Source organism: Nicotiana tabacum, chromosome 19, assembly GCF_000715075.1.
Source record: "Nicotiana tabacum cultivar K326 chromosome 19, ASM71507v2, whole genome shotgun sequence".
NCBI classification, from domain to species: domain Eukaryota; kingdom Viridiplantae; phylum Streptophyta; class Magnoliopsida; order Solanales; family Solanaceae; genus Nicotiana; species Nicotiana tabacum.
Genome location: NC_134098.1, coordinates 78756222 through 78813408, shown reverse-complemented (window position 1 = coordinate 78813408; position 57187 = coordinate 78756222). Strand labels below are relative to the sequence as shown.

Here is a 57187-nt window from a genome sequence, read left to right as displayed (position 1 = left end):
CACTCCCGGCTAGGTGGGGGTTAAAAAAAGTAACTTGAGTTCTGTTTATGAAACAAAATTGCGGTAAAGTCAATTTATAAAGTCAGTCTTACTGTCGGATGTATTTTTTGCAGTACCCGCATAAGTGTTGGGATTTTAAGCTTGTGTATCTTAAAGAGGGTGAATGAGAAATGCAGGAAAAATGAAATATTTGAGTTTCCCTTGGCAAAGGGACATTGTCCCATATCGGAGGAAGAAAAGGCGTTTGATGGGTATATATATAATTGCTCTTCTTCTAGCTCTTAAAGAGTTAAGAAAAAGGCAAGCCTCACGCCGTCGTCGTCGTCGCTCGCTCGGCTCTGTTTCGGCTTCGGCTTCGGATTTGGATTTGGATTTGGATTTGGATTTGATCAAAGATTGCTGTTCACCGGCGTTTTTGTACCAATACTCCGGTGAGTTAAATCGTTCTATCCTGGGAGGATATATTCCAGCACCTCAGGTACTTGAGGGGAATAATTTCCTTAAGGACACACTGTGTATTCAGTGGGCTCGATTTATTCCTATACTGTTTTTGTTTTTCAGAATCTATTTCGTTAAACAAGTATTACTAACTTTCTGTTTTATTTTTTCAGAAAGTTTAATTGTTTATTACAGCAATACAGAAATATAACATTCTTAAGAAATTATTTTATTATATTCTGTATTTTGTTTGTGGAGATTAAAACCTGTGTGGTTTTCTACTCCTTCTGAATTTTACTATTCTGATTTGAAGATATAAAAAACTTCATCAGAGTATTGAAATTCATAAAACGATTTGAAGAACATAAAAACTTCATCGTTTTTCTGTGAAATAGTTTATAAAAACTTCGGTTTTATTTATTCTACATATTGTTTTTTTGTTAATAACAATATTGTTTACTGTTCTGATTTTGCCATTAATTGAACTCTTCTTTTGTTTACAATGAGAAATGGCAATTGATAACGGAAATTCTTCTGCGACTATTGCGGTAACGACGATGGCCTCGTCAAGCCGGACTTCTGTTCCACCGGCAGAGAAACCTGGGAAATTTTTCGAAGCCAACTTCAAAGGATGGCAGTAAAGGGTATTCTTCTAGCTTACCACACTTGGTATGCAGAAATTCACTAGTGAAGAACCTCCAGTGCCTGCTGCGGATATGCTGGACAACGAGAAATTCATGATTGTTGAGGCGTGGAAGCAGGCAGATTTTCTTTGCAAAGGCTATATCTTAAGCGCTTTAGAGGATGACTTGTACAATGTGTACAGTGCGATGAATACTTCAAAAGAATTATGGGACACACTTGAGAAGAAGTACAAGACTGAAGATGCATGCTTGAAGAAGTTCGTGGTTGCCAAATTTCTAGACTATAAAATGATAGACAGTAAAACTGTTGGAACCCAAGTTCAGGAGCTTCAACTTATTTTTCATGACCTTATTGCTGAAGGTATGGTCGTGAATGAAGCATTTCAAGTGGCTGCAATGATTGAAAAATTGCCTCCTTCGTGGAGAGATTTCAAAAACTATCTTAAGCACAAGCGCAAAAAAATAAAGTTGGAAGATCTTGTGATTCGTCTCAAGATTGAAGAAGACAACAAAACAGCCGAGAAGAAGTCTCGTGAAAATTCAACGATCATGGGAGCTAATATCGTTGAGGAGACTGCTCCAAAAAGTAAGAAGAGAAAGAGGTCTTCTGGACAGACTAAAGAGCAGAACAAAAAAAAAAATTCAAGGGCAGCTGCTACAATTGTGAAAAAACCGGTCACAAAGCCCCTGATTATCGTCTCCCGAAAAAGTATAAGAAGAAGGGACATGCCAACATAGTGGAGAAGAATGATGACATTGATGATCTGTGTGCAATGCTTTCGGAATGCAACCTAGTTGGAAATCCGAAGGAGTGGTGGATTGACTCTGGAGCCACTCGACATGTTTGTGCTGTCAAGGAAGCATTTGCGACTTACTCTACTGCTGGTCCCGAAGAAGAGCTTTCCATGGAAAATACTGCAACAACCAAGATTGAAGGTTATGGGAAGATATTCCTGAAGATGACTTTCGGCAAAGTGTTAACGCTCAACAACGTTCTTCATGTTCCTACTATTAGGAAGAATTTAGTTTCTACTTCTTTGCTTGTTAAGAATGGATTCAAATGTGTATTTGTTTCTGATAAAGTTGTTGTAAGCAAGAATGAAATGTATGTTAGAAAGGGCTACCTCACAGAGGGCCTCTTCAAACTAAATGTAATGGTTGTTGACAGTATGAATAAAATTGCAGCTTCTTCTTATTTATTAGAGTCAAATGATTTATGGCATATTCGTTTAGGACATGTCAATTATAAAACCTTGCGGAAGTTAATTAATTTAAAAGTGTTGCCTAAATTCGAGTATAATAAATTAAAATGTCAAATATGTGTTGAGTCTAAGTTTGTAAAACATCCTTATAAGTCTATTAAAAGGAATTCAAATCCTTTAGACTTAATTCATACTGATATTTGTGATATGAAGTCGACACTATCTCGAGGTGGAAAAAAGTATTTTATTACTTTTATTGACGACTGCACTCGATATTGTTATGTTTATTTGCTTAATAGTAAGGATGAAGCAATTGAAGTATTTAAGCAATACAAGAATGAAGTGGAGAATCAACTGAATAAAAAGATCAAAATGATTAGAAGTGATAGGGGTGGAGAATATGAATTTCCATTTGCAGAAATATGTTCGGAATATGGAATTATCCATCAAACTACTGCACCTTACACACCTCAATCCAATGGAATTGCGAAAAGGAAAAATCAGACATTAAAGGAAATATTGAATTCTTTATTAATAAGTTCCGGATTACCGCAGAGTTTATGGGGCGAAGTTATCCTTACAGCTAACCGAATACTCAACAGAGTACCCCACAGCAAAACGCAATCTATTCCATATGAAAAATGGAAAGGAAGAAAACCCAACTTGAAATATTTCAAAGTGTGAGGGTGTCTAGCAAAGGTACAAGTTCCTTTACCTAAAAGGGTTAAAATCGGACCAAAAACTATTGATTGCGTTTTCATTGGATATGCTACAAACAATAAAGCATGTCGGTTTTTGGTTCATAAATCCGATAATCCCGAAATTTACGTTAATACGGTAATAGAATCAGATAATGCTGAATTCTTTGAAAGAATCTATCCGTATAAAACTGAATGTGAGTCGTTAAGTGAAAGACCTAAACAACCTCGGGATGAACCAAAGGAAAATACTCCAAGTATAGAAGATCCAAGGCGTAGCAAACGTCAAAGAACATCTACTTCCTTTGGACCAGATTTTGTGACATTCTTGCTTGAAAATGAGCCTCAACCTTTTAAAGCAGCTATGTCATCTTCTGATTCAGCGTTTTGGAAAGAGGCAGTCAATAGTGAGATTCAATCAATTTTTGATAACCATACATGGGAATTGGTAGATCTTCCTCCAGGAAATAAGCCTTTAGGTTCGAAATGGATCTTTAAACGGAAAGTGAAAACTGATGGCACTATTGACAAATATAAGGCAAGACTTGTTGTCAAAGGTTATAGACAAAAAGAAGACCTTGATTACTTTGATACTTACTCGCCAGTAATGAGGATAACATCTATTAGGGTGTTAGTGGCACTAGCGGCCGTGTATGGTCTTGAAATTCATCAAATGGATGTTAAAACAGCTTTCTTAAATGGAGAATTAGAGGAAGAGATTTACATGGAACAACCTGAGGGTTTTGTGGTAACGGGTAAAGAAAAGAAAGTGTGCAAACTTGTTAAGTCACTTTATGGACTTAAACAAGCACCCAAACAATGGCATGCCAAATTTGACCAAACAATATTGGCAAGTGGGTTTAAAATCAACGAGTGCGACAAATGTGTTTACATTAAAAATACTCCAGGTCATGAAGTCATTGTTTGTTTATATGTTGATGACATGTTGATAATGAGCAAAAATATGGCAGATATAAATGCTACTAAGCGCATGTTGGCTAGCAAATTCGATATGAAAGACTTAGGAGTTGCTGATGTGATCTTAGGAATCAGAATTCACAAGACTCCACAAGGTCTAGCATTATCACAGTCTCACTACATTGAAAAGGTACTTGACAAGTTCAAGTATTTGGATTTCAAAATTGCCAAGACTCCAATTGACGTGAGTTATGCACTTCAAAAGAATAAAAGTGAAAGTGACTCACAACTGGATTATGCAAGAGTATTGGGAAGTTTGATGTATATCATGAATTGTACACGACCAGATATAACATGTGCTATTAGTAAACTGAGTTGGTTTACAAGTAATCCCAATCACATACATTGGATGGTAATGAAACGAGTTTTGGGGTATCTCAAACATACCCAAAATTACGCTTTGCATTATAACAAATATCCCTCTGTGATCGAGGGATATAGTGATGCAAATTGGATCACTGGATCATCTGAAGTTAAATCCATGAGTGGATATGTTTTCACAATTGGGGGTGGAGCAGTGTCTTGGAAATCATCCAAACAAACGTGTATCGCCCGTTCTACAATGGAATCTGAATTCATAGCTTTAGATAAGGCCGGTGAAGAAGCTGAATGGCTCCGGAATTTCTTGGAAGATATTCCATTTTGGCCCAAACCTTTGGCACCTATTTGTATACATTGTGATAGTCAAGCGGCAATAGGCAAGGCATGGAGCGTTATGTATAACGGAAAATCTCGTCATATACGACGGAGACACAATACCGTTAGATAACTACTCTTTAGTGGTGTTATCACAATTGACTACATAAAGTCAAGAGATAACGTGTCGGATCCACTTTAAAAGGCCTATCTAGAGAGGCAGTTGAAAGATCATCAAAGGGAATGTGGTTAAGGTCTAGGACAAGTCATCATGACGGTAACTCTACCTAGCAGACTGGAGATCCCACGAGCTAGGTTCAAAGAGATCAAACAAAGTTATGAATGACGGTTCAACATTGTCAAATAACTCAACCCATTCTCGTGATGAAGACAATGTTCAGAAATCGAGGTAAAGCATTATGGCTTTTTGATGAGTCAACAAAGTTTAAAGGTTTTTTAATGATTTGCTAAGTCTGGCAGGATATGACCAGATAATGTATCTATAGGATTACACGTTTAGAAATCACCTATGTGAGTGTGAAGTGTAAGCCGCTTCAAAGGGAATGAAAGTAAAGGCCCATTCTCTAAGCACTCATGAAACCAGGCGGTGTTCATGGCTGAAACGAACACAACCATGAGAACCATAGATGGTTAAGGATTGATTGTGTGACTTATGTTGTCTAGGTATACAACAAAGTTCGACGGTTCAAAGATATCAAATCTACCGATTGACCGAGTATATCCGATATAAGTTCACTACGGAAACTTCAAAGAAAAACCTACTTATCCAGATACAATTAATTCTTGTATGTAAAACACACACGCGTCCGTGCATTCCTTTATTTTATGGCCATTCCCCATTCATGTGGGGGATTGTTGGAATTTTAAGCTTGTGTAGCTTAAAAGGAGTGAATAAGAAATAGAGGAAAAATGAAATATTTGAGTTTCCCTTGGCAAAGGGACATTGTCCCATATCGGAGGAAGAAAAGGCTTTTGATGGGTATATATATAATTGCTCTTCTTCTAGCTCTTAAAGAGTTAAGAAAAAGGCAAGCCTCGCGCCGTCGTCGTCGTCGCTCGTTCGGCTCGGATTCGGATTCGGATTTGGTCAAAAATCGATTTATTGATTAATCTTTTTGGATTAGAAATCACCTATGTGAGTGTGAAGTGTAAGCCGCTTCAAGGAGAATGAAAGTAAAGGCCCATTCTCTAAGCACTCATGAAACCAGGCGGTGTTCATGGCTGAAACGAACACAACCGTGAGAACCATAGATGGTTAAGGATTGATTGTGTGACTTATGTTGTCTAGGTATACAACAAAGCTCGACGGTTCAAAGATATCAAATCTATCGATTGACCGAGTATATCCGATATAAGTTCACTACGGAAAGTTCAAAGGGAAACTTACTTATCCAGATGCAATTAATTCTTGTATGTAAAACACACACGCGTCCGTGCATTCCTTTATTTTATAGCCATTCCCCATTCATGTGGGAGATTGTTGGGATTTTAAGCTTGTGTAGCTTAAAAAGAGTGAATGAGAAATAGAGAAAAAATAAAATATTTGAGTTTCCCTTGGTAAAGGGACATTGTCCCATATCGGAGGAAGAAAAGGCTTTTGATGGGTATATATATAATTGCTCTTCTTCTAACTCTTAAAGAGTTAAGAAAAAGGCAAGCCTCGCGCCGTCGTCGTCGTCGCTCGCTCGGTTCGGCTTCGGCTTCGGCTTCGGTCAAAGATCGATTGATTGATTAATCTTTTTGGACAAAATTTCTTTCAAACAATCCGCGACCCGGTTCGGTCAGGCCCGTTTTTTTTCTCGGATTATTTTAAATATATTTTTCTCGCAATATTTCAAACAACCATTTTCCAACAGCCATGGCTGTTTCTGAAAGGTTGCAAACCTTTTCAGAAACACGTTTTGGTACCAACACTCCGGTGAGTTAAATCGTTCTATCCTGGGAGGATATATTCCAGCACCTCGGGTACTTGAGGGGAATAATTTTCCTAAGGACATATTGTGTATTCAGTGGGCTCGATTTATTCCTATATTGTTTTTGTTTTTCAGAATCTATTTCGTTAAACAAGTATTACTAACTTTTTATTTTTTTTTTCTTTTTTTTTAAAAAGTTTTATTATTTATTACAGCACTACAGAAATATAACAATAAAGACCACTACTATGCGACCATTAAAAGGTGATTAAGAATTTTCTTCATTTTTATGACTCGAATCCGAGACGGATGAATGTTATCTATCCGACCACACCACTCTATGATGTCTGTACAGTGAGTGATATACTGCTAAACTTGTCTCGTACGTCAATTTTTAAAGTCGGTTCTTTCCTGCACATATAATACGTTTTACAATTTGTCCTCTTTCTTCTTTTGTCATTCGGTAATTGGACAAATGCATTAAAAAATCTTGGTGCATCTCGAGGGTATAAAACGTGACTTTCCTGAAATAAAAAGGTTACCAGCTAATTTACTTCTTTTAGTGCAACAAAAAGTTCTCTCAAAAGAAAAAACTAGCCCGCAGTATTGTTTTCCAAGTGACTAGTCAAAGACTCACCGCCGAGTAATATGGCGGGATGGATATGATCTTTTCATTCCTAGCCGGAGACCTCGAGTTTGGACCATAAAAATTAAAAAACTTACCAATGTAGATTAGGGAGCATTTTCCTCTTTGATAGGTCCTATATGATGGGGATTAGGGAGCGCTTCCCTCTTTGATTGGTCTTATATGGTGTGAATCTTGATTAATCGAATCAATATATACGAGATAGTAAAGTTGTTGCCATGTGATCAGGACGTCAGTGGTTCGAGCCGTAGAAATAGCCTCTTGCAAATGTAGGGTAAGACCGTGTACAATAGACCCTTGTGGTCCGGCCCTTCCCACAAATCTCGCGCATAGCAAAAGTTTAGTGTATCGGACTGACCATAGTATATACGAGATGGTTAAAATAAATACCGGTCAAATGCTCAAAATAAGCCACACCTTTAAAAACCTATAAGTGAATGAGTGCATCATAGTTTGGAGTGAAAAGTCTGAAAGCCACAACACATTAGCGTTGATTAGGAAAATATCAGATTGAACCAATTATTTTCTGCTTTGATACTAGATATTTGATTCATTATTTTAGGAAACTTGCAATTTGGTGTGAGTAGTCTCAATCATTTAGGCATTCTTGTTGTTACTGCTCCACTAATTAATGTTTCTTGGATTTGTCATAACCCGGTCTTCTTTTGCTTCTGTTTGGGCAGTTGTCAACTTTTGTTGGGCTTGGATCTAACGTAGCTGCAATTAATGCTATTTCAGTAAAATTTCCAAATGTGGGGTCTTTTTGCAATTTTCACTTTTAAAGTAAATTTGCATGGCTCTTCTTCAAAAGCTGCTGTTGTCTTGAGTTATATCAACTAAAAGTAAAGCCATCACTTTCGATAGCTACTCTTATTCTGCTTCCATTTAATAGCATAAGTGCTTCTTTGCTATTTTCAGTAAAAATCCTCTGCTATCCTCGTGTCATATTAAAATTTGGAGCAATAAATAATCCAATCCAAATTAGCACTAAACGACTAAAACATTCTATTTTTCACATTGACAAAAGCAGTTAGACAATGGAGGAAGAAAAGCTTAGTGCATTCTGCAAATCTTCATACCATCTTGACTTGGTGAGATTTTTATTTACTGCTTAACCTTTTTTTTCCTAAGCAGAGTCCTGATTTTACTCCTTCCCTTGCTATAAAATTTTCATTATGTAATAGTACACTATGCTACAGAACTATACAGAAGAGAAGAAAGACAATTACCTGGCGGCAGACAACATGATTCTTCTAATGAAGAAGTTGATGTAAGAAACTTGTTTATGGATTTTCTTTTCTTCTTTTTGAACTTGTAAAAGTTTACCTGAATGTTTTTAAGGTGATCATTTGAGGAAGAAATGTTAGAGGTTTTTTTTTTTATTTAAGATGAAATAGTTTTAAAATGAGGGTGAATGGGAAATGGAGGAAAAATGAAATTTTTGAGTAAAATTTTAAGTTTTCCCCTCTTGACAATGAGACATTGTCCCATATTGGAAGAGGAAAAGATTTTTGGTGGGTATATATATAATTGCTCTTCTTGTAGCTCTTAAAGAGTTAAGAAGAAAGCAAGCCTCGCGCCGTCGTCGTCGTTGTTCGCTCGGCTCGGCTTCGGAGAGGGTGGAGGGTCGTTCATCTTCAAAACTGACTGCTATAAATATGTGCAGCAGCTGTTGAAGAAAGATACGTTGAAGAAAGATACACAACACAAAAACTGAAAACGCTCAACTTTGGCTATACATTGCACTCCTTCCTCTCAGCATTTCCATACGATTTTCTGAGTTTCTACTTCTTTGTTCTGCATTGTTTTAACTTCAAACAAAGCAACTGTAAGTTTGATTTGTTACCGAATTTTGTATTCGCTGAAACACTGGGGTTTGAAGTACCGCTACACCAGTGTGTGATTCGTTCTATCCTGGGGGAAATAATCCATAACCTTGGGTACTAGGAGAGGATTAAATTCCTTAAGGAAACACTGTGAATTCAGTGGGCTCGAATTAATTACTGTTTCATTACGATAACTTATATTTCCCAGAATTATTATTTACAAATACAGCAATATTGGCGGGACTAACAATCTTAAGGAATTTAAATATTTATTTCTGTATTTGTGTTATTCTTATTATTCTGTAAACTAAAACCTTTGTGGTTTTGTGTACTCCCATTTTGGAGAGTAAAGCCTTCGTGGCGTTTTGCTGGAGATTAAAATCTACGTGATTTTTACTCCAGTTTGAAAACGTGTATTAAACGTTTGTTTGTGTTATTCTTTTACAGAAAAAAATAACGACTGAAAGCGAAAACCAAGTTGTTCCAACGGTGACTGCCAACGCATCGACAAGCCGAACACCGGAGTTGGCACCGGCAGAAAAACCCGAAAAATTTTTCGGGATTAATTTCAAGCGCTGGCAGCAGAAGATGTTCTTCTACTTAACTACGTTATGTCTACAGAAGTTCATCAAGGAAGATGTTCCTGATCTGCCAGATAAAACTCAAGAGAATGAACGCTTTATCGTGATTGAAGCGTGGAAGCATTCTGATTTTTTATGTAAGAATTATATTCTTAGCGGACTGGATGATAATCTGTATAATGTATACAGTGGCATGGAGACGTCAAAAGAATTGTGGAATGCGCTTGAAAAGAAATATAAAACTGAAGATGCCCGGATGAAGAAATTCGTTTCCGCAAAATTTTTGGACTACAAAATGGTAGATAGCAAGTCTGTTATTACCCAAGTTTAGGAATTACAAGTGATTATTCATGATTTATTTGCTGAAGGTCTTGTCATCAATGAAGCATTCCAAGTAGCAGCAATGATTGAGAAGTTGCCTCCGTTGTGGAAGGACTTCAAAAATTATTTAAAACACAAACGAAAGAAAATGTCCCTTGAAGATCTCATTGTTCGGTTGAGAATCGAAGAGGACAATAAAGCTGCTAAAAGGAGAGGCCGTGGAAATTCAACAATAATGGGAGCAAATATTGTTGAAGATAACAAAAAGAGGAAGGAGGCTTCTGGTACGAAATACAACCCAAGCAAAAAGTGGTTCAGTGAAAACTGCTACAACTGTGAAAAAATCGGACACAAATCTACGGAGTGTCGTGCTCCGAAGAAAGACAAGAAAAGGGGAAAAGGAGTCAAGCAAACATGGTAGTAAAGCATGATGATGTTGATAACTTGTGTGCCATGCTTTCTGAATGTAACTTGGTAGAAAATCCTAAACTGTGGTGGTTTGATTCTGGAGCCACTCGCCATGTTTGTGCAGTTAGAGAAGCTTTTGCTACTTATGCTCCTGCTGGACCCGGAGAGACAGTTTATATGGAAAATGCTTCAACAGCAAAAGTTGAAGGATATGGGAAGATATTTCTGAAAATGACTTCTGGCAAGGTCATGACTTTGAACAATGTCCTTCATGTTCCCGAAATGAGAAAGAATTTAGTCTCTACTGGACTTCTTGTTAAGCACGGTTCTAAGTGCGTTTTTGTGTCCAACAAGGTTGTCATAAGTAAGAATGAAATATTTGTAGGAAAATGTTACCTCACTGAGGGCCTTTTCAATCTAAATGTAATGGTTGTGGAAAACAATAATAATATTTCAGCTTCTTCTTACTTACTTGAGTCAAATGATTTATGGCATGTACGTTTGGGTCATGTCAATTATAAAACCTTGCGGAAAATGATTAACTTGGAAGTACTGCCTAAGTTTGAATGCGAAAAATCAAAATGTCAAACATGTGTGGAATCTAAGTATGTTAAACATCCTTATAAGTCAGTTGAAAGGAATTCAAATCCTTTAGAATTAATTCACACAGATATTTGTGACATGAAGTCAATACCATCTCGCGGTGGAAAGAAGTATTTCATAACTTTTATTGACGATGGTACTCGATATTGCTATGTTTACTTACTGAATAGTAAAGATGAAGCAATAGACGCATTCAGGCAATACAAAAATGAAGTTGAAACGCAACTTAACAAGAAAGTAAAAATGATAAGAAGTGATAGGGGTGGTGAATATGAATCTCCTTTTGAAGAAATATGTTTAGAATATGGAATTATTCATCAAACAACAGCCCCTTACACGCCCCAATCTAATGGGATTGCGGAAAGAAAGAATCGCACATTAAAGGAGATGATGAACACGTTGTCGATAAGTTCTGGTTTGCCATACAACTTGTGGGGGGAAGCCATTCTTACGGCTAATCGAATATTAAATCGAGTGCCCCATAGCAAAACACAATCCATTCCATATGAAAAATGGAAAGGAAGGAAGCCCAACTTGAATTATTTTAAAGTGTGGGGGTGTTTGGCAAAAGTGCAAGTTCCTAAATCCAAAAGGGTAAAGATAGGACCGAAAACCGTTGATTGTGTTTTCATAGGATATGCGACAAATAGTAAAGCATATCGATTTCTGGTTCATAAATTAGAAAATCCCGACATTCATAATAATACGGTTATAGAATCAGATAATGCTGAGTTCTTTGAAAATATATATCCGTATAAAAAGGAATGTGAGTCGTTTGGTGAAGGATCTAAATGACCTCGGGAAGAAACAAAAGAAAGTACATGTAATCAGGAGGATCCAAGACGTAGTAAACGTTAAAGAACGTCTACTTCATTTGGACCAGATTTTGTGACTTTCTTATTGGAGAATGAGCCTCAAACATTTAAAGAAGCTATGACTTCTTCGGAATCATTGTTTTGGAAAGAGGCAGTCAATAGTGAAATAGAATCCATATTGAACAACCATATATGGGAATTGGTTGATCTTCCTCCTGGAAATAAACCTTTGGGTTCCAAAAAGGATTTTTAAGAGAAAAATCAAAGATGATGGCACTATTGATAAATTCAAGGCAAGACTCGTAGTCAAAGGGTATAGACAACGAGAAGGTCTAGACTACTTTGATACATACTCTCCAGTTACAAGAATTACGTCCATACGGATGTTAGTAACATTAGCTGCAGTGTATGGTCTTGAAATTCATCAAATGGATGTTAAGACGGCCTTCTTAAATGGAGAGTTGGAGGAAGAAATTTACATGGAACAACCTGAAGGGTTTGTGGTTCCAGGTAAAGAAAAGAAAGTATGTAGACTTGTTAAGTCTCTTTACGGACTAAAACAAGCACCCAAACAATGGCATGCGAAATTTGACCAAACAATATTATCAAATGGTTTTAAGATAAATGAACGTGATAAATGTGTGTACATTAAAAATGTTCCAAATTACATAGTCATTGTTTGCCTATATGTGGATGATATGCTGATAATGAGTAATGACATTGCCAACATAAATGCTACTAAGCGTATGCTCAATAGCAAGTTTGATATGAAAGACTTGAGAGTTGCTGATTTAATTTTGAGAATTAAGATCCATAAAACTCCTCAAGGTCTGGCATTGTCACAATCTCATTATATTAAGACAGTACTAGAAAAATTCAAGCACTTGGGCTTTAAAGTTGCAAAGACTCCAATTGACGTGAATCTTGCATTAGCAAAGAATAAAGGCCAAAGCATATCACAATTGGATTATGCTCGTGTGTTGGGATGCTTAATGTATATCATGAATTGTACACGACCAGATATAGCTTGTGCTCTAAGTAAACTGAGTCGATATACGAGCAATCTAGGCCAATCTCATTGGATGGCAATGAAACGAGTTTTGGGATATTTAGAACATACCCAGAACTTTGACTTGCACTACAGTAAATTCCCTGCGGTGATTGAGGGATACTGTGATGCAAATTGGATCACCGGTTCAACTGATTCTAAGTCCACGAGTGGATATGTATTCACTATTGGTGGAGGAGCGGTATCTTGGAAGTCATCCAAACAAACATGTATTGCCCGCTCTACAATGGAGGCTGAATTCATAGCCTTAGATAAAGCCGGTGAAGAAGTTGAATGGCTCCGGAATTTCTTGGAAGACATTCCATTTTGGCCCAAACCGTTGGCACCAATATGCATACATTGTGATAGTCAAGCGGCAATTGGAAGGGCTGGGAGCGTTATGTATAACGGTAAATCTACGACGAAGACATAGAACCGTTAGGCAATTACTCTCTAGAGGAATTATCACGATTGACTATGTAAAGTCAAGTGATAATGTGTCGGATCCACTTACAAAAGGCCTAACTAGAGAGGTAGTTGAGAAATCATCAAGGGGAATGGGGCTATGGTCGAGAACAAGTCATTGTGGCGGTAACTCTACCTAGAAGACTGGAGATCCTAAGATCTAGGTTCAAGGAGATCAAACAAAGTCATTAATGACGGTTCAACATTGTCAAATAAAATTTTAGTCCGTTCTCGTGATGAGACAATGTTCAGTACCAAGAATAAAGCATTAAGGCTTTTTAATAATTTTTAAATTTGATACGGGATATATCAAATAGTGTATCTACAGAATGACACGTTTAGGAATCACCTATGTAAGTGTGAAGTGTTAGCCGCTTCAAGGAGAACTTTGTAAGGCACGTTCTCTACGCACTTATGAAACCAGGCGGTATTCATGGCTGAAACGAACACAACAATGAGAGCCAAAGACGGTTAAGGATCGGTTGTGTGACTTATGGTTGTCTAGGTATACACCAAAGTTCGACGGTTCAAAGATATCAAATCTACCGATTGACCGAGTATATCCGACATAAGTTCACTACGGAAAGTTCAAAGGAAAACCTACTTATCCAGATGCGATTAATCCTTGCTTGCAAATCACACAGTTTTTTCATGCATACTTCCGTGATATAGCCATTCCCCATTCATGTGGGGGATTGTTGAGGTTTTTTTTTTATTTAAGATGAAATAGTCTTAAAATGAGAGTGAATGGGAAATGGAGGGAAAAATGAAAATTTTGAGTAAAATTTTAAGTTTCCTCCTCTTGACAATGGGACATTGTCCCATATTGGAAGAGGAAAAGATTTTTGGTGGGTATATATATAATTGCTCTTCTTGTAGCTCTTAAAGAGTTAAGAAGAAAGCAAACCTCGCGCCGTCGTCGTCGTCGCTCGCTCGGCTCGGCTTCGGCTTCGGATTTTTGGATTTGGATTTGGATTTGGTCAAATGATCGATTGATTGATTAATTTTTTGGACCGAATTTATTTGTTAATAGTAAATATTAACGTAAGATTATCCGCATTTGTAACAGATATGTTCCAATCCGTGTATTGACCACCACTTGCAATAGCAGCCGCCTAATGCTCTTCCCACTATGGCCAAGTGCTTGCTCCACAAGCTAGTGCATGCTCCACAATGGAGGGTGGAGGGTCGTTCATCTTCAAAGCTGACTGCTATAAACATGTGCAGCAACTGTTGAAGAAAGACACACAACACAAAAACTGAAAACGCTCAACTTTGGCTATATATTGCACTCCTTCCTCTCAGCATTTCCATACGATTTTCTGAGTTTCTACTCCTTTGTTCTGCATTGTTTTAACTTCAAACAAAGCAACTGTAAATGTGATTTGTTACCGAACTTTGTGTTCGCTGAAACACTGGGGTTTGAAGTACCGCTACACCAGTGTGTGATTCGTTCTATCCTGGGGGGAAATAATCCATAACCTCGGGTACTAGGAGGGGATTAAATTCCTTAAGGAAACACTGTGAATTCAGTGGGCTCGAATTAATTACTGTTTCATTACGATAACTTATATTTTCCAGAATTATTATTTACAAATACAGCAATATTGGCGGGACTAACAAGAAAATAAGTACTACAAGTAATATTTCTTTGGGGTATGTTTATTATGACTTTCCAACCGAGATAAGAATTAACCCAAATAGCCGCACACCTAATCTTTTAAATAAATAATAGCTGACGGATATATAATATATGTATAACTGTGTATAATAAATGCATACTGGCTAGAAAGTAAACATTGAATCTGACCGTCTATTTGTGTAGCAATTCCTTTCCGAAAATGACTTATTTTCTAGAAAAATATTTCTGGACAATACTTTTTGGAAATAAGCAGTTACTCCGTAGAGATTGATAATGGTATTAGCAAAACGTGTGAGGGTTTTGATGAAAATTTTGAGTGACAAATATTGATAATAACATCTAAGTATTAGTTAAAGAAGTATGTATGAAGTTAAGAGTTAAACAATTATGCAGTAAAACGACTTCCGCCCAAAAGTGAAGGAAGTTATTTTCCTTCTTTGGTGAAAATATTTTCACTGGGAAATATTTCTGACAAATGACTTTCTGATTCATGACTTTCTTGTTTAAGGAAAAGAAAATATTTGTAAGTCTGAGAACTGAACTAGACTGTTAAGGGGAATTGAAATGCTATCTGAATTGTTCTGTCTTTAATTAATCAAGCTTTTGTTTAGTAACTTTTCTTGCTTTTTCCTATTTTCAGCCTGCTCATGAAGATCTGATTAGAAAAATTTCTCTTCTAGAGCTGGATATTATGTGTTTGGAGAAGCATCTCCTTTCAATGTATCGAAAAACATTTGGCAAGTGCTTAGAATCACTGTCGAAAACTAATTCAACTCCCAATGAAAGGAGACTTTCAGAACTCAAAGAGCAAAATGGCAAGTCAAAGGAAAATCAAATGACTAATACTAGTCCTATTTTACCACCTTTGAGTAATCCAATCAAAGAATGTGATGACACAAAAAAACTAGTTGATTCTACCATTTTGAGATGCCATTCTTCCCTATCACATGCTGCTTTTTCCTTCAGAGCTTCACCTTCAATTGCAGCTCTTGCTGAGGCTGTAGACTCATATCATTCCTTGCCTTTATCAATGCTGGAGGTAAGTAATGATATAGAAAAACAACCATCTCATTAATTTTTGCAACAATCTCTTGTAACTACTGCGCAGAATACATGAACTAAGTTTTGTTAATATGCATTGTAGAGTAACTAATAATTGAAAATCTTATCATGTTGCAACCAGCACGCTCAGCTGTCAACTTCTAATAGGAGTCTCGCGGAGCATTTTGTTATCAGTTGTTTTAATAATTATCATGGCTCGCCAAGCCAGCTTTCAGAAGAAATGATCAAGTGCATTTCAGCCATATATTGTCAGTTTGCTGATCCGCCTTTCTTTGGCTATGATTTAAGTTTGTCTCCCATCTCAGTCTCATCATCGTTTCCCTCAAGCTCAGGGTGATATCCAGGGACAGCAATGCAGAGAAAATTCATTTTCTGGTTCTCAGGTGCAAGGGCTGTGTCGAGATAGCCAGAGCTTAAATGGTGTAGAGCACATGCTAAAGCAATTTATAACTCAACTTGTAGTTTGTATAATACCTCTTCACATATAAGCCATCAAAATTTTAAGGCTGAATATATACGAAGATACCTAAAGTTTCCACGATTACCTCAAGCTCGTGTTTGCTTGTAAGTTTTCGTAAGTGGAGCATTGACTTTGATACCATGTGTAGGTTTGTGGATAGTAGCTCCAGCTGATACCACTTACTAAACTCTTCATAGGTACATTTAGATTAACATTATGATGGACCACACCCAAGTAGAATAATAGACGAGATGACATTTATTAAAAAACATTAACATTATGTTGGACGAAAGCATTTGGAAGGAAGGATAGAAGAGGCGAGTCATTGTACTGATTTTGAGTTTCCCTTTCCTTTTGCTTTCCGTTCTAAAGAAACAAAGCCTAAGTGCATCTACATGACTACATATGGAATTTTAATGTTGATAGCTTTTATAAAATGTGGTCTACATCAATAAGTTTGCGGAGTTGTACAACTTTTGCAATTCTGAATAGTCTTGAACTTTCCAATGCAGGTATCTAGTCTCAAAGTTGGAAGAAGTTGACCCTAGGAAAATGAGACATGGAGAGAAACTATCTTTTTGGATTAATGTCCACAATGCACTAGTGATGCATGTAATATTTCTATAGCTAAGAGTTAAGAAATTTTACTGTAAATTCCTGCTTTATATTAAAATGTAAAAAATTATGAACCAGCATTATATATGTTGCAGGCATTTTTGGTTCATGGGATTCCAAGAAGTAATCTTAAGAGAACATCTCTACTTCTTAAGGTAAGAAGATTCTGTTTGATATACCTGGAAAATAGTTGCACAGTAAGTGGTACTTAGAATAAAATTTTCATGTTTCAGGCAGCTTACAACATTGGAGGGAATACAGTAAGTGTAAATAGGATTCAGAATTCTATACTACGATGCCAGTTGCCTCGTCCTGGTCAGGTAAATTCAGTTCTTAATTCTGTAATAGTAAGTTAAAGTCACAAAACTATTTTCTGTAACAGTCAAGTCATCTGTATTCCCTCTTTGGTTTCATATGTATTATTTAGATAATTAATTTGTTAGACTTTGTGTCTCGTTTGAATGGGGCTTATTGGAGCTAATTTTGCCTGTAGTGGCTTCAATCTTTGTTCTTTACTAAATAAAGATTTAAAGCTGGAGATGCACGAAAGGGATATGCAATAGAGCATCCAGATCCTCGCCTACGCTTTGCTCTCTGCTCAGGAAACCATTCTGATAATGTGGTATGCACTGACAAAAACATTACTTAGTATCTTATTACCTTTTCGTTCAGCCAAACTGTCCTTTTCCTTTTCTGCCTAAAACTAATGGTATCTTGATCGATAAGAATAACTGTTTTCTTGATTTTATACCTATATGTTTTGACTTGTTATTCCATTATATGTGTGTAGCTTCGTCTGTACACATCGAAGAGAGTGTTCAAAGAACTAGAAGTGGCTAAAGACGAGTACCTTCAGGCAAACATAAGGGTACACAAAGAACAAAAACTAGTCCTTCCAAAGAATGTGGAATCTGATATTAAAGAGATAAATTTGTGCCCATCTGGTTTATTCGAAACAATAGAGCAAGCATTACCTTCTTATTTGAGGAAGAAAATTCAGCAGCCCGAGCAACGAAAGTTGTGGAAGAAAATTGATTGGATTCCTCACAACTTCACTTTCCGCTACCTTATTTCAAGTGAATTGGTTGAGTGAGTTTCACAGTCTCGCGCCTTTCTGATTGTCGTCACTGTCAATGGTTATGAATGTCAGATGAATCACAATCAAAACCTGTTGAATAGCAGCTTTGAGAAAAAGTAACTTAAGATCTGGAATATATTAAAGGGGTTATTCAGATTGAGAAGTGGTTCAATTTAGTGAACTTTCTTGAGCTGGTTGTCTAGTGAAGTGCCATAATTGTCATTCCTAATGATTGTATCCTCATTTTCCCCTTTTTGTTAGAGTTTCTTTGGTTATAGTAGCTCTAAATAGATCAATGGTATGCAAAAAGCCAAAAGGTACTATAAAGCAAGTGGTATTATAAATTATGAAGACCATTTCTGGTTACTTTTTTTTTGCTTGTTTGAACCAAGGATGTAAGCTTTATTTCGGAGTTACATGAATGAGGCCCAAGCAGTGAACAGAAGATGTGGAAACCACAACCCCACAAGTCACTTTAAGTAGTTGAATGGTATTCAGTTACAAGACTAAGAAATGTGCAATCTGAAAACAAGTACTAACAAGTTTGTACAAACTAAGCGAAATTTGGACACCTCTCTCAGCTAGAAAAATCTAACAAGCATCACCAATGCATAGTAGAGATTAATCTAAAAAGCTAGCTTCTCTTCATGTCTCATGATTTCCCTTGGATCAACTTATTGTTCAACTTTGAGACGAGATGCCTGCATTGGCAAGCTGAAGGCTGCCCAACGATTAACAAAAAAGGTTACACTAAAGCCCAAAATTTGGTTTTGTACTCGAAAGTATTTAACTTCAATGTTCCCTTACTCTTAAATAGATAATTTGTCACGATTCGTGCAATGGAGTCTTAAATCCCATTTTTTTTAGTTCAAAATCATATATCAGTAAGGTATAAGTCACAATAGTATGTTTTTAAAACTTGACTATGCAAACTACAAACTGAAGTTATATTAGGAAGAGTACTTGCACTTCAACTATTATAATAAACTATTTTTAAACTTTTAATTCAACCTAGAAAGATTGAAAAATTAATTATTTATGCTACTTACAACCTACACTATGCTTGATACATTCCAATATACTGCTATTATTATAGTGAGAAATCATATGTAAAATTGACAGCAAATGTATCCCTTGTAGTGGTGGCAACAACCTTCCTTGACTAGGATAATGATATGAATTGCATGGTGATGGGATTCTAGCAAAGAGACATGAGACGCGATGCATAACATCTCTAATTTATGAAAATATAATAGGTAGGTGGTTATTTTGTGTTATTAATATAAATGTCCTCCCTTGGCAGCAGGCGATGGTAACAGTAAGCTTCAGCTTGGTGGGTAAGTGTGTCGGCAACTCAGTCCTAACCAGAAGTCTCTCCATCCACACTAAAAAAATCCCCACCCAAAAGTATGGAATAAGGAAAGTAAGCACCCTCTCCATCAACACTAACAAAATCCCCACCCAAAAGTATGGAAAGTGTCATAAGGAAAGTAAGCACCCCCTGATGGAGAAGTATTTTTTCATGTAGAGCGAAGATTGTCATGTATATATTTGAGCTATGCCACAACAACAACTGGTGTATCCCGTATTTTAGACAATGCTGACAGCGTCTCATACACAGAATACGCATAATAGGCATAGATGAGCCATGCAAGTATGGAGAAGAATAACTTGCCCTATCAAAAGCACTATAGAAAAGTCGAAAAGAGGGGAGATATTGAGCCGTCGAAAAGAGAGGAGATATAGAGCCTCCCACACGAAGAGAAATACAGTCAGTGGTTATCAAAGCCAAATTTTAATAAGAGACCTTAAACTTTTTTTAAATAAATACTTATATTATATATGTATAACACTTAATCAAAACGTTAGTATCACTTTTCTGTTTTTTCTTACTTGTTGTTAATAATATTGTATTCTTACCAGACATGTATTTAACTTCACAAGAACTGTTACTAATATTTATCTATATCGATAAGAGTTAATTTAAGTCAATAAGATGGTACCCACGTATTAATAATACATTACTTTGGATCTTATTGTAAAAAAAAAAATTTACTAATATGAAGAATTGAGTAGTTTAATTCAAAGTTCTAAAATATTTATATTGAAATAAATTACCAAATTTGAAAATGAGACCTACTATATTCTTAACGAAACCATACAAGAAAATAATGAATTTTTTTATATTAATAGTTTTTAGATATTGATTGTAATTTTTTGACGGAGGTGGAAGCTTCAAAGAACCAAAGGTTAATTTTAATTGGAAAAATTGATTTTAAAAAAAAAAATTGGAAATAAGATTTAATGCATTTCTAGTTCTAGAAAATAGTGGAATTTCGTATGAACTAAAAAGACTTGTGAAATGGTATTTAGAATTTTCCTAATATGACTATAAAAGGCAGAGATAATTACTTGGAAATAAGATTTAATTATTTTTTTTAAATTATTATGACAAGTATAAACTCGAAAATAGAAGTGCAGTCCGGTGCACTAACGGAGTTCGAGGAAGGGCCGGACCATAAATGTCTATGACTTACATTTTTGCAAGGGACTGTTTACACGACTTGAACCTGTAATTTCTTGATCACATGATAACAATTTTACCGGCTAAGGTTGCCCTCCCTTCATTTAAATTCAAAGAAAGACGGGAAATGAGAAATAAAAATAACAACAAGGAGAGTGATCCCGGACCACAAAAATAATTTCACAAAATAAAATAATTATAGGAGATTTTTCAATATCAGGTAAACGATAAAACAGACAAATGAATAATTTGTTTTGTTTTACTTTGTTGGGAGGAGGTTTCGGGGTTTATAGGAAAAAGAATTCCTAAAGTCATCTCTTTAGGCTTTAAGAAAGCACCACAATCACTTGTATTTCACATTTTGGCACTTTCTTGGCACTTGTTTGTCTCTATTACTGAAACCCCTTTTTTACAAAAATTCAAGATTTTCATTTTTCAGAAGCCAAAGTTGAAATCTTTAGGTTAATATGGATGAAGACAGAATAGGGTTAGTACTGGCTAGAATCTCTGAGCTGAGAGTAGAGATTACAAACTGCATTCACAAAGCATCCAAGAAATTAGATGAAGAAGAAGTGGAATCTGCAAATGGAACAAGCCTCGAGGCTGAGGATGATGAAGCAGTGGATTGTTTGTTGAAGATTAAGGATGCTCTTGAATCACTTGAAGCCCAAGTGTCTTCTCTGCAGGTCTCTTTCTGTTCATCGTTTTTATTTTTATTTTTAAGCTTTTAAATGTGCATGTATGGGATGAAATCTGCCTAATTGGAGCTGAATAATTTAAAGGATTCGTATAGTCGACTCCAATTAGTTTGAGATTGACGTGTTGTATTTATTTTGTTCTCTTCATATGCTACAGAATTTTGCAAAATTTCCCTTTTTCTTCAGTTGATAGGCAAAGCGGCGGCCAAATTAGGGTTCAACCTTAATGAATAGTTGCTAGACGCTTCATTGCATTCTCTACTCCATTTTTTTAACCTTACTCCAGATTTCTTAGTGAGGTTTCTATAATCTGGTTTGTCTATTGTGCTATGAGCAATATTTGCTATGAAAGGGGAAAGGGAACTTGCGAACAATGAACTGAAGGTCAATTACATAAACATGTGCTTGTGGTAGAAAAACCTTTTTTGAAACTATTATCTTTCTTATAGATAGAAAGATTATGGTCTTCTCATCTCTATTTGAAACTAAAGATCTTGAGATGTAGAAGTAAGATATTGGGAAAACAAATTTTCCGCAACTCACGAACCCCTTAAAATCTAACTTGCTTGAACGACCTTTCCCTAAAATTGTTGACTTTTGAAGCCTGATTCCACAAACAATGTAAATGCTGGTTTCTAGCTGTATCTTTGTAGGTGAAGTAGATACCTGATTTCAGCGGCATTCGTTATAAATGAGACTAAAACACTGTTTTAACAAGAGATATGGAAATCTCAGTCTGTGAAACCCCATACTTCATCCCCTGTTTTGCCATAGACTTGAAAATTGATAGGGTGTTTTGAATAGTTTTGAATCCTTAACTACTTAATGAGGGTTCCAGCTATAATATTTATAAATAAACTGGGTATATCTGTTCTTTTGCAGTCTAGTTTCTGATATTTCTCATTAGAAATTTGTTCCTTTCAGTTATTCTTAAAGAATGCTATCCAATATTAATAAAGCATGCCCCAGCCTTAGATAGTTGTTTTTCTATTTCTTTTGAGCTGTAACACTTTCACTTTGGTAATAAAAGTCGTCATTAACCAAAAATAGAAGGTAAATTCGGAAGTAATGTGTCTACAAATTATCGCTTAAATCAGATAGGAATTCCTAGGATCTGCTTGCTGATTGTCTGTTGCAGTTGATGCTCTGTATAGTCAACTGGAAAGTTATTTCACCATGTTGTGAGGGGAATTACATATTATTTCCAGAGTAGGAGTGAATAGTCTAAATGTGTCATCACCGGCTCTCATCAAAGAATTTGAAGTTTGTATGAAAAAATTTCATGTGAATTTCAGATAATTGTTTATGCTTATTTTATCACTTGGTTGTTGCATGTTGGCCTTGGGGCTGTAGCATGCGCCTGAGTTGGTTGTATTGTTCTGCAGAGGGAAAACCTTGTCTCGTACTATCTCTAAAATCTTTTGATCCAATGATTGCCATGGTCGATCCTGATCCAATGATTGCAGTGCCATTTATAAGCTATAGAGCTACCACGAAAACAAGTATTATCTTTTGTGAGGAGGCTAGTAGTACTTTTTAGTCAATTTTAGTCTCTCTTTATTAGTAAGGCTTTGTATTTCTCAGTTGCACGTATTTTGATTTTTTTATTTCATGAGAAGTCAGAAGTGCCAGTGGTAATTACAAGTGAAATCTGATCCGTCGATTTTAGGAGAGCTTATTGTCCTGTTAAAGATATTCTTTTGCATTTAGTAAATGACTAGTGTCTCCCGTTTCATGTAATTAGATTGGATTGGTGGCAATTTTGGAGGAAGGATTTATCCTTGGTTAATAAATAGATTGTTTCACTTATGTTAAAAGAAGTATCTGATCAAAAGTATGGTAACTGTAAAGCTCAAACGTTTTTCCGTCCCTGCCGTGTGGGGGAGAAGCCAAGCATCTCTTCTTTGTATGAGCACCTATCTGTTGAAAACTCTTTATATAGTTTACTTTATTCGAAGTATCTATCGAAAGATTTTTATAATTCAAAGCGTGAAACTATGCTTTGTCCGAGGTTGGTAGTTACATGTGTAAATATTCTTCTTCCTATTTGTTGTTTCAAACACGACGTTATCCAATGTCCCAAAGTGGCAGTATTTTCTGATTGCCTCAGAGATTGGATCGCATGTGCCTCTTCCAACAGTATTTCTGAATAACAAATTAGAACTTCTTGTCCTAGTTGCCTGAGATTATTCACTGCATCCTCCAAAGCTGTTATTATCTTCTCTCTGTAAAGTCTTGTTTTTACACGACTTTTTTGTGTATTTGAGTTATTTCATGTTGGTAAAGGCTATACCTTATCGCCTTCAAATTAAAAATGTCCAGGCACTACAAGAGCAACAATGGTATGAAAAAGAAGCAGCGCTGTCTGAGATAGGTTATAGTCAAGAAAAGCTGCTCCAGACACTGAAAGGCTACAAAGGCAAGGACTTCCAAGTCATACACGAGGCGATTGCTTTTGTTTCTGAAACAGTAGGAGACAACAACGATCTTCTACTTCCTCCGTACCCAAGCAGACCATCTCGTGCCATGGTGTCAGACAAAGGTTATGGCGCACACTTGCCATCTGCACGAAAGTTCACTCAAAATGGGGTAACTGGTAGCCACAACCACTACTCCAGGAAAGATCTCGATGAAGCTAACCAAGAAAGATCCGAGTCTAAAAGCCCATTAAAAATGGTTAAGTTCTTCATTAGTGCAGCAGCCAAGACAGCACTTACAGTTGTTGGTGTAATCTCTGTCTTGAGTTTGGCTGGATTTGAGCCTCAGCTAAAGAAACGGGATAATCAGCTCAAGGTGTCGACCTTGTTTCAACAGCTTGCAAGCAAGGAGGCGACAGTGGTTGTTGAATGCCCTCCAGGAAAAGTCCCAGTGGTTGTTGAATGCCCTCCAGGAAAAGTCCCAGTGGTTGAAAATGGGGAAACTCGGTGCGTCGTGAAAGAGAGAGTTGAGATCCCATTTGAATCAGTTGTGGCAACTCCAGATGTAAATTATGGTTGTGGATGAAAATGTTAAGTCATTTTCAGCGTTTGTGTAAATCCCACTGAGTTTTTGACTCTATTTGAACTTTGCTGAAAGTCTTGTGGCCTGACATTGTTTGTCTTAGCTAGGGAAAGTTCAATCTGAAAATAAAATCTCATACTCAATTGTACCCTGTAACTTCCTCTTTTCATATGCTGAAGAATTCCCACCACAGGACACAGCTCCTAATCAAGAACCATGACGCTCATCTGGATCAAAATGGAAGAAAAAAGGTCATCCATATGTGGTTATAAATGTCCGTTGGATACCTATACAATATTTAGTGTAGCCCCAAAAATTTGTTTGCATATTGTTGGATTACCATTATTAGTATGCGATTAGGTACAACATCTTGCTACTTGCCAGTTTTTCAGTTTCTTGCTATTCATATTCTCAATGAAAAAGTAATGCAAGGTAAACATTAATTTGGGAGGAAATGTAAAACATTACGAGAGAAATTCATTTATATCTCATCGGCCAAACATATATCATCCGGTAGCCACAAATTAACCCATACAAGTCATAGTCTAAAAACAATAACAATTGCTAGCAACTGAAAAAACCTAAAAGTGGTACCACCGAGGAAAATCGGATTCTTCAAGCCGAATAACTCTATTTTGCTCTTCGTCGGTGAACTTCTCTGGCAAATCTCGAGTTCCCAATCACATTTTTACATCTCTCATTTTTGAGAGGAGGGATAGCAGTCGCCTCCCATCCCCATCTTCCTTACTATCTCTCTTCTTCTCTCTCACGCTAGCAACCCATGGTTGTTACCACTGTCAACAGAATAGCCAGATGTATTTTGATTTCCGGTGTATCATAGTTACTTCTTTCATATGTATTTTGATTTACCTTCAAGATCTAAAAAAAAGAGAAAAGAAAGGGAAAACGATTCTCCCACAGGAGGTCGGCCGGAAGTTGCCCCGGTGTCCTCGCCGTTGAAGAAGCAACTCCGCCAACCACGACTCTCATGACCTTGTCTTCTTTCTCTGATTTTTTCTTATAGTTTCTGTGAATATGAAGTTAATATTTTGAAGATCTTTGGCTGAAAATTTAAAACTCCGGCAATCTTGTTACCATTTTCGGCGACTGTGAGGCCATGGACGCCGGTGGCTGGTCTCTAAGATGAGAGGAGATAACTATGCATAAAGTTGAAATATATACAAAATAGACTATTACTGTACATCAGTATACAAAATATATACAATAGACTGTCACTATACAAAATATATACAAAATAAATTGTTATTATAAAAATAATATACTAAATAGACTGTCACTATACAAAATATTATACTAAATAGACTACACTATACAATTTATATACAAGAGACTGTCATTATACAAAAAATATACAATAGACTATCACTATACAAAATATATACAAAATAGATTGTTACTATACAAGAAATATACAAAATAGACCGTCACTATACAAAAAATATACAAAATAGATATTTCGGACTACTAGATGCAATATGGTTGGGCTGAAGGGCAATTTCGGACCCGTTTGACTATAGATTTTGCCAAAATAAATTTGGATTTTATTTGGCAAACACTTGTTTGGCCATAGATTTTGCCTACATTTTGGCAAAATCTCAAATCCCAAAACCAGCCCAATAGCTGATTTTGGGCCAAAATATCACTATTACATTTTTTTAAAAATTGCCCCAAACTTTTGTATTTTATAAAAGAGCCCATCATTTATTATTTTGTAACAATGTTGCTTCGTCTTCTCGGTCATCTGATAGTGTATCATGTAGTTCATTATAAAAATGATAATTTTGTATCAAATTTATTTATGTTTAGTACCATGGATTGCGATAATATAATGAATGTTATTGATAATGGTACTGTTGGGTATTTGTGATAGTTTTTAGAACTTGTGGGTATAAGTCATGTTTCATGTTTTTCCAAAATAGTTTTGGGAAATATGTTTTGAAAACTGATGTCCAAACACATTTTCATCTTCAAACCAAACTTCACCCAAATCAGATTTTTCAGAACAAATTTGGGAATCTATGGCCAAACGCTAGCTTCGTGTCAATGGAAAAACATGGTCTATTAAAATTTTGAGGGGCAATAGAGGGTAGATTTCCCAAACATTACTCCCTCCGGTCCGTTTTAATTGATATTTTAGATATTTTCACATATATTAAGGAATTTACCTTTTAGCATTAATTAATAATAAAATTAACCATATTAACCTTAATTTGTAATCGGAAATATAACAAATACTTCTTGTCTTTTTACTCCAAAGGCAATTTTGAAAAAAAAAAGTTAACTGAAAAAATCAAATATTGTGAATCACAAAAAAAATAGGACAAAAAATCAATTTAGAACCAATACCGTGCAAAGCTCAAACTCACATATGAGTTAAGTTGTGATAATAAACTGACATTGCTTGCACAAAATTCCATGAACGTTGATATGAAGAATGTATGGGTCGAGGCCTAAAAATCAACTTGTTGCTGCTATCTAGTCCAAGATCCAAAAATAGCAGAAAAGATCACAATATTCATATAGTCGATTCCAAATTATTTTGGATTGAGATATAATTATTATTGTTTGATTGTTCGATTAACGAAATAAGACTAACTGGAGAGCTGCTTCCCAAATGCTTGCACATAGATATTGTGTAATGTATATACTAGCTAGTAGAACACTTATCCCATAGTATTTAATTTCCTTTAGCACTTTTCTAAAATGGAAATTATTGAGGTATGTATAGACAGATTATTTATTCTTTTTTAAATCACTCCTACTCGCGAGCGATGTTATGTTGCAATATTTAAGATAATTGTTGAGCTTTCATTTTAGCGAAAATAAATGGCAACAGCTGTGAGCTAAGGTTTTGTGTGTACCTTGAGAGATCTGTCGTAGATTTGCCAACTAGGTCATTACTATAATGTCGCACGCTTGGATTGCTTGGCTAGAGTTCTATTTATTATCCAAAATAGTCATTTAATAAACAACTTCATGTTTAATAATTAAATAAAGGGGCAGAATTCTAGCACATTCATGTTTTGGCTCACCTGAAATTAATTGACTTTTAAGTAACAGAGCAACTTCCTCCAGACAAAGCACATGCCATCTACCCAAGTAATGAGTTGGAATTAGAGTGGTTGATTTATTAGTTTGATTCCAATTTCTCTCCATTTTACTCTACAAAATCAAGATATCATAATTTTCTTCCCAGTTGCATTTGTTGGGCCCTTTTTGTTGGCAATTGGAAATATTATAGAGTATTATATTATATCAATACTTGAACTATAAGAAGGTGCCACCAAAACTTAAGGGTAAGTTCTACAGAGCGATAGTCGGACCAACGATGTTGTATGGGGCTGAGTGTTCGCCAGTCAAGATCGCTCATGTCCAGAAGATGAAGGTAGCAGAGATGAGGATGTTGAAATGGATGTGCGGGCACACCAGGTTAGATAAGATCAGAAATGAGGTTATTCGCGACAAGATGGGTGTGGTCCCTATTAAGGGCAAGATGCGGGAAGCGCGGCTTAGGTGGTTTGGTCATGTGAGGAGGAGGAACACATACTTCCCGGTGAGGAGGTCATGTGAGAGGTTGACATTGGAGGGCCTATAGAGAGGTAGAGGTAGGCCAAAGAAAGGTGAGGAGAGGTGATTAGGCAAGACATGGCACAACTTCAGCTGACTGAGGACATGACCCTTGATAGGAAGATATAAAGGTCGAGGATTAGGGTAGTAGAGTAGGTAGTCTAGAGTATTCATAACAGTAGTATTGGTACGCAGTCTCGCTTTTTGTTGGTAGTAGGTTTTTATGACTAACCATTGTTTTCTTTCATTGTTGATCACCTTACTATCTGTTGTTTTTATTCTGTTTTTATATGATTTCTTGGTACTGTCCCTTCTTGTCTGTCTATATTTTCATTAATGTGGTGCTTATGCTTTCCTATACTTTCCTAAGCCGAGAGTCTATTGGAAACAGTCTCTCTATCCTCACAGGATAAGGGTAAGATCTGCGTACACACTACCCTCTTCAGACCCCAAGGTATGAGATATTACTGGGTATGTTGTTGTTGTTGAACTATATAGTTCTGGTTTTCGTTATTTGCAGTCCAGTGGAAATATTTCCAATTTGTATATTGTTTTAAACTTTAAACTTGGTATATTGTATCTCCAACAGTAGTATTGCGCCACTAAATAACCTCTGTTGAAATTTCAGGTAGTCGTTTTCTAAAGGGCAAAATACACAATTGGTTGGTCGATCGAAACTAATTGTATTCATTAATCAAAAAAATACTAAAATATACTAAAATATGTACATTATATGCATAACACATATATGCAAAAATTATATATTTTTTCGGTCATTATTTTTGGGAGTGGTTAAAAAATATTCAGTTCTATTTTCTAAATGCAGAATTATATAGCTTTCAACAGTGATATTAATGTGCTACCAAAGAAGACTAGGTTCAACTCCCATTCGAGTTCAATGGCCTACACGAGGCAGTGAGACCCTCAATGATCGTGACAATTTAAATTAGAGAAATTGAAGAAGACCGTAAATTAAAATTTATAAACTCAAGAGAATATTCCTGGTCAAAAAGATTAAAGTCCCAGTCTAAGTCATTAGCTTACTACAAAGTCAACAATTCAAACAAATCGATTTCATATAAATGAAAAGACGTTAAAGTCTTGCATTAAAATCATCGTATCATACAATAGTAGTAATATTTGGACATCTGAAAATGTCATTTACAGATTGGAAATGGCCCTACACTCGGTTTCAGTTGTGAAAGTTTAACAAGCTAGGTTGCCATATTAAACTTCCATTTCCAAATTTTCCCGTTATTATTTAATTTTCATATTATAATTTCAATTTAACATGTTCGCAAGCCAAATGACCTCTAAGATTTGGAGAAATGAAAACTTCCACCTTAAAGCAGACTTCGTTTTCTTTTAAATTCTGGGATTTTCCGATGCAATTTTGAAAGCTTTCTTGAAAGTAACGGAATTGTATTAAATCCAAAATCACCATGCATTATCTGTTACTACATACACATAAATATATAAAAGAACGAAGACGTTTGAAGTACAAGAGACAAATATTTTAATCTTTGTTCTCAATTTAGATTAATCGCTATTTCTTAATCTTCTAAAAGTTAAATTGACATTTTTTAATATTAAATAAGAATAAATAGAAAATTACAACTTTTGTGGTTAAAAAATATTTAAAACGAGATATTAAAAGATGTGGTTAAAAGAAAAACTATTTGACTCTTCAAATAATAATGTGTCACGTAAAATAGACAGAGTGGAGTAACAAAGATAGAACATCAATTAGAATTGCTAAAGAGAATCCCAAGCGTCCATTCAATTTCAACTTAAACAGATCTACGTTCTAGTTAGCAGTCCATTATTTAAGCCGCATATTGCAAAATACAAAATCCGAAAATTATCAAATAAGGATTCCATTTCCTCAATTTACATTTCACATAACCTTTTCAATGTCACTAGTTACTTTAATTTTCCAACTTCTTTACTCCATTTTCTATCATATGTCAGGAAATTTTCTGGTAGGGCATGACCAACTTGATAATGTATTGTCTTCATTCCACTACTTTAGCCATTCACTAAAAGAATCTCGCAAAGCACGGACTACCTGTGGTGTCGCTGGCGGGGCGGATCTAGGATTTATAATATGGGTGCGTGCACCACTAGAGAAAGTAGGAAAAATAAGTATTAAGTGGGAATTGATCATTGCTCCTCTAGGTAAGTAATTCAATGTTCAACCAAGTACATCATTTAACCTCTTTGGATCATGGGTGCTAGCAGATAATATTAGATCAATTCTAAAAATATGTACATAAAATACATAGTTTGACAGAGAAACTATGGGTTCACATGCCTCATATATTGGGCTATAAATCCGCCCATGGCTGGCGGAGCTTCATGATATGAAGGAGTTCAGTATAATCTCCTTGGTCGAAAATTAGACAGTACAAATACATTGAAAACAACTTTATATATATATAAATTTAATTGAATTTCCTTATAAGAAAAACCTCTAGCTAGTACTGTAGTGGCAAAGGCAATTCAAACACTGCTTTAGGTCGCATGTTCAAATCCTTAACGTGACAATCGTGCATTTTCTTGAATCCTCTCGTTAGAATTCTTGACTCCGGCACTGTAATGGACGGACGACAATAGTCATTAAGTGCGGTGCTTGCTTTTACAGCAAGTGTACACATATCTTGAAGAGAAAGTGGTGTGTTTAACTTGGAAATTGGCAAGAGAAAATAAAGCTGACCAAGTTGCAAAATTTCATCTTTGGCCATTTGAGGAACTAATGAATTAACATTCATGGCCTCTGAGCTGCAAAGGAAGAAATCAGGATTTTGGACAAGGATTTCGCCCGCGGTTATGAGCTGTTGAAATTCTTGAAGTTGGCCATTCATTTGAATCAACATGGCTACTTTTGTAATAGGCAAATTCATGTTTCCACTGTATTTTGTCATCAATGGGGCTGATGTACAAATACCCATTTCAACTGTGTGTGTTTTCTTCTGAAAAAAGCAGGAGAAATACAGAGGCTTCTTTGTTTTCTGCTTTTGGTTGGTTTTTTTTTTTATATATTGTTGGAGTTGAGCAATTGGCAGTGATGAGGATGAGGTTTATATAGGAGTGGTGCGCACCTGGTATATTCAGTTACTCGGTTTTGAGTCTTTTTGACCGTTAATTAATCAAGCTTAATTAAGAAAAGGTTGTGAATAAAATAGAGGGAAACAATTCCAACTTTAAATTAATTGAAGTCTGAGTATTTTGACAGACGAACTTGTTAGCGTGTTTCTAAGAAGGCAGGCAAAACACACATACACACATATAATATGTGAAAAAAATACAGATCCACCGGCCACAGTTCTTAATAGTTGAATCTCTGTAGCAAGGATTATTAATATATTATTACTAGAACTAGTAAATTACTTCAGAAGTGGAATGATAAAATTATAAAGAAACGAAAAGTTTTAATTTCAGCTAATTATTTAATGACCGGAGAAAAGCAACTATACTTTAATAAAGCATAGAACTTTTAGGTAGCAGAAATCTTAAGCATGATTAAATTAAGAAATACTCGTAATAGCATGGGCCAGGGTGCAAATGTGCATCCATTATGATCTTATGATTTCTGATATCCAATTATCTAGAAGGACCTATATTTGATAGTTACTATTAAATATGATATGAAGATATCAAAAACTAATATGTCAAAGAATGGGGGATTAGACGATTCCTAAATAGTAAGCTCGAATTAAATATGAGCTCAATGTTGAAAAGTAGATTACTCAAGAAAATTACCAATTATGTCCGCCTATAAGCAAATTAGTATAAAAATTGATCAATGCATAAAATATTACTAATATTAGCTAAATGTTACCAATTAGCTATTTGTCGCTAAAAAGGGTTAATTTTTGCTTTCTTTTGAGTGAGTGTTGTTAGAATAGATTGGGTATATCTTAAGGAGTTTGAATCTCAATTTTGGGATGATTTAGTGGAGTTTTGAGGTTGTTTGAATTGAAAATTCGAAATAAAAGATGAACATGAAAAAGATGATATGTGTATCATTTGGGTATCACATATACATCATATGTATATCACATGTATATCCCTTTGTACCTGTGTGAGATACATACGTGATACAAGTTTGATACATGTGTTGCAGGAAAAAAATTTAAACTTGGTTTTAACTACGAATTTTGATACCAAACCAGTCCAAATCACCTCCAATCTTGCTTAAATTTTGTATATTGCCTAATCTATATGTTTTCAACGAATTTTAACCATACCCATTGAAAAAGTCCTTTTTTGCCTAATTTATTTTTAAATATTGTATATTATTGGTAATGAATTTTGACTCCAAACTAGTCTAACTTATCTTCAAACTTCGTCAAAATGTGTATATTGCCTCATCTATATGTTTTCAACGAATCGCAATAATACCCATTGAAAAAAAATCTTTTTTTTGTCTATGTTTTTTGAATGTTCTATATCATTGTTAAATATTTTTTGACTATTTTTGGTAACATGACTAAAATTACTAGTTACAGGTAAATAGTGTATTTTTTTTGGTACATTCCCGTGAGATTTCCATTACTCAATCAAGCAAATGGGATTACACTTCAATTTAGAGTGCGTACATTTTTGCACGTATGACACGTTCATATACACGTGAAAGTGCAATGTGTTTGATATTAACGGCGAAGTCATAATTTTTACTAAAAAAAAATTAAAATATAAAAATTAAGAAGATTCAATCTGTAGTATATATACATATTTTAAGAAAAATTCAAACAAAGGATAGCTCTATTTCTATTTAGTATCACGAAAAGTATATTCAGAAAATAAGTCATCTTTTATCATTTAATTGTCAAAAATAGTTTTCAAAGTTTTTTTTTTTCACAAATAGGGTATCGAAAATTTCTTGTTTATGAATAAAAATTATTTTTCTTTATAATTATCTCAACTTTTAATTTCATACAATAGTCCTTAATAGACATTATTATAAATCTTTATTATTCAAAATTTCGTCAAGACACTATTCAATTTAAGCTCTCCAAAATCATTTTCGAAGCTAATATTTCCAGAAAAATTCACCAACGATGTGAGGATCGGATATTGTCCGTTCGCTTTCTTGTTCCCTTTTTTGTGCGTGTTTGAGAAATTAACTTTGGTTCACAACTTCGCAGAGTGAAATTCAGCGAAATTTAGAGAGTGAAGTCGAAACACTTTTCAATCATTGGATCATACCGAGTAAGATTTGTGATTAATATGCGTATAAAAAATATTCCCTACTTGTCTATTATACTAAAAATATATTTTTACTTTTATTTGTCCATTTTAACAAATCAAGATTTTTTTTTCCTGTTTTACCTTTATTATTAATTACTCATTCCACAAATCTTTTCTTTAACATTTTTTGAAATACTATCATTATTAAGAATTATATGATAAAATATATACTATAATTATTAATTTTTAAGAGGCGTGTAAAATCAAAAATGAACAACTAAAAATGAACGCCGATATACGAAAAAGTGAAAGAGTCATTTTGAAGTTAGTGGCAGGTGGAGATAGCGATGTGCTTTTATTTTGTTTTCTTTTATCCAACCAGATTATGCAAGGAGTATAATAAACATAATATGGAACTCTTTTGTTTATACTATCAGCTATCGTCGTTGCTTCCTTTCCCACACAACGCATATGCACCTCTAGCTTCCTTTTCTTCTCTTTTTAATTTTCTATATCTTGAGGGGGATGTGGTGTGTATTTGCATTGTCTGGTTTATAGTCACTTATTTGTAATATAGTTTTTCTCTTTTTGACTTTTTATATTCTGTTTTCAGTTTCTGGGTCTTTCTTTTCCTTTCTTTTTTTGGTGGAAAACTTTTTTTATGGCCCATTGGCTCTTTTTATTTCGTTGAAAAACTTGTGTGTTCATATAGGATGAACTGTGTGATTTAAAGAACTTTTTAAAGAAACCCTAATTATTCATAATATATTTTATTTAGCGTTAAAAAAAATTGATTTGAATTGAGAAAAATAGATAATTCGAATTCATATAGCGAATCCAACTAATTTTGAATTGATTGAGAAAAATAGATAAAACTTGTTCTATTTTCGGTCCTCTTTTCTTTCCCCCTTTTCTTTCAATAATGAGGAGGTAATTATGAACAGCAGTTAGCTGAGTTTTCACTGATGTCGCTGTTGAGGTTTTTTGTTTTTTTTTTTAAAGATGAAATAGTCTTAAAATGAGGGTGAATGGGAAATGGAGGAAAAATGAAATTTTTGAGTAAAATTTTAAGTTTTCCCCTCTTGACAATGAGACATTGTCCCATATTGGAAGAGGAAAAGATTTTTGGTGGGTATATATATAATTGCTCTTCTTGTAGCTCTTAAAGAGTTAAGAAGAAAGCAAGCCTCGCGCCGTCGTCGTCGCTCGCTCGGCTCGGCTTCGGCTACGAATTTGGTCAAATTTTTTTGGACCAAATTTATTTATTAATAGTAAATATTAACGTAAGAATATCCGTATTTGTAACGGATATTTTTCAATCCGTGTATTAACCACAAGGTAGCCGCCTAATGCTCTTCCTACCATGAATGTGCTTGCTCCACAAACAAGCTAATGCTTGCTCCACCATGGAGGGTGGACGATTGTTCTTCTTCAACACTGGCTGCTATATATATGTGCAGCAGCTGTTGAAGAAAGATACACAATACACAAGACACAAAACTGAAATCGCTCAACAGATTTGGCTATACATTGCACTCCTTCCTCTCAGCATTTCCATACGATTTTCTGAGTTTCTACTCCTTCGTTCTGCATTATTTTAACTTCAAACAAAGCAACTGTAAGTGTGATTTGCTACCGAACTTTGTATTCGCTGAAACACTGGGGTTTGAAGTACCACTACACCAGTGTATTATTCGTTCTATCCTGGGAGAAAATAATCCATAACCTTGGGTACTAGGAGGGGATTAAATTCCTTAAGGAAATACTGTGAATTCAGTGGGCTCGAATTAATTACTGTTTCATTACGATAACTTTTATTTTGCAGAATTATTATTTACAAATACAGCAATATTGGCGGGACTAACAATCTTAAGGAATTTAATATTTATTTCTGTATTTGTGTTATTCTTATTATTCTGCAAACTAAAACCTTTGTGGTTTTGTGTACTCCCGTTTTGGAGAGTAAAGCCTTCGTGGCATTTTGTTGGAGATTAAAATCTATGACAGTTTATATGAGAAATGCTTCAACAGCAAAAGTTGAAGGATATGGGAAGATATTTCTGAAAATGACTTCTGGCAAGGTCATGACTTTGAACAATGTCCTTCATGTTCCCGAAATGAGAAAGAATTTAGTCTCTACTGGACTTCTTGTTAAGCACGGTTTTAAGTGCGTTTTTGTGTCCAACAAGGTTGTCATAAGTAAGAATAAAATATTTGTAGGAAAAGGTTACCTCATCGAGGGCCTTTTCAATCTGAATGTAATGGTTGTGGAAAACAATAATAATATTTCAGCTTCTTCTTACTTACTTGAGTCAAATGATTTATGGCATATACGTTTGGGTCATGTCAATTATAAAACCTTGCGGAAAATGATTAACTTGGAAGTACTGCCTAAGTTTGAATGCGAAAAATCAAAATGTCAAACATGTGTGGAATCTAAGTATGTTAAACATCCTTATAAGTCAGTTGAAAGGAATTCAAATCCTTGAGACTTAATTCACACAGATATTTGTGACATGAAGTCAATACCATCTCGCGGTGGAAAGAAGTATTTCATAACTTTTATTGACGATGGTACTCGATATTGCTATGTTTACTTACTGAATAGTAAAGATGAAGCAATAGACGCATGCAGGCAATACAAAAATGATGTTGAAACGCAACTTAACAAGAAAGTAAAAATGATAAGAAGTGATAGGGGGTGGTGAATATGAATCTCCTTTTGAAGAAATATGTTTAGAATATGGAATCATTCATCAAATAACAGCCCCTTACACGCCCCAATCTAATGGAATTGCGGAAAGAAAGAATCGCACATTAAAGGAGATGATGAACGCATTGTTGATAAGTTCTGGTTTGCCACAGAACTTATGGGGGGAAGCCATTCTTACGGCTAATCGAATATTAAATCGAGTGCCCCATAGCAAAACACAATCCATTCCATATGAAAAATGGAAAGGAAGGAAGCCCAACTTGAATTATTTTAAAGTGTGTGGGTGTTTGGCAAAAGTGCAAGTTCCTAAACCCAAAAGGGTAAAGATAGGACCGAAAACCGTTGATTGTGTTTTCATAGGATATGCGATAAATAGTAAAGCATATCGATTTCTGGTTCATAAATCAGAAAATTCCGACATTCATAATAATACGGTTATAGAATCAGATAATGCTGAGTTCTTTGAAAATATATATCCATATAAAAAGGAATGTGAGTCGTTTGGTGAAGGATCTAAACGACCTCGGGAAGAAACAAAAGAAAGTACATGTAATCAGAAGGATCCAAGACGTAGTAAACGTCAAAGAACGTCTACTTCATTTGGACCAGATTTTGTGACTTTCTTATTGGAGAACGAGCCTCAAATATTTAAAGAAGCTATGACTTCTTCGGAATTATTGTTTTGGAAAGAGGCAGTCAATAGTAAAATAGAATCCATATTAAACAACCATACATGGGAATTGGTTGATCTTCCTCCTAGAAATAAACCTTTGGGTTCTAAATGGATTTTTAAGAGAAAAATCAAAGATGATGGCACTATTGATAAATTCAAGGCAAGACTCGTAGTCAAAGGGTATAGACAACGAGAAGGTCTAGACTACTTTGATACATACTCTCCAGTTACAAGAATTACGTCCATACGGATGTTAGTAGCATTAGCTGCAGTGTATGGTCTTGAAATTCATCAAATGGATGTTAAGACGGCCTTCTTAAATGGAGAGTTGGAGGAAGAAATTTACATGGAACAAACTGAAGGGTTTGTGGTTTCAGGTAAAGAAAAGAAGGTATGTAGACTTGTTAAGTCTCTTTACGGACTAAAACAAGCACCCAAACAATGGCATGCGAAATTTGACCAAACAATGTTGTCAAATGGTTTTAAGATAAATGAATGTGATAAATGTGCGTACATTAAAAATGTTTCAAATCACATAGTCGTTGTTTGCCTATATGTGGATGATATGATGATAATGAGTAATGACATTGCCAACATAAATGCTACTAAGCATATGCTCAATAGCAAGTTTGATATGAAAGACTTGAGAGTTGCTGATTTAATTCTGGGAATTAAGATCCATAAAACTCCTCAAGGTCTGGCATTGTCACAATCTCATTATATTAAGACAGTACTTGAAAAATTCAAGCACTTGGGCTTTAAAGTTGCAAAGACTCCAATTGACGTGAATCTTGCATTAGCAAAGAATAAAGGCCAAAGCATATCACAATTGGATTATGCTCATGTGTTGGGATGCTTAATGTATATCATGAATTGTACACGACCAGATATAGCTTGTGCTATAAGTAAACTGAGTCGATATACGAGCAATCCAGGCCAATCTCATTGGATGGCAATGAAACGAGTTTTGGGATATTTAGAACATACCCAGAACTTTGACTTGCACTACAGTAAATTCCCTGCGGTGATTGAGGGATACTGTGATGCAAATTGGATCACCGGTTCAACTGATTCTAAGTCCACGAGTGGATATGTATTCACTATTGGTGGAGGAGCGGTATCTTGGAAGTCGTCCAAACAAACATGTATTGCCCGCTCTACAATGGAGGCTGAATTCATAGCCTTAGATTAAGCCGGTGAAGAAGCTGAATGGCTCCGGAATTTCTTGGAAGACATTCCATTTTGGCCCAAACCGTTGGCACCAATATGCATACATTGTGATAGTCAAGCGGCAATTGGAAGGGCTGGGAGCGTTATGTATAACGGTAAATCTCGTCATATACGACGAAGACATAAAACCGTTAGGCAATTACTCTCTAGAGGAATTATCACGATTGACTATGTAAAGTCAAGTGATAATGTGTCGGATCCACTTACAAAAGGCCTAACTAGAGAGGTAGTTGAGAAATCATCAAGGGGAATGGGGCTATGGCCGAGAACAAGTCATTGTGGCGGTAACTCTACCTAGAAGACTAGAGATCCCAAGATCTAGGTTCAAGGAGATCAAACAAAGTCATTAATGACGGTTCAACATTGTCAAATAAAATTTTAGTCCGTTCTCGTGATGAGACAATGTTCAGTACCAAGGATAAAGCATTAAGGCTTTTTAATGATTTCTAAATTTGATACGGGGTATATCAAATAGTGTATCTACAGGATGACACGTTTAGGAATCACCTATGTAAGTGTGAAGTGTTAGCCGCTTCAAGGAGAACTTTGTAAGGCCAGTTCTCTATGCACTTATGAAACCAGGAGGTGTTCATGGCTGAAACGAACACAACAATGAGAACCAAAGATGGTTAAGGGTTGATTGTGTGACTTATGGTTGTCTAGGTATACACCAAAGATCGACGGTTCAAAGATATCAAATCTACCGATTGACCGAGTATATCCGACATAAGTTTACTACTGAAAGTTCAAAGGGAAACCTACTTATCCAGATCCGATTAATCCTTCCTTGTAAATCACACAGTTTTTCCATGCATACTTCCGTGATATAGCCATTCCCCATTCATGTGGGGGATTGTTGAGGTTTTTTGTTTTTTTTTAAGATGAAATAGTCTTAAAATGAGGGTGAATGGGAAATGGAGGGAAAAATGAAATTTTTGAGTAAAATTTTAAGTTTTTCCCTCTTGACAATGAGACATTGTCCCATATTGGAAGAGGAAAAGATTTTTGGTGGGTATATATATAATTGCTCTTCTTGTAGCTCTTAAAGAGTTAAGAAGAAAGCAAGCCTTGCGCGGTCGTCGCTCGCTCGCTCGCTCGGCTCGGCTTCGGCTACGGCTACGGCTACGGCTTCAGCTTCGGCTTCGGATTTGAATTTGGATTTGGATTTGGTCAAATGATCGATTGATTGATTAATTTTTTGGACCAAATTAATTTGTTAATAGTAAATATTAACGTAAGAATATCCGCATTTGTAACGAATATTTTCCAATCCGTGTATTAACCACAAGACAGCCGCCTAATGCTCTTCCCACCATGAATGTGCTTGCTCCTCAAACAAGCTAATGCTTGCTCCACCATGGAGGGTGGACGATTGTTCTTCTTCAACACTGGCTGCTATATATATGTGCAGCAGCTGTTGAAGAAAGACACACAATACACAAGACACAAAACTGAAATCGCTCAACAGATTTGGCTATACATTGCACTCCTTCCTCTCAGCATTTTCATACGATTTTCTGAGTTTCTACTCCTTCGTTCTGCATTGTTTTAACTTCAAACAAAGCAACTGTAAGTGTGATTTGCTACCGAACTTTGTGTTCGCTGAAACACTGGGGTTTGAAGTACCACTACACCAGTGTGTTATTCGTTCTATCCTGGGAGGAAATAATCCATAACCTTGGGTACTAGGAGGGGATTAAATTCCTTAAGGAAACACTGTGAATTCAGTGGGCTCGAATTAATTACTGTTTCATTACGATAACTTTTATTTTGCAGAATTATTATTTATAAATACAGCAATATTGGCGGGACTAACAATCTTAAGGAATTTAATATTTATTTCTGTATTTGTGTTATTCTTATTATTCTGCAAACTAAAACCTTTGTGGTTTTATGTACTCCCGTTTTGGAGAGTAAAGCCTTCGTGGCGTTTTGTTGGAGATTAAAATCTACGTGATTTTTACTCCTGTTTGAAAACGTGTATTAAACGTTTGTTTGTGTCATTTTTTTTAACAGAAAAAAATGACGGCTGAAAGCGAAAACCAAGCTGTTCCGATGGTGACTGCCAACACATCGACAGGCCGAACACCGGCATTGGCACCGGCAGAAAAACCCGAAAAATTTTCTGGGATTGATTTCAAGCGCTGGCAGCAGAAGATGTTCTTCTACTTAACTACGTTATGTCTATAGAAGTTCATCAAGGAAGATGTTCCTGATCTGCCAGATAAAACTCCAGAGAATGAATGCTTTATCGTGATTGAAGCGTGGAAGCATTCTGATTTTTTATGCAAGAATTATATTCTTAGCGGACTGGATGATAATCTGTATAATGTATACAGTAGCGTGGAGACGTCAAAAGAATTGTGGAATGCGCTTGAAAAGAAATATAAAACTGAAGATGCCGGGATGAAGAAATTTGTTGCCGCAAAATTTTTGGACTACAAAATGGTAGATAGCAAGTCTGTTATTACCCAAGTCCAGGAATTGCAAGTGATTATTCATGATCTACTTGCTGAAGGTCTTGTCATCAATGAAGCATTCCAAGTAGCAGCAATAATTGAGAAGTTGCCTCCGTTGTGGAAGGACTTCAAAAATTATTTGAAATACAAACGAAAGAAAATGTCCCTTGAAGATCTCATTGTTCGGTTGAGAATCGAAGAGGACAATAAAGCTGCTGAAAGGAGAGGCCGTGGAAATTCAACAATAATGGGAGCAAATATTGTTGAAGATAACAAAAAGAGGAAGAAGGCTTCTAGTCCGAAATACAACCCAACTAAGAAGCGGTTCAGTGGAAACTGCTACAACTGTGGGAAAAACGGACACAAATCTACGGAGTGTCGTGCTCCGAAGAAAGACAAGAAAAGGGGTCAAGCAAACATGGTAGTAAAGCATGATGATGTTGATAACTTGTGTGCCATGCTTTCTGAATGTAACTTGGTGAGAAATCCTAAACTGTGGTGGTTTGATTCAGGAGCCACTCGCCATGTTTGTGCAGTTAGAGAAGCTTTTGCTACTTATGCTCCCGCTGGACCCGGAGAGACAGTTTATATGGGAAATGCTTCAACAGCAAAAGTTGAAGGATATGGGAAGATATTTCTGAAAATGACTTCTGGCAAGGTCATGACTTTGAACAATGTCGTTCATGTTCCCGAAATGAGAAAGAATTTAGTCTCTACTGGATTTCTTATTAAGCACGGTTTTAAGTGCGTTTTTGTGTCCAACAAGGTTGTCATAAGTAAGAATGAAATATTTGTAGGAAAAGGTTACCTCACCGAGGGCCTTTTCAATCTGAATGTAATGGTTGTGGAAAACAATAATAATATTTCAGCTTCTTCTTACTTACTTGAGTCAAATGATTTATGGCATATACGTTTGGGTCATGTCAATTATAAAACCTTACGGAAAATGATTAACTTGGAAGTACTGCCTAAGTTTGAATGCGAAAAATCAAAATGTCAAACATGTGTGGAATCTAAGTATGTTAAACATCCTTATAAGTCAGTTGAAAGGAATTCAAATCCTTGAGACTTAATTCACACAGATATTTGTGACATGAAGTCAATACCATCTCGCGGTGGAAAGAAGTATTTCATAACTTTTATTGACGATAGTGCTCGATATTGCTATGTTTACTTACTGAATAGTAAAGATGAAGCAATAGACGCATTCAGGCAATACAAAATGAAGTTGAAACGCAACTTAACAAGAAAGTAAAAATGATAAGAAGTGATAGGGGTGGTGAATATGAATCTCCTTTTGAAGAAATATGTTTAGAATATGGAATTATTCATCAAACAACAACCCCTTACATGCCCCAATCTAATGGGATTGCGGAAAGAAAGAATCGCACATTAAAAGAGATGATGAACGCATTGTTGATAAGTTCTGGTTTGCCACAGAACTTGTGGGGGGGAGCCATTCTTACGGCTAATCGAATATTAAATCGAGTGTCCCATAGCAAAACACAATCCATTCCATATGAAAAATGGAAAGGAAGGAAGCCCAACTTGAATTATTTTAAAGTGTGGGGGTGTTTGGCAAAAGTGCAAGTTCCTAAACCCAAAAGGGTAAAGATAGGACCGAAAACAGTTGATTGTGTTTTCATAGTCTTAAAATGAGGGTGAATGGGAAATGGAGAGAAAATGAAATTTTTGAGTAAAATTTTATGTTTTCCCTCTTGACAATGAGACATTGTCCCATATTGGAAGAGGAAAAGATTTTTGGTGGGTATATATATAATTGCTCTTCTTGTAGCTCTTAAAGAGTTAAGAAGAAAGCAAGCCTCGCGCCGTCGTCGTCGTCGCTCGCTCGGCTCGGCTTCGGCTACGGCTACGGCTTCGGCTTCGGCTTCAGCTTCGGATTTGGATTTGGATTTGGATTTGGTCAAATGATCGATTGATTGATTAATTTTTTGGACCAAATTTATTTATTAATAGTAAATATTAACGTAAGAATATCCGCATTTGTAACGGATATTTTCCAATCCGTGTATTAACCACAAGGCAGCCGCCTAATGCTCTTCCCACCATGAATGTGCTTGCTCCACAAACAAGCTAATGCTTGCTCCACCATGGAGGGTGGACGATTGTTCTTCTTCAACACTGGCTGCTATATATATGTGCAGCAGCTGTTGAAGAAAGACACACAATACACAAGACACAAAACTGAAATCGCTCAACAGATTTGGCTATACATTGCACTCCTTCCTCTCAGCATTTCCATACGATTTTCTGAGTTTCTACTCCTTCGTTCTGCATTGTTTTAACTTCAAACAAAGCAACTGTAAGTGTGATTTGCTACCGAACTTTGTGTTCGCTGAAACACTGGGGTTTGAAGTACCACTACACCAGTGTGTTATTCGTTCTATCCTGGGAGGAAATAATCCATAACCTTGGGTACTAGGAGGGGATTAAATTCCTTAAGGAAACACTGTGAATTCAGTGGGCTCGAATTAATTACTGTTTCATTACGATAACTTTTATTTTGCAGAATTATTATTTACAAATACAGCAATTTTGGCGGGAATAACAATCTTAAGGAATTTTATTTCTTTCAGCTATAGCCCTGAGTTACTCAACTGCAACGCAGTTTACCGCTACTACCCAATAATGAGCAGCTAATTATGAACCCACCAATTTTGATCCAAATCATTATTTATCTTAACAAATCGATTGAATATGTTTAAAATATTAATTTAGAACTAAAAAATTTAAAAGGACTAAAACTCCAAACCCATAAGCTTCAAATCCTAACTCCATCTCTGATTTGTTATGTAATTATTACTAGAAGATTATAGTAATATAGTTATATAGGAGTCATTTGGTTCATGATTGAACTAGACAAATTGTTAATAATGGTATGTGTTTACCCGAAAAATAGATATAGTTGAATTTATACGCAGTTCCGAAGATATGTGGTACAACTTAATACAGAATGCTAGGATAAATAACAGGATGAATATAGGTTAGAGAAAACGTAATCCAGGCGAATCAATTATGAACAATGAATTCAGGATTTAACAAAATAGAAACAATCTAAGAAACTAGAAAGATCACTCTTGCTTATAGAGGAAATAATATAGTTTTTGATAGTCTAAGTCTCCAAAAAGATGCCGTGCCAGAATGATAAAACAAGCCCTTTTATAGTAAAAAGGGTTCGGCTCCAAGTAATATAAAATAAACATTCAGTGGGAGACCCATGATAAATCAGCTTTTTCATAATTTCTGCCAGGATTCCCTCTAGTGGGATTACAACGGCTTTTGTCTGCGAGCTCGATCTTGCTTAGAATCCTCGATTTTGGTTCGAGCTTGATTTCGGCTCGAACTCGTGATCTTGGCTCGAGCCCTCGGATGGATTCCAGGTCGATGTAGGTTGGTTTTTGGATTATCAGCATGATAAATCTACTCGCGCCATGGTTCGATTCTTGTTCGAGTTTGATTATGATATCGATCTCAACACGAACCGGCCTCCCCGGGCTCTAGGTTAGTTCGTTCCCCCCTTCGGGATCTTACTTCAATACACCACCCTTCGAACCGTACCAGATATGCCAAGGCTGAAATCTATTTCGACCGTATACAGATAGTCCCCTCGTTTCTCAAAAACAAATATGGCGAGAAACGATATGATTTTCAACGGCTCGATCGGATTATATCTTGTCGATTCCATCAAGTTCGACTATGACACACATGATAGTTGTCCTATCGGTTTAGTCTTTCAAGGCATTTAATGCATGTCAAGCGGTGGTCTGCCACTGCTGATAACGAACCGCCGTCGCTTTGAACCTATAAATAACTCTCACCTTTATATTTTACCATTTTTGCAACTTCTATCTTCTAAAATTTCTCAATTTCTTCTTTATACTCTCCAGCCTACCAAAAAAGCTGTGATTTCTTTCCGAAAAGACCCCTCAATTCTACCAAATCTCTATCACTTTCTTCTACTCCTTATTTTTTGAATTCAAAAAATGGCAAAAATATCGCAAACCGTTCCTCAGAAAGAGAAAGCTTCATCTTCACATTGTGCCGCCGAAGAGACACTGGCGGAGCCACGGCCAGAGGAGTGTGTCCCCGAGGCGTGCGTCCTTACTTCAGATTTTAAAGTTGATAAGGGTTCATCGGTCCCTGGCCGGTGTGAGCCGGTATCGAGGTACATGTGTTTGATTACTGAGAAGCACCTCGATCTGTTAAAGAAGGACTGCAATTGGGGGAAAAAGAAGTGATAATACCTACCCCTGATGAAGACATCACTTCTCACGTGAAAGGGTTTTTGAACGTATATACTTACCCTTTCACTTTGGGTCCCCTTGATTCCGTCGTTATCGACTTCTGTCGACAGTATCAGGTAACCTTAGGCCAGGTCCATCCTTATTTGTGGCGGATCATTATTCTGATCCAATATTTCTTGAGCAAAATCGAGGGGATGTCGTTCACCCTTGATCATCTTATCCGGTTGTATCGTCCCCGACTTTTTCGGGGAGGGTTAATAAAACTCCAGCGTCGGGCTACCAAGGCTTTGTTCTCGAGTATTGAGAGGACAGGGACCGGGGTTGGATGAGCAGGTTCATTCGAGTAAGGACTTCGGACCTGATCCCGACTGAAAAGATGCCCTTTTCCCGAGGAGTGGAATCTGAAACGTAAGTGTGATTTTGCTATTGCTTCTATTTTGTTCTTTCATTTGTTCTCTTATCGATACTCCTCTTTTCGTGATGTAGCGGTTCCCTGGATGCCCGGAGCGGTTCCCGACCTCAAGAATTGGGTACGGGATCTTGTTTTGACTTCCACATATGCCAAACGCTCATGGCGTGATTTGTCTAAGGGTCGGTGGGAGGCCAAAAATCACGGTAAGCTCATTTCTCGGACTTTGACGAGGCATTTCTCGATATTTTTTATAAGATTTCCCATATGCAGGTTTGGGTAAGGACATGGTCTTGAGACCTCTGTCTAATGAGAAGGATGTCTCGACCTTCGTTCCAAAGCCGGTGAAGGAAAATAAAAGGAAGAGAGCTTCGTTGCCCGCATATCCAAAACCGAAGAAGAGGACGGCTCGTAAGCCGAACAAGAATGTTATTCCTTTGACCGTAGAATCCGTTTTGCGCCTAAGTGATGAGAAAGAAGAGGAAGAGGATAATGAGTCCACGCTGGCAGTCCGGACGAAGAGAGCCACCGATGCTTCAACGCCGGCTGGATCGATGATGCCCTATGGGGCTCCGTCTTGAACTGAAAATATACCAGAGAGAGGTTCTGGTAGAGTCCCCGAACTATCGGATATCGAAGACGCCTCTCATCGGAATCAACCGGCAGGGGTTACAATCGAGGAGCCCTTCGAACCCCTCCAAGCTGAGGGGAATGTTCCGAGCGAGTCACTTGGGGCAGCAGCGATCGAGGACTCACCTACCTTCCCCGCTTTTTCCGCAGGGGTGATTCGGGAAGCTCAAGCTCTGGGGGCCCTCGATCTAGGTAGGCCTCACGATGAAGAGGATCCGTTTTGTGACCTGTTTACTAGTATCGAGGATGTTGCCGGTGCCGGTGATGAATCAGATCTTTTTCACGGTTTGCGGTAGGCTTTGAACCAGGTGAGTCTTTTTTGTTGGTTAAAATCTTTTTGTTGGTATTGCCTTTATGTTCGTCTTTCGTTATCTTCGCTTCTTGTTCCTTCGTAGGCTGCGACGGTCCATCGAGAACAATGTTCTCATTCCTAGAATGAGCTGCATCGATATGCGGCCGACTTGAAATGCGCTACCGATGAGAGGAATTCTCTCAAATTTTCCTTAGGGCAGAGAGAGGAGGAAATAAAAGATCTCTGAGCCGAGCTGACCAAGGCTTATCGAGACCAGAATGATTTGTCTGAGCAGGTAATGATGCTTTTGAAAGCCTATGGGTTCGATACCAGAACGGTAGCTAACATTTCGGTCTCACAGCTGCAGCAAAATATCGAGATGATAGGGAAGCTGCGTGAGGAGGTCGATGTGATAAGGATGGAATCCTTGCGGTGGAAAGAAGGTATGGACCGCTTTGCTGCAGAAAAAGAGACTGCTCGAGCCCAGTTATCATCGTCTGAAACCCAACTTCAGAAAATGAAGGAAAAGGGCCTGGTTCAAGCAAGAGAAATTGAGGAGATCGAGGCTTGGTTGGCCTCAGTACTCGCCAAGGCCAAATCCGATGCTGAAACGGCAAAGACTTATGCGGATGCGCTCGTGGCCGTCTATCGGGCTGATGCTGAAGCTGCCCAAGTTCAGGCAAGAGAGGCAGCCAAATCCGCCAATGGTCGGGCGCATTGGGTCGCCGAACTTGCTAAGTACCGATCCAGGAGAGAAACTCTCGAGGAGATTCATGCTCGCGGCTTTGATCTCACGGAAGAGATAAAAAGGGCAAAAGAACTCAAAGCTGATGCTGAAGCTCTGGTTTCCGATGATGATGACGATGACGATAGGAGCAAAAACGAATTCGAGAATGGGGGGAACCTGATAAAGAAGAGACCGCTCCCGTTTAAATATATATATATATTTGCTGTAGTCACCTATGTAGATAAATTTTGTGTATAGGCATATCTCTATGTATTAAACCACTTAATCAAACTTGAACCTCGTGGTCTCTGCAACCGAGCGAGCGTTTATTCAAACTTGGGGCAATGTAGCCCTTTAGGCTTTTGACGGTCGAGCGAGTGTTTGCTTGTGCTCGAATTAATGTAGCCCGTAGGCTATTTGGTTGAATGAGTGTTTGCTTGAACTTGAAATAAAAAATAGACCGTAGGCTTGATCGAGTGAATGATTCGAACTTGAATTAATGCAGCTCGTAGGCTATTTGGTCGAGTAAGTGTTTGCTCGAACTCGAAATAAAAAATAGCCCGTAGGCTCGATCGAGTGAATGGTTCGAACTCGAAATGAAAAATAGCCCGTAGGTTCGATTGAGTGAATGGTTCAAACTCGAAATGAAAAATAGCCCATAGGCTCGATTGAGTGAATGGTTCGAACTCGAATTGATGCAGCCCGTAGGCTATTTGGTCGAGTGAGTGTTTGCTCGAACTCGAAATGAAAAAGTAGTCCGTAGGCCTGATCGAGTGAATGATTCAAACTCGAATTGATGCAGCTCGTAGGCTATTTGGTCGAGTGAGTGTTTGCTCGAACTCGAAATGAAAAAATAACCCGTAAGCCTGGTCAAGTGAATGATTCAAACTTGAATTGATGCAGCCCGTAGGTTATTTGGTCGAGTGAGGTTTTGCTCGAACTCGAAATGAAAAAATAGCCCGTAGGCCTGGTCGAGCGAATGATTCGAACTCGAATTGATGCAGCCCGTAGGCTATTTGGTCGAGTGAGTTTTTGGTCGAACTCGAAATGAAAAAATAGCCCGTAGGCCTGGTCGAGTGAATGATTCGAACTCGAATTGATGCAGCCCGTAGGCTATTTGGTCGAGTGAATTTTTGCTCGAACTCGAAATGAAAAAATAGCCCGTAGGCCTGGTCGAGTGAATGATTCGAACTCGAATTGATGCAGCCCGTAGGCTTTTTGGTCGAGTGAGTGTTTGCTCGAACTCGAAATTTAAAAATAGCCCGTAGGCCTGGTCGCATGAATGATTCGAACTCGAATTGATGCAGCCCGTAGGCTATTTGGTCGAGTGAGTTTTTGCTCGAACGCGAAATGAAAAAATAGCCCGTAGGCCTGGTCGAGTGAATGATTTGAACTCGAATTGATGCAGCCTCTAGGCTATTTGGTCGAGTGAGTTTTTGCTCGAACTCGAAATGAAAAAATAGCCCATAGGCCTGGTCGAGTGAATGATTCGAACTCGAATTGATGCAGCCCGTAGGCTTTTTGGTCGAGTGAGTGTTTGCTCGAACTCGAAATGAGAAAATAGCCCGTAGGCTTAATGGTCGCATTATATCTTAATTCTTTGCATGTTATTACACGCCCGGGTTCGGGCCAATTTATACGAGCATGGCTTGCTTCGGCCATTTGGCTCTTTACAGTTTTCCTATCGGGACCCTGTTGCTGTGAAGTAACTCTCTTACGGGGCCTCGGATATCATTATAAATGCTGCACGACCAGTGGTTGCCTCATTAAAAACCTTGCCGAAAAACCCATTTGGGATAAAAACGGTATAAGGAAAAAAGAGTGCAATGTGTGCTTTCTGATGAGAGATTCGTCCCTTGTTCGGACTTCTGCGAGGGTCAATTTTGAGATATAAACGAATATGGAAAGGCTGTACCTTAATAGTAGTACCGTTTTAGATGTGATACATTCCAGTTGCTTGATAACTGTTTGCCGTTTATAACGCCGATCCTGTACGACCCCTTTCCGATGTCCTCGAGTACCTGATATGGTCTTTCCCAATTCGGTCCTGGCTTCCCTTCATTTGGATTCTGTTTATTGATGGTAATTTTTCTCAACACTAAGTCCCCAGGCTTGAAATGGCGGAGCTTGGTTCTTCGATTATAATACCTTTCGATTCGCTGCTTTTGGGCGGCCATTCGGACGAGGGCAGTTTCTCGCCTTTCGTCTGATAGTTCGAGGCTTGTGTTCATAGCCTCGTTATTTGATTCTTCCATCAGGAATTGAAATCTGGCACTGGGTTCACCAACCTCGACTGGTATCAATGCTTCGGATCCATATACTAAGGAGAACGGGGTCGCCCCCTTATTGGATTTTGATGTTGTGCGATATGCCCAAAGAACTTCGGGTAGGATTTATCTCCATTTCCCTTTAGCATCGTTCAATCTCTTCTTTAAGTTTTGAATGACGGTTTTATTCGTTGATTCGGCCTACCCGTTCTCACTGGGATGGTACGGCGTCGACAATATCCTTCTTATCTTATGGTCTTCGAGGAATCTTGTTACTTTGCCGCCAACGAATTGCCTTCCATTGTCACATACTATTTCGGCGGGTATCCCGAACCGACATATGATATGATCCCAAATAAAGTCTATAACTTCTTTCTCTCTTATTTTCTCGAACGCCTGTGCTTCAACCCATTTAGAAAAATAGTCAGTCATAAACAAAATGAATTTTGCCTTACCTGGGGTCGATGGCAGAGGGCCGACGATATCCATTACCTATTTCATGAAAGGCCATGGGGATAGGACCGAATGGAGTTGTTCTCCGGGCTGGTGGATCATTGGTGCGAACCTTTGACATTTATCATATTTACGAACGAATTCCTTTGTATCTTTGCCCATATCGATCCAATAATACCCTGCTCTGATTATTTTTTGGGCTAATGTGTCGGCTACAGAGTGATTCTCGCAAGTACCCTCATGCACTTCCCGTAGGACATAATCGACATCCCCCGGACCCAAGCATACCACCAATGGTCCGTCGAACGTTCTTCGGTACAGTGTTCCATCTAAAGCCAGAGTGAATCGAGCAGCCTTGGTTCGTAGGGTTCTGGAGTCTTTAGGGTCCAATGGGAGTTTTCCGTTTTTCAAATATTCGATATACTTGTTTCTCCAATCCTAGGCTAAGCTTGTAGAGTTTATTTTGGTGTGTCCTTCTTCGATTACCTATCTCGAAAGTTGAACTACATTCCCCGAGCCCGTATCATCTACCTCGACCGATGACCCCAAATTCGCCAGTGCGTCGGCCTCATTATTTTGTTCCCGTGGCACATGTCGTAAAGTCCATTGTTTGAAATGGCGCAAGGTGATAAGCAGTTTATCTAAATACCTCTGCATTCTACCTTCTCGAACTTCGAAAGTTTTGTTTACTTGACTTACCACCAGCAAGGAGTCGCAGTTGGCTTCAATGATTTCTGCTCCCAAAATTTTAGCTAGCTTGAGACCTGCAATCATGGCTTCGTACTCGGCCTCGTTGTTAGTCAACCTAATAGTTTTAATGGATTGTCTAATAATGCCAACCGTGGGTGTTTTCAAAACTATACCCAACCCGGACCCCTTTACGTTTGAAGCCCCATCCGTAAAAAGGATCCATACCCCCGATGATGTACCTGATTTCAACTGTTCTTTTTTGGCTTCGGGGACGAGGGCTGGTGTGAAATCGGCCACGAAGTCTGCTAGGACTTGAGACTTGATGGCTGTGCGGGGTCGATATTCTATATCGTACCCACTGAGTTCGACGGCCCATTTGGCCAGTCGGCCTGATAACTCGGGTTTGTGCAAAATATTACGAAGCGGGTAAGTAGACAATACGCATATGGGGTGACATTGGAAGTATGGCCTTAACTTCCTTGAGGCGCTTATCAGTGCAAGCGCCAACCTTTCTAGGAGCGGATATCTAGTTTCTGCCTCTCCTAAGGTTCGACTTGTATAATAAACTGGGAATTGCGTACCTTGCTCTTCTCGAACTAGGACACCGCTTACGGCGAATTCTGATACTGCCAAGTACAAAGAAAGTTTCTCATCGGTTTTTGGAGTGTGAAGCAGTGGTGCGCTTGATAGGTATCGTTTTAGTCCTTCTAATGCTTGTTGGCACTCCAGGGTCTAGGGAAAATCGTTCTTCTTTTTGAGTAGAGAAAAAAGAATTATGACTTCGATCGGAAGATCTCGATATGAATCGGCTTAGGGCGGCGATACGACCCGTTAGTCTCTGCACAGCCTTCACGCTGTCTATGACGGTGATGTCTTTAACAACCTTGATTTTATCGGGGTTAATCTCTATTCCCCGACGTGATACCATGAAGCCGAGGAACTTGCCCGAGCCGACCCCGAAGGCATATTTTTCGGGGTTGAGCTTCATTTTGTATTTTCTCAGAATCTCGAACGTTTCCTGCAAATGAATTAAATGGTCCTCTGCGCGCAGGGATTTGACTAACATGTCATCAATATAAACCTCCATTGATTTTCCTATTTGTTCTTCGAACATTTTATTCACTAGGCGTTGGTAAGTGGCCCCTGCGTTTTTTAGCCCGAAGGGCATCACATTATAACAATACATTCCATATTTGGTGACAAACGAGGTTTTTTCCTGGTCCTCCGGGTTCATCTGTATTTGATTATACCCGGAATAGGCATTGAGGAAAGTGAGGATCTCGTGGTCGGCCGTGGCATCGATCATGCGATCAATATTGGGCAATGGAAAAGAATCTTTGGGGCATGCTTTGTTCAAATCCTTATAGTCCACGCACATCCTAAGTTTGTCCCCTTTTTTAGGGACTACGACTACGTTGGATAACCATTCGGGATATTTTACCTCCCGAATGGACCCTATTTTGAGAAGTTTGGTTACCTCGTATGTGTTGGGATATTGTCTGGGCGGTGCGATAAGGGTGGCTATAGGAGAGATAAGGGTGGCTATATGAGCGATAAGGATGGCTATAGGAGAGATAAGGGTGGCTATAGGAGTGATAAGGGTGGCTATTGATATTGTCAGGGCGGAGGGATAAGGGAGGCTATTATAGGAGTGATAAGGGTGGCTATAGGAGAGATAAGGGTGGCTATTGTCAGGGATGATATTTGATGATGTGGAGTGGTTGCATTGGTGATTTTCATGTGATGTTGTATTTTCCTTGTGTTTATTTTTATACCTTGTGCAATTTATCTTGTTATTGGTAAATGGATAGATACGGTAGTATTTATGGACTTGTTGAAATATTTGGACGGGATCCCAGGGTGCTCGGGTGAGTTTCGGACTACCCGCAATATCTTTGGAGGCTGTTGATTGATGGTGCAGGTTTCACTTTCACCTTTAATTTATTTGGTATGACGACATGAGTTAAATTTAAATGAAGAAATATGATCAAGAATTTATATAGTCAACCTTAACTTTTCTGAAATTGCTCGTTATTTTTGTTATTTTGTTTAGCTAAGAACTTTATTTTTGTTGAAAATATTAACTTAGCCAAATAAATTGTTATCAAACTTTTGCTGCGGGATACCTGTTATATCTAAATGGGACCAGGCGAAACAATCGATGTTATTGATAAGAAATTGAACGAGTTTCTTCCTGAGTTCAGGGCTCAACCCCATTCCCAAGTATACCTTTTGCTCGGGTCGGCGCCCGATTAATATGACTTGTTCTAGCTCCTCGATCGTTGATTTTGTGGCATCGGAGTCATCGGGAATTACGAAAGATCGAGGGACCATTTGGTCCCCATTCTCTTTGATTTTCTGGTTGTCTGGCTGGGTTGAAGTCGCTGTCTGTGATTGCTATTTGGTGTCCCGTTCTTCTTCCGGGCCCGATCCCTTTATCCGCGAAAGTGAGGTCATTGGTTTGGCTTCGTCGACGGCGAACATTTCTTTTGCGGCTGGTTGCTCTCCATATACCGTTTTGACATCTCCCGACGCAGGAAATTTGAGGACCTGGTGTAGGGTCGAAGGCACGGCTCTCATGTTGTGGATCCATGGCCTTTCGAAAAGGGCGTTATACCTCATATCACCTTCGATCGCGTGAAACTTTGTTTCCTGGACAGTTCCGGCCACGTTTATTGGTAAGGCTATCTCCCCTTTGGTGGTTTCGCATGCCATATTGAACCCGTTTAGGACCAGAGTTGCAGGTACGATTCGATCCTGCAGGCCGAGCTGCTCTACTACCTTCAATTGGATGATATTGGCCGAGCTACCTGGATCGATCAACACACGCTTAATTTTAGTTTTATTTACGAGTACGGATATTACCAGTGCATCGTTGTGAGGTTGGATGACCCCCTCTGCATCTTCATCACCAAAGGACAAAGTCCCCGTGGGTGCATAATCTTGAGTCCGAGATCACTTTTCCCTCACCATCGATGTTTTAGTGCGCTTAAGCATCGGTCCCCGGGGGTATCGGTGCCGCCGATGATCATGTGGATAACGTGCTGTGGTTCTTCTTGCTCGTTCTGCTTGCTGAAATCCCTACTTTTAAAATGGCTCTTTGCCCTATCACTCAGAAACTCCCGAAGATGCCCTTTCTTAAATAAGCGAGCTATTTCCTCTCTTAGTTGCTTGCAATCTTCCGTTATGTGGCCATGGGTACCATGGTATTCGCACGTTTGATTGGGATTTCTCCGGGCAGGATTGGTTTGCATTGGTCGAGGCCATTTAGTGTCTTCGATGCGTTCGATGGCCGACACGAGAGCGGATGCGCCAATGCTGAAGTTATACTCTGATAATCGAGGTGCTTCTATAGGCTCGGCATATTTGTCGAAGCCGCTCTTACTCATAAGCCCCCAAGAATTTTGTCCCCGATCAATTCTTTAACTGTTCCGAACTGCGTTGCGTGTTGAACCATTGTTTACTCGATCGGTGACGTACGGTCGATATCGGTCTCTGTTTGACCTTTGCTCTCTGTCGATCTGCTTTTGATTAACAACTGTCCTGTTCTGATGAACAGGTCCGTACGGGGTCCCCGACTGATCATCCTCGACCCTAATTTTCGTTTGATATCGGCTATGCACATCTGCCCAAGTTACCGCCGGATACTCGATCAAATTTTGCTTCAGCCGATGTGATGTTGTTGAACTTAGCTCGTTCAATCCTTGGGTGAAAGCTTCTATGACCTAGTCATCGGTGACCGGGGGTAATTCCATGCGTTCCATTTGAAATCGGGATACAAATTCCCTCAGCATTTCTCCCTACCTTTGCTTTACTTTGAAGAGGTCTGATTTTCTCGTTGCAACCTTTATGGCACCAGCATGCGCTTTTACGAACGAATCTGCCAGCATGGCAAAAGAATCGATGGAATTTGGTGGTAAATTGTGGTACCAAATCATAGCTCCTTTCGAGAGGGTCTCCCCGAACTTTTTCAATAGCACGAATTCGATCTCATCATCTTCCAAATCATTGCCTTTTATGGCACACGTGTAAGAGGTGACATGTTCGTTAGGATCGGTCGTACCGTTATATTTGAGAATTTCGGGCATACAGAACTTTTTGGGGATTGGCTTCGGTGCCGCACTCGATGGAAAAGGCTTTTGTATGAATTTTTTTGAATCAAGCCCTTTTATCATTGGCGGGGCTCCCGGGATTTGATCGACTCTGGCATTATACGTTTCCACCCTCTTATCGTTGGCTTCGACTCGTTTTGTGAGTTCCTCGAGCAATTTAGTAATTCCGGGAGTAGTCCCCGATTCCTGCTCGTTAGATTTTACTATGGCAGGCTCTGTTCTGGGGGTGACCTCTCGAAGTGGATTGGAAACCGGCCTGCTTTGTGCGCGAGTTTGGCTCTGTAGCTGAGCTATCGCTAATTGCTGGGCTTGCAACATCTCGAAGATCATGCGTAAGCTGGCCCGATCTCCTCTGGGTTTTGGGTATCTTGGGCTACGGATCGAGCACCGCCCTGAATGCTTCTTTCCGGTTCGGAACACTGGTTTGCTTCCAAAGCAATTTGTGAATTGACATCTAGTGGTATTTCGGCTCGAATCTCGGGTAGTGCCAAGTTGTTGGTTTTATCTTGAAGGCCAACTTCGTTATTGGTCGGTGAAGCCATTTGGTCGATGTCTATTCGTAGTCGAACCTGAACTGAAGATGTTTTCGGAAATAAGTGACCACTGTTATCCTCTGCCCCACGGTGGGCGCCAAACTGTTTACCCGAAAAATGGATATAGTTAAATTTATACGCAGTTCCGAAGATATGTGGTACAACTTAATACAGAATGCTAGGATAAATAACAGGATGAATATAGGTTAGAGAAAACGTAATCCAGGCGAATCAATTTTGAACAGTGAATTCAGGATTTAACAAAATAGAAACAATCTAAGAAACTAGAAAGATCATTCTTGCTTATAGAGGAAATAATATAGTTTTTGAAAGTCTAAGTCTCCAAAAAGATGCTGTGCCAGAATGATAAAACAAGCCCTTTTATAGTAAAAAGGGTTTGGCTCCAAGTAATATAAAATAAACATTCAGTGGGAGACCCATGATAAATCAGCTTTTCCATAATTTCTGCCAGGATTCCCTCTAGTGGGATTACAACGGCTTTTGTCTGCGAGCTCGATCTTGCTTAGAATCCTCGATTTTAGTTCGAGCTTGACTTCGGCTCGAACTCGTGATCTTGGCTCGAGCCCGATCCTGGTTCGAGCCCTCGGATGGATTCCAGGTCGATGTAGGTTGGTTTTTGGATTATCAGCACGATAAATCTACCCGCGCCATGGTTCGATTCTTGTTCGAGTTTGATTATGATATCGATCTCAACACGGACCGGCCTCCCTGGGCTCTAGGTTAGTTCGTTCCCCCCTTCGGGATCTTATTTCGATACACCACCCTTCGAACCGTACCAGACATGCCAAGGCTGAAATCCATTTCGACCGTATACAGTATGCGAGAATAATAACCTAGGATTACTTTAAGGGCTTTTTGTCTTAACTGGTTATTTTTAGTCATGTATTGCATAATACATGTATTTTTACTTCACATACCATCCTATATAATACAATAAATAGATTCTCACATAATCTAGCACCTATTAGTAATTTGAAATTTAATAAAAAAAATAAATATTGTATTAAATTATGCGATAATTTTTTTGTCCAACTACCGAGGCATGATTTGATTTCATCTGATAATAACATAAAATATGAACTTTCTTCGAACAAGGAAAGAAAGACAAATCAACATAGTAAATAAGATGAAAATAAAGGTAAGCAGTTTGGAAATTCAGCTGTGTGTCACACACTAACTTTTTGACTTGGGTTGACGGATAAAGTCTTTCTTTATGTAATTTGATTCCTTTTTCCTTTTACTTTTTGACGGAAGTTGCACTACACACTTCCTTTGATACTATTTTGATTTTTTTATTGTACTTCTTTAAGTTTAGAACGTCCGAACTTCCATAGATTTCAAGAGTTCAAACTTCATGTTAACTAATTGGATTATGATGTGGTGTTTTCTAATTGCACATTAAATTTTTTAGGGGCAAATTATGTCTTAAAGAGAAAGGAATTGTAACTCGCCTAGGAGTTGAAAATTCGAAGATTCTACCAACATTTACATATCTAAATGGTAATTAGCTAATTTTATTAATAAAATGCACTCACAATCTTTTGAAATTCAAAACTCCTATTTTTACTCGTCAAAGACTCCAAATTTTACTCGTCAAAGAACCTTCTTTATATATTTCGAAAAAAGAAAAAAAATACAATTCAAATTTATCTAGTAAAACAAATGGATTGAAGAGTCAAATTAATGATGAAAGTGATCAATTAGAAACTCAACTTTGGTCTGAAAATTAGAGTACTTGTTGCTGTAACTCTCCTCGAACTTGTGCCCGAGCTTTGACCAAGTCAAATTCAGCTTGTACTTTGGTCAATTGATATTGTACATGGTAGATTTCTTCATGTAAAAAAGTAATGATTCCAAAACAACCATAAACTAGATCCTTAAATCTGCAATATGCCTCAAAGTACAATGAGCGTGCTACATTTGCTCGTTGATGCTCTTGTACTTGCTGAAATTTTACTGTTAGGATCGGAAACTCGGTTAGTGCAGAATTTAGCCAAACAATGTTATAATGACAATAACAAAGACAACGCAAGTTGATAATGACGGTAATTAAAGCATATAAAGAAGACACCAATTTAACGTGGTTCGGTCAGTATGACCTACGTTCACAAGCGGAGAAGAACAATTTCACTATAGCAATAAGAGTACAAAAGAGCGTACAAAATTAGAGTAAATACTATAATTAATCCCAAATACCCCCGATAGAATAACCTCACAAGATCACTCCGAAGAAAGGGGATCACACAAGTGTTTCCCAACACTCAGCTCTCTTACAAAATACTCGCAATAAATAAAGGAGGAGATAGAGAAACACGAAATGTAGACTCAAATCTTATTGGTGTGTTTAGAATTAGCTAGAATCAACTCAATTTATAGCCAAAGAAATTTGAGTTACTTGGTACACAATTGGCCAACAAGACCTAGAATGAGAGGACATAATATGTCCAACAAGGTCACTAAGGAAAGGCCATGAAGAAGCCAACAAGGCTAATAATCATTGGCCAAAAGTAGGCCACATATATTACAAATCTCCACCTTGGACTAGTTTTGGTTGATATAGTAAACTTGCTTCACCTTCTCCGGAAAAACCCCAACGGGCAAAATCATTCT

The 57187-nt window shown here is 37.6% G+C and overlaps 2 protein-coding genes and 1 non-coding gene across 3 annotated transcripts; 2 read left to right on the top strand and 1 right to left on the bottom strand.

Annotated features, from left to right (window-relative positions):
* Positions 1 to 8008: 8008 nt before the first annotated feature.
* On the top strand, positions 8009 to 18426 carry LOC107815192 (uncharacterized). Its single transcript, XM_075238050.1, has 8 exons — positions 8009 to 8267; positions 8376 to 8446; positions 14313 to 15924; positions 16920 to 17019; positions 17118 to 17177; positions 17256 to 17342; positions 17516 to 17644; positions 17813 to 18426. Exons 4-7 carry the CDS (start codon positions 16960 to 16962, stop codon positions 17543 to 17545), a joined length of 237 nt encoding a protein of 78 aa, XP_075094151.1. The 5' UTR covers positions 8009 to 8267; positions 8376 to 8446; positions 14313 to 15924; positions 16920 to 16959; the 3' UTR covers positions 17546 to 17644; positions 17813 to 18426.
* A 2430-nt stretch (positions 18427 to 20856) lies between these two features.
* LOC107815194 (plastid division protein PDV2) lies at positions 20857 to 24478 on the top strand. The gene is made up of 2 exons (XM_016640719.2): positions 20857 to 21310; positions 23645 to 24478. Exons 1-2 carry the CDS (start codon positions 21092 to 21094, stop codon positions 24323 to 24325), a joined length of 900 nt encoding a protein of 299 aa, XP_016496205.1. The 5' UTR covers positions 20857 to 21091; the 3' UTR covers positions 24326 to 24478.
* Positions 23111 to 23238, bottom strand: LOC142174024 (U6atac minor spliceosomal RNA). The gene has a single exon (XR_012703383.1). It is a non-coding gene; the product is annotated as a U6atac minor spliceosomal RNA (small nuclear RNA).
* Positions 24479 to 57187: the final 32709 nt, after the last annotated feature.

What these genes read in the sequence shown, in the direction of transcription:
- LOC107815192 (XM_075238050.1), top strand. Translation starts at nt 16,960, where the DNA reads ATGAGACATGGAGAGAAACTATCTTTTTGGATTAATGTCCACAATGCA. An exon ending in GAACATCTCTACTTCTTAAG is followed by an intron (nt 17,178 to 17,255) that starts GTAAGAAGATTC and finishes TTCATGTTTCAG; the next exon opens with GCAGCTTACAACATTGGAGG. An exon ending in AGTTGCCTCGTCCTGGTCAG is followed by an intron (nt 17,343 to 17,515) that starts GTAAATTCAGTT and finishes TTTTGCCTGTAG; the next exon opens with TGGCTTCAATCTTTGTTCTT.
- LOC107815194 (XM_016640719.2), top strand. Translation starts at nt 21,092, where the DNA reads ATGGATGAAGACAGAATAGGGTTAGTACTGGCTAGAATCTCTGAGCTG. An exon ending in CCCAAGTGTCTTCTCTGCAG is followed by an intron (nt 21,311 to 23,644) that starts GTCTCTTTCTGT and finishes AAAAATGTCCAG; the next exon opens with GCACTACAAGAGCAACAATG.